General features: G+C 41.0%; 1 long non-coding RNA gene across 1 annotated transcript; it reads right to left on the bottom strand.

Annotated features, from left to right (window-relative positions):
* Positions 1-33,700: 33,700 nt before the first annotated feature.
* On the bottom strand, positions 33,701-52,708 carry LOC144699576 (uncharacterized). Its single transcript, XR_013580565.1, has 3 exons — positions 52,624-52,708; positions 48,866-49,191; positions 33,701-36,566 (listed from the first exon to the last, which is right to left on the bottom strand). It is a non-coding gene; the product is annotated as an uncharacterized LOC144699576 (long non-coding RNA).
* Positions 52,709-72,089: the final 19,381 nt, after the last annotated feature.

Below are 72,089 nucleotides of genomic sequence, written 5' to 3'. Positions count from 1 at the left end.
TTGTCAGAAATTCAAACAAAAGTTGATAAGACAGAAGTTTACTTAAAGCTTTGGATATGGGCCGTTAAATTATTCCTCACATACAGTGAAGAAAGATCTTAGTATCCTTTAATACTCTTTATCCTGACTGTCTTTAGCAGCCCATTGAGTGCACTGAAAAGCTGTTGCCATATTAAGTTGTTCCCACGTGAAGCAGTTTGAACTTTATTTTTATTATCATATGGCCTTAAATCATTTTTAACTGTAAAGCCCATAGTCTATGTTGATTTTTTTCAATGTTTTTGGATAGTCTTGAACAGCAAATGGAACAGCAAAATGTGCAATGATGATTTAAAATTAACTAGTGGTAATGCTCTAATAATTATAATACAATGAATACCATCAACACCCTTGGTTATATAAGAGGCATAATCATTTTTTTTATTGGAACAGTACTATTATAGCAAACAAGAGTAAAGTACTGTGGATGCTGTAAATCTGAATTAGGAACAGAAAATGCTGGAAACTCTTAGTAGGTCTGGTAGTATCTGTAGAGATGCAAAGTTAACATTTTAGGCTGATGATCTTTGTGCAGAAACTTATTATAGTGTTCCTGTTCAGCCATACTTATCATTATACTCATGATGTTCAACTTGATTGAATTTTTTTAAAGAGATGACAAGGAGAGTTGTGCATTTGATGTTGCCTACATGGATTTTAACAAGGCTTTTGACAAGTCCCCACATAACAGTCTGGTCAGAAAATGAAAAGCTCATGAGATCCAAGGGAAAGTGGCAGGTTGAACCTAAAACTGGCTCATTGGCTGGAAGCAAAGTGCTTCGTCGATGGACATCTTTGTGGCTGTGTCCAGTAGGATTCCAAAGTGTTCAGTACTGGGTGCCTTGCTGTCAATGGTACTCATCAATGATTTAGACTTGCTGGTAGGATCATGATTAAGGAGTTTGCAGGTGATATGAAAATTGGCCGTGTAGCTGATAGTTTGGAAGAAATCTGTAGACTCCTGGAAGATATCCATGGACTAGTTAGGTGGGCAGAAAAGTGAAAAATAAAATTCAATCTGGAGAAGTGTAAGGTACTGCATTTGTGGGGGACAAAGAGTAAGGGATTACATCAGAAATGGCAAGATTCTGAGAAGTATAGAGGGAATTCAGAAACTTAGGAGTCTATTGCTGAAGGTAGCAGGACAGCTAAATAAGGTGGTCGAGAAAGCATAACATACACATGACTTTATTGGCCAAGGCTTAGATTATAAGAGCAGGGAGATTTATGCTAGAACTGTAAAACACTAGTTAGAACCCAGCTAGAATACGGTATACAGTTCTGATCACCACATTACAAAAATAATGTAAACACACTCGAGAAGATAATGAAGATATTGATGAGGATGCTGCCAGGAATGATGAATCCTAGCTATGAGTAAAAATTGGATAGGCTGGGATTGTTTGCTTTGGAACAGAAGAGGCTGAGGGGAGAGTTAGCAGAGGCATATAAAATTATGAGGGGACTAGATAGAGTGGATTGGAAGGATCTTTTTAATAAGTAGGGAAATCAATAAACACAGGCATAGATTTAACATAATTGGTACAAGGATTAGAGAAGAGTTGAGGGGTAATTGTTACACTAAGAAGGTGGGTGGGGTGGATTAGAACTCACTGCTTGTCTACGTGAACCCTCACCACATTTAACAAAAACTTGGTTATGCACTTGAGTTGCCATAACCTACAAGGCTACAGACCAAGAGCTTGGATTCGACTGGATCGGTCTTGCACGGCCTGCATGGACATGATGGGCCAAATGGCTTCCTTCAGTGCCATAAATATTTCTATGCTTCTAACTAGTTGTTTACTTGGGATTGAGAGATTTCTTGCCATTTGAGTTCAGCTACATTTAACAACAAATTCCATCAATTCTCAGTCAATGGAAGAGAAGTTATAGGCTGGAGGATCACTTCTCAAGGAGGAAAGAAGATTGACGTAGGTGGTGTTTTACAGCCCTTCCGTTGGGCATGTTTGAGATGGAGGGATGCAGAAAATAGGATGCGAGGCTAGCCCACCACCTTCCCACCCACCTCAGAGTTGTTCCTCCATTAATACAGTAGGCTGGTAGGGAGTCAGCCTGCCCATCTGCCCTTTGGCCTATTGAGGCCCTTAACTGGCCAAGTAATGGTCAGTTAAGGGTCAAATTCCACCTCCGGCACCATAATGTGGTGGAAGGCGAACTGAAGGAGGCCAGCCACTTTTTCAACATCCGAGGTGAAAAGGCAGGAGGAAAGGGGGGGACGGTATCTCTTTTGTGAGGGGTATCCTGTGCACATCGGGGGCACCCCCCATAAATATTTCTCCCCCAATTTGCGCTTCCCTCCAGAACCTGAAACCCTAACCCCTCCCCACAACCCTAGGGTCCCCAATCCCTCCCCGCCCAAAAAGATCCAATTTACCTTAGTCCAGCACCCCTGACACTTCTTCCCAGAGACTCCCTTGTAGTCTCAGCAGCTGCTGGGTAGTCTCAGCAGCTGCTGGGTCCTCTCAGCTGCTAGCCAATCAGATTGGCCTGTCTGACCCTGATGGGTGGAAGTCCTGCACTCACCTCCTTAAGGCTGCCCCAGCACATCATCTTAGGAGCAGCTGGATTTAAAGTTGGTTGGTTCGTGACTGACTTTTCTACTGGTGAGAGTAAACTCTGTACCTAGTTCGCTCGTCCAAATGCAAGGTCACCCCATCAACAAGTTAAAGAAGAGTATTTCTGGAAATCAATGTCCTGTTCAGGTACAGGCTGCTCCAATCTTCTGGCGAAGGAAATGATGAACTAATGAGAGTTACTCGGTCACAGCTATGACCCTCTAGAAGCTCTGCATCTGCCAATCCTTTCCTCTTGCAATCTGATTCCCTTATTCCACCATTGGTGACTGCCCCTTCAGCTGCTGTATCCTTAAAATCTCTGGAATTCGCTTCCTAAGCCTCTCTGCCTCTCTCTCCTCCTTTAAGATCCTCCTTAAAACTTAATTCTTTGGTCACCTTTTTGATCACCTGTCCTAAGATCTCCCCATGAGACTTGGCGTCAAATTTTAGTTCTTCACAGTCCTGTTCTATATAATTAAAGGTGCTATTTATTAAAAACTGTTGTTTTTCTTGATAATTTTGATGTATCAAAAGCCTATGGTATAGCATAAAATAATTACAGCTTCTTATTAACAAAAAAAATCATATGTGGACTCTATAAATGACTTATAAGTACATAGTTATCAATAGGTGACAAGAAAAGGATTTCTGGCCTAGCTATTAACTAATTAAGCATTCCGAGCTCTTTACATGAATGACATCAGCTACATACCAAAGTGTTTAATCGCTGAGGCTTCAATTCCAACTGATCATAGTTTTTGGAATAAATATTCAAACATATACACTAACACCGTAGTCAATGGCATGGTTCTTACCTTACCATACAGGAGGGTTACAATAAACAGATTTGTTGCTCCAAATAATGAACATATCCAAAGAATGACAGTGCCTTTTCCATCAGGACAAACTTTCCTAAAGTGTTTTGGCATCATCATTCATTTGTTTGCAAATTTATGAATTAGTGATCGGGAACACACTGTGCAAACTTTAAAAAGCATATAATTAAGATATGTGATATCAAACTCAAATGGTTAATAAAAGTATAGTTTCAGTCTCCCAATGAGTGAAATGTTGGAGTTTGCAAGTTGGTGTAGTGATGCATGATGCATATTATGAAAACAACTTCGACAAGAACAATTTGCACCTATATTGCATCTTTAAAAAATTTAAGTTCCAAAGTGTCTGTGTAGGATTCTATCTTACTGGATCTCTGCCCCATTTGAGAAGTGCTGTTTTTCCCTGAGGAGGCAAGGTATTTCCTATGTCAGTCCCATTGAAGCTTAACCTGACACCACAGCTTAAGGGAAGAAAGACTCACATTTATATAGCACCTTCACAATCTCAGGACATTCCAAAGCACTTCACAGCCAAATAAACTACTTTGAACTGTAGTCACTGTTGTAATGTAGGTATCATTTGTGCAAAGTGAGCTCCTACAGTCTGCAATATGATAATGACCAGAAAATCTATTTTAGTAATGTTATTTGAGGGATTAACATTGGCCAGGGCATCAGGGAGAACTCCCCTACTCCTCTCTGAAAAGTCATAGGACCTTCTACTTTCACCTGAGGGGACAGATGAGCATCAGTTTATCATCTCATCTGAAGGATGGGACCTCCAATAGTGCAGCACTCCTTCAGTACTACACTGGCCTGTCAGCCTAGGTTATTTCTTCACATTTCCAGAGAGGGTCTTGAATTCACAACCCTCCACCTCAGAGGTGTAAGTGCTACCAACTGAGCCACAGCTGGAACAGATTAGGCAGCACCCACAGGGTGATGTCATCCATTGGTGGTCTCAACACATTCCATGTCCCCCCAAGCTTTCACAAAGCCAGAACTCAAGCCTAGCCAATACTAAAGGCCCTGTTTCTCTAGGATAGATAGCCCCAAAGCAATTGGATGCTGTAAACAATCTTCTGGGAAAGAGATCCATATCATGTCATTTTTGACTGTCTTTTGCTATATCTCTGCTTTCTTCCAATTCTGGTCTCCTGCACGCCCGTGATTTTCATCGCTCCTTCACTGCTTTCAGTTGCCCAGTCCGTAATTCCTTCCCTAAATCTCTCCAACTCTCTCTCTCCTCCTTCAACCCACTCCTCAAAATCTGCCTCTTTGATCAAGCTTTTGGTCAACTGACCTAATATCTCCTTCAGCGGCTTGGTGTCAAAAATGTCTTTACTGATCTCTCTTGTTAAGTGCCTCAAGACATTTTACTACATATAAATGTGTTATGTAAGTTATTGCTATGACTGGAATTCCTGCTGCTTTAGGTGAGTTTCACATTCTGAACATTCTTAAGACAAAGACTTTTTCCCACAACACACAGGTAGATTTTCATCTTTATGTGCTAGGCATTAAGCATTCCCTGGGCAGAGAGAAGGAAGGAAAATCAGATGAGGAGAGTCATACAATGGTAACAGAAACCGCTGAAATTTCCTGCCAATTAAATTAAATGAATGGAAGAAGCATCTCGCAGGCTCTCTTACTGGCGTACAATCATCTTTTGATCTGTGTTCCCCGCCCAGTGTATTCAAGGTTCAGGTGATAAAAACAAGAGTCTATCCCGTGCACACATTTTCTCTCTCTCTCTCTCTGATGCTGCAACAGACCATAATTTAACAAATACTGTTCTCGCTTGTCCTGTTATATGGAATTCAATTTTAAAATTGGGTTGTATGTTCAGTTCGGTATCACAGGATAACATAAATCAACACAGTAAACACCCTGAATCATTGGAGTATTACAGGAGTTAATACAACAATGATTTCCAATATAAGGATTTAAAATAAAACCTATCCCATGTATGTCACAATTTCAGGGTTTACCAAGACATCAGCCATTCTATTTCCATAGCTGCTGAGTTAGCCAAATGAACAAGAGATTGGTGAACTGTTGACATTTTACTTTGGTATAAAGTTCAGTGCATTACACCACAATAAGGAAATTGAAGTATTACCCTTTGAAGTATAATTTGTGTCTTTTTTTCTCAATAGAAAAATGCCATTTTGTAAACCCATTCTGATTGTTTCTGTAAAGTGGCACTATTATTCATTATTTTGATGGAATTTCACAATTCCTCGGCATGGAGTCTTCCCAAAGGTTTTAAGGAAATAGGAAAATTCACAATTTTCTATGCAATTTGATTTAGAGAGAGAGAGAGAGATAGATAGAGAGAAAGAGGTATAGATAGAGATAGAGAGAGATAACGAGAGATAGATAGAGAGAGATAGAGAGAGGTAAAGGGAGATAGATAGAGAGGGACAGAGAGAGATACAGAGAAAGATATAGATAAAGAGAGAGATAGATAGAGAGATAAAGAGAGATAAAGATAGATAGATAGATAGATAGATAGATAGATAGATAGATAGATAGATAGATAGATAGATAGATAGATAGATAGATAGATAGATAGATAGATAGATAGATGGATGTAAAGAGAGATAGTGAGAGAGAGAGATAGATAAAGAGAGAGAGATAAAGAGAGAGATAGATAGAGATAGAGAGAGATAAAGAAAGATAGAGAGAGATAGAGAGAGAGAGAGAAAAGGACAGAGACATGTGTTGCAGTCATTGTTGTAGAACAAGTGATCACATTTTTCATCTTTCATCTCAGAAACTTTTAACACATTTCAAGAAAGAAGAAACCAACAGGAGCGGGGTTATTTTGTCCTCCACAGGGGGCTTTGGGTGTATCTGGCTGATTAGCAGTTTCCATTGTTTTGACAGAATTACCACTGATTAAAATCAAGCACTTTGCATTTTTAATGCCTTCCTTTCAACAGTCCCTTTTTGAATTGGACCTTGACACCTCCCCCAGGTATGAAATTCCATGCAACATTTCAGAGCAGGTTTGCAGTGCAATCCATGTAAGAACATCCCAGAAGAGTGGTCAACTTACACTACCAAACATCAGATGACTGGTGGTAGCCATCTTTGGTCAGTGGCTTTTCTTGTATCTTATTTTTTTAAAATACACGTCCTCTTTTAACAGTTTAATATGTTTTTGGTTAGCTGGTGAAGTTATAGGCAGATCTCACTCAGTCACAATTTCCTGTCATCGTGACAATACCGAGCAGCACATTGAGAAATGTTTTCATCCAACATATGCTGTGTTGCATATTTTACATCTCTCTATACAGGGATGATGCTGATTTCTATGTGTTTAACAAGTTTTATTCACAGTGCTTTGAAATGTCTGCTCCATGCTTCAGCTCTAGTTTCGAGCTCTTTCTACAGTTAGTTTACTTTTCTCTGAATTAGCACCCAGATTTAACGAATTAAGCACAGTGAGCATAGATCAGTCAACAGGCAAACATACTCAAACACAAAGGGAAGAATTTTTCCCCCTGTTGGGAAGGAAATTGAGGAGCGGGCATGCCTCCTACTATTGGCGCCCCCGATTGACGCCGTGCCGACATTTTAGATGGGTGGGCCAATTAAGGCCCGCCCAGCTTGACGTCCGCCAGCAAGCGCTATGCGCGCCCTGTGTGGGCAGGGGGGGATTCCCTAAGCTGAGAGTGCACTCTTTCGCGCATGCATAAAAGAACACACAGATCTCCCTGAGGCAAAGTGCTGCCTCAGGGAGATCAGCGCCAAATTCAAAAATGTGAAATATAGAAAAATAAAATTTTCCTGACAAATCCCCTCATGAGACACTGTCACTTGAGCTGGGACATGTCCATCACTTTTAATTAAACTTTTATTAAATTTTTTAAAACTTACATGAAACCTCATCCCGCCTGTGGACGAGGTTCCATGCTTTTTCTGAAGCCTGCCAGGGCTCCCGGCCTGCCCGCCAACCTTAAGGGTTGGATGGGCAGGTCCTTTAACTACTGCAATTACTTTTTAAATGGCCTTAATTGGCCGTTGACGGGCGCACAGCTGATTTGGCTGCCCCCCTGCTGACCTGAAAATTGAAATGAGGCGGGGTGACGTCAGGAGTTCCGCCCAACATCATCCCGCGTCATTTTACGCGTCGGTGAGCGGGCACCGTGCCCCCACTCGCCGAACTCAATATCCTGACCTAAATGTTGCATGGATCAAAGGATGAATATGTTCTGATGATTATAATGAGCAGTAGTAGGTTTTCTTTAGAACAGAAATTAGGCTAGAATGGAGGTCACTAAATGCTAAAAAAAAGATTAGAAGTAAAGAAAAATGAGTGGAAGATTTAAAAACCAAAGCACATTGGTGCTGCTACGTATCATGTCAACACATGAAAACACTACCATTGGTCATCACAATGGCACTCATTTTCCACACAAGAAATCCCACACTGTGATTGCGAGTATATTCAAGAAAGGAAGCAAGTCCGATTGCGGTAACAACAAAGGGGTCTCCTTGCTGTCTGCCACATGGAAGATCTTTGCAAGTATCGTCCTCAACTGCTTAACCCCAGTGTCCAAGAAACTCCTTCTAGAGTCACAGTGCAGTTTTCGCCCATCGAGAGGCACCACAGACATGATCTTCACTGCGCGGCAAATGTAAGGAAAAGCCCAACCGTTATACACAGAATTTTTCGATCTCATGAAAGCCTTTGACTCTAGTCAGACACAAAAGCTCATGGAGTATCCTCCTCAAATTTGGCTGCCTTCAGAAATTTGTCACCATCCTTCGCCTACTCCACGCTGACATGCCAGCCGTAATCCTCACCAACAGCACCATCACAGACCCTATCTCAGTGAAAACTGAGGTCAAAAAAGGCTGTGTCTTTGCACCAACTCTCATGTCCATTTTCCTCACTGCAATACTGCAACTCACCTCCAGAAAATTACCTACGGGCATGAAGATATCAACAGAACAGATGAGAAAGTTTTCAACCTACACCACCCTTAATCCAAAACCAAAACCACTCCAGCCTTAGTCTAGAGCTTCAGTATGCAGATGGCCTTTGTGTGTGTCCATTCAGAAGCTGAGCTCCAGGTCAGTGTCGACTCCTTCCCTGAGGCATATGAGAAAATGGACCTTTCACTAAACACTCGGAAACTTCCAACCAGCTCCCACAACACAACACTTCCTCTGTCAATTAAGATCAATCACTTTCTATTTTCTGTAACCTTTTATGCATACTGTTCAAGTGTCCTCAGGTAGGAAATAATGACTGCCATTGGGATGTGCCAAAAGTGAAACACTAAATTAGCACATGAAGGAAATAAGGGGCAGAAAACATTCTAACAGAGTTATTCCAAAGTTCTTGGAAAATCAACAGCCTGAATTCGGTTTCCATATGGGGACCGGGGTGCATTTTGCTGTGAGATTGAGAAACCTGAAAGAACAGGTTTTTTAAATGTCTGGCGGCTTTTAAATGCAGGGCTCCTTTTAAATTCTTTTGTGTGGGGTTTCTGTTTGCAGGGAGCCTGATTGACAGGCGTCTTGAGCATGAAGACTGCTTCACAAAGCCCAAGCCTACAACAGCAAGTAGCCTTCGTGGGGGAGTCAGAAAGATTGTGGGAGGGGTGGTGGTCACCTACAAATTGTGGGGAGGGTCTCAATTGTGGTCAAGGAGCAGATGGTGGTCAGGCAGGGAGCCCAATAATGTTGAGAATGGTATGATGGTGGTTGAGGGGGAGCAGAGAGATTGTTGAGGGAGGGTTACAGTCTAGTTTCTTGGACCTGGAGGAAAGAGATCTGCTCCTTTTGTCCCACATGCAGTGCTCTAAAGATCCTCACTTCATGCTTTCAGCCCTTCTCACCTCCTTCATGCTGCCAGGTTTCCCAAAGTCCGGAAAACCCAGTCACCTGTGGTTAACAAAAGGGATATTAAAGTGAAGACAGGCAGCTTCATTGCAAATTTAAAATGATTAACCCTCTTCCCATGGTTAAACCAGAAGTGGCCAACTCAAGGCAAGTTCAGTTCTTGTTACAATGGTTCTGCATTGTAACTTCTGGCATGACTTCGACCCACCCATTTTTGCAGGTTAACATACAGCCTAATGTTTTAGCAGGAACAAAACATTTATCCAAGGCTATTTCAAAATGAAGGGATTCCCAAATGCTATCATATCAAAACAGCTTTCCTGGGACTTTTTCTGCATTCCTGACCTCCTCCTTCAGCCTTCCAGGTTACAGGTCAATAAAAGAAGCAGAACTCAAACCAATAACAAACCGATGCGGTTGGCTGCACCCTCAGCTCTGGATTAGCGTGGGTTTAGATCCCATGTCAGGATTTGAGCTCTTACACTTGATACTCCAGTCCAGGGCCAATGATTCATTTCTTGGCTATGTGAATATGTTGCTGACTGTGGTGTTTACTTACATAAACAAAAGTCACTGCACTCTAAAGAAGCAACTCATTTTGTGAAGTGTTGGTACAGTAAGATCCAAATATTACTTCATTTCAAATGCTTACGGCTTTCCTCCCTATGTGCTATCAGCCTTAACCCTGCCCTACCTCTTCTTGAGTGAATGGAGATGCCAAATATGTTAACCAATCTCAGTTCATCTCAAATCCCTATTCACGTAGCAACTAAATGTTTACACTAACAAATTACACGATGGTACCGACAACATTTCATTGCAGATTAGTATCACTGACATTTTATTGGAGTTTCACTAGTGATGATTAGATAAGATGGGTTTGGTATTTACTTTTAATTAAGAGATCTCTCTTCTTAATATCTGACTAGAGACTCTATAAACAAAGAGCCCAATGATAAATCTTGTATCACAAGCAGCTTTCCCAACAAATACTCTGATATTCTGCATGCCTCAGACGAAAATGAGAACAAGGTTGTACAAAATGATGGTCCTAGGTACAGTTCCCACTCAAGTACATGAATGTTAAAGCCTGGTTTTATTTTGGGCAGTTATTCCCTTAGGTCAGAGTTTCTTTGGCAGCACTTCCAAAGCCTGCAATTTCTACCACCTTGAAGGGAACTGTGGACAAAAGGGAAAGTCCCCAAGTTCCCCTCTAACTCCCGCACCATCCTGACTTAGAAATATTGTCAGCTACTTATAAAGATATATTCTAGTTGACTTATACAGGTGATATTAAGGGTTTCCCCCCTTATCACCATGGGCTTTGAGTTTACTAAGGCTCCTTGGTGCCACGTTCAGTCAGATGCTGCCTTGATGTCAGGGGCAGTCACTCTCACCTCACCTCTGGAATTCAGTTCTTTTGTCCATGTTTGAACTGAGGCTGTAAAGAGGTCTAGAGCCATTGGTCTTGGTGGAACACAAACTAAGAATCAGCAAGTGGTTATGGGTGAGCAAGTGCCTTTTGATAACATGGTCAACGATATCGTCCATCACTTGGCTGATGATTGAGTAGTGGTGACCATGAAATTAATATTGATTGTTGTAAAAAACCTATCTGGTTCACTTATGTCCTTTAGGGAATGAAAACTTACCTTCTCTGGTCTAGCCTACACGTGACTCCAGGCCCACAGCAATGTGGTTGACTCTTAACTGTCCTCTGAAATGGCCTAGCAAGCCACTCAGCTCAAGGGCAATTAGAGATGGGCAACAAATGCTGACCTTGCCAGCGATGCCCACATTCCATGAGAAAAAGAAAAAAAAAAATGGCAGATGTATCCTTCAGGAATCAGCCAGCTTTGACAGTAGTGGTGCTAGTGGAGGTCAGTAATGTTCAGACTGGTGCGATAGTGATCGAGGGGAAGCAGACAGGTCATAGGGTTGTGGGGAAGGAGGGCTACTGAGCCATGTCTGGTGATGGATATTGAAGTCTCCCACATAGAATACATTCTGTGCCCTTGCTACCCTCAGTATTACTTCCAAGTGATGTTCAACATGGAGGAGTACTGATTCATCCGCTGAGGAGGGTGGTCAGTAGCAATCAGCGATCTGGCCTATATTTGACCCGATGCCAAGAAACTTCATGGGGCCTGGAGTCAATATTGAGAACTTCCAGAGCCACTCCCAATGTTCTGCCTCCTCTGCTGGGTCAGTTCTGCCGGTGGGATAGAACATACCCAGGAATGGGAATGGGGGATTCTGGGATATTGGCTGTAAACTGTGATGTGGTGAGGCTGTTGGTGGCATGCTCATCAGTTCTTCAAATTTTGGCACAAGCGCCAGAAGTTAGTAAGGAGGGCCTTGCAGAATTATCTAAATTGGGACTTTTTAATCTTTCATGGGATGTGGGCATCGCTGGCAAGGCCAACATTTGTTGCCCATCCCTAATTGCCCCCTGAAAAGATGGTGGCGAGACAACCGGGTGGCTTGTTAGACCATTTCAGAGGGCTTTTACGAGTCAACAATATTGCTATGGATCTGGAGTCAGGCCGGGTAAGGGTGGCAGATTTCCTTCCCTCAAGGGCATTAGTGAACCAGATGGGATTTTACAACAATCGATGATAGTTGTCATGGTCACCATTACTAAGACTAGCTTTATCCAGATTTATCAATTGATTTTAAATTCCACAAGCCGTCATTGTGGGATTTGAATTCATGTCCCCGGAACATTAGCCTGGGCCTCTGGATTAATAGTCTAGTGACATTACCACTACACCACTGTCTCCCTCTCCACTGGACACAGTGTGCATTTTCTGGGCCCAAATTGGATGCCTAGTTTTTGCCAAACTGTCCATCCAGTTTTATTCCTATTGTACTTTTATGCAGCAGTAATTTGCTAGGCCATTTCAGAGGGCAGTTAAGAATCAACCACATTGTTGTGGGTCAGACTGAGTAAAAATTGAAGGTTTCCTTCCCTAAAGGACATTCATGAATCCTGTTTATATGGCTCAGCTACTCCTTGAATAAACAAGTTTACTCAGCAGATGAACCCTACCCTTATTAAAATATTGACATTTTGCTTAATGTTGGTTACTTCACCACTTTTTTGTTCCTGGGACTAAAAACAACCCAGCGAGGAACAAACCTTTCCAATGCTGCTCTGCAACCAACTTTGAGAGGTTACATAATTCTGACCTGCCCATTAACTTTCACTTTCCTCCTTGTTGGAAAGCATATTTCCTCCATTCTTCAACTTTATTGCACCTTGGCTATAACCTTTTTTTAAATTCTTGGGAAGTCAACAACACTATCTTAGCTGTACTTATTGTTCAACCCGAATTGACCTGACATTATTCGAAGTCATCACGTAATATGGGGTAGAATATCCCCCCCGTCAGGGGGTTTATGTGGGGGTGGGTGCGGATCCGATCGACACCCCCGATCGGGTCTGTGCCGCCATTTTACATAGGCGGGCCAATTAAGGCGCAAAAGAGTGCAGAAATCTCCCTGAGGCACAGAGGAGCATCAGGGAGACTAGTTTTAAGTTTTAACAGTTCAATAAAGTGTTAAAAAAATTTTAATGACATGTCCCCTCATGTGAAACTGTCACATGAGCTGGGACATGTGCATTAATTTCAAGAAAAATTTTTGAGAAAATTTAAAATCATTCATGAAACCTCATCCCGCCCGTGGATGACGTACCATGAAAAATGCGAAGGCTGCCTGGGCTCTTCAGCTGCCCGCCAACGTTAAGGTTGGACACACAACTCCGTTAATTATTTTCATTGTTAGTTAAATGGCCTCAATAGGCCTTTAACAGTTCAGTGGGCGTGCAGCCGACTCAGCTACGCGCCCACCGAACTGAAAATCTAAACGATGCGCGGTGAAGTCTGGACGCACGCCTGACGTCACCCCGCATCATTTTACACCTTGGCGAGCGGGCCCCACCCCCGCTCACCGAGCCAAAGATTCTCCCCATGGAACTAGAGTCACGTGTTGGCTACTCCTGGCAGGGTTGGCACCTTCCCTTCACTGAAGGGCATTTGTAAATTGTTGGATAAGTACAACAATCTGAGCTGATTTCCCAGCTATTTTTCTGGTAACATTCCAAAAATTACCAGCATTTATAACTTTCACAACTTGACAAATTTGAACTCATGACCTCTGGATTGAGAATCCAATGCCATAACCAATAAAACTTAATATTAGTGTCCAACTAATCACAGAAAATGGATAACAGATAATAAACTCAAAGCCTGTAATCAAATCTCAGAAAACGTATAGGAGTCCGAGATTTTCTCTCATAGATTGTGTTTGCACCTGAATCCTTCAGAACAATCAGGCATACCCTCAAGTTTATTCAGTGGAATTTATCTTCAGGGTAATGCCAGTTTCCCATCCAGTGTGATAGGTTAAAATTGCTTCAAGTATCGCCAAAGTGAAAGGGAACTGATCAATACTTAGCAGAGAAAATGAATAAGGAGTTGATAGCTGGAGTCGTTTTTTTTTTGTTTTCCAGTCCATCTAACCAAAGTTGTGTGTTCATGGGGAAATTGGCAAAGCCAAATTTATTAAGCATCCCTAGTTGCACAAAGAGTCAACCATTTAGTATGAGGCTGGAATCATACATAGGCCAAGCTAGTTGGGGTTGTAGATTCACATTAGTGAACCATTTGGGTTTTTAACAGCAATCTAGCAGCAACTTTCATGGTTATTTTTTCCTGGTACCACCCAACAGTTACCAGATTCATTGAACACAATTTAACTTCAATTTGCACTGTGACAAGTTATGCACTCATGACCTTCGGGTTGCTATCTCAGTACCATTGCTCCTTGGCAACCATATCCTATACAGCAATGGCCCCTTCCAGCATGGTTATTTCTCTATTCTTGAAGGAAAGGTGTGATAAGGAGAGAGATTTTCTGGAGAAACATTTGCCAGGATCCCACGATTACAGTAAAATATTCATCTAAACAACAATAACAACTCAATGTAATGGCCCTGCTCAAGGACAACAAAATCAGCCGTGGGATGTTGAATAACTAGGCTGTCAACTGCAGTGTGGGCACAAGGCAACTAGTTTTTGACCTTGCGATGCAGAGGTGCCAATCTTGAAAAACTGAACTAAATGTTAAACTACAATATGACATGAAATTTCAGAGATTGGCAGCATATAATTTCACAAGTCCATATTCCTGTCTGTTTACAATACCTAATTACATATAAGTAATACCCAAAACTTTAAAACATGCTGAGGTCAGAGAAACAAAATATGCCTTTTATTTAAGACGATGCTATAATTAATGCATTTTCAACATAGCTGTGGTTACATTTGAAAACTGTAGAGAAGCTGCTTTCAACGGGACCCTCCAAGGTAAAGGGTGAACTTTTAAAATGTCAGCATTAGAAATACAATACTATAACCACATTTCAGTGCAAAGTTTCCTTACTTACATCCTTAAATCTTTTAGTCAAGTACGACATGCCTGAGAATGTGCCAGTCATTGAATTACTGATTGCACCTAAGTTAAATATCTCCCCCATTTGGTATTAATCATCATCTCTTTAATTAAAATTGCGCTTGTAAACATATATGCATAGCTACATATACGTGGTTGGATGATGTAATCCTATAATGAGAATGAAAAGCCCAAGATTTTTTTTGTTATTCGTTCTTGGGACTGGAGTGTCATTCGCAAGGCCAGCATTTATTGCCCTTGAACTACTACAGCCCATGTGGTGTACATACATCCATAGGGATTTTATTTCTTTAGCAGTTGATAGAACTGAATGACTTCCTACACCATTTCAGAGGGGAGTTAGGAGTCAACCATCTTGTGGTGGATCTGGAGTCACATGTAGACCAGACTGGGTTAGGATGGCAGATTTCCTCCACTAAAGGATATTAGTGAACCAGATAGATTTTTTTTCATGACAATCCAGTAGTTTCTTGATCATTATTAATGTGGTTAGCATTTTATTTCAGATTTTATCACATTTAAATTACCCGAGCTGCTGTGGTGGGGTTTGAACTTATGTCTCCAGGCAGGTTGCTAATCCAGCAACATTACACTATGCTATCATCCCCGTGTGAAATGATGCTTGCAAGGATGCATCAATCCAAATTAAAACCAAACCTGTATCATTAGCCACTTGCAACAACTGATAGGTTGTGTAACCAAATTATCTCACCTTCCAATCTTCAGTAAAGCTCGCTCTATTAACAATAAAGCTGCTTACAATATCTGGATTAGTAAAGGTTAAAAGGAAATTGAATGCTCGGATTTAAATGCACACTTGGAAAACATTCCATAGAGTGAAAAAGGTTAAGCTTATAAAACAAATGCCAATAAACACATCGTCAAGATGAGTGTTAAATCCATTTTAACACCGAGGTGTGAAAATGTCTGGGCAAGGGCTGATATTGTAAAATTATAACACATCTCAGCATGTCCTCCCACTGACGAACAACAGAAGAGGCAGAAAGAAGCCTCACCGTCTTTCAGACAGGATTGTACTCACATTATGGTTCTGTTAGAGAGGAAAGAGAAAAAACACAAACCACTTGCTCACAATTATCACCCAAGAGGCAGGAGAATCTTTGCCTAAATATACAGAATAAGCAAAAAATTCACTAATTATTTGTCTGCACGAAATAGGTGTAATACAAACATTTTTATTTCTACATCTCATAGAACAGCTATACTGTAAATCCTACCACATTAAAAAGTAGTGTTCATGAAAATTGAATGACATAATTTAGAACTGTCCGTTCACACCAATCTTAATCAAAGCCCAAATTACTGAGATTTGTAAATGGCAATATGCTTCACTCTATTTAAATAGTGAAACCAATGAAGATATGAGCTGTGTATATGCAATACATTTTGATCCATCATTATTTAACATTATTGTGAATACCCAGTAAATACTGTAACTGTACAAGATCAAAAAGAAAAAAAAAGCCAGTCAACTAACTGACGAATTAACCTGACAACTGTTCTGGACAGTCCTGGAGTGACAAGGACAGCAGACAACTGATGGGATTCTGTTTCAACTGAAGAATGGCCTATTGGGAAGGGTCATTTTTACGCCACAACTGTCAATGAAGGCAGCCCTACAGAGAGTAGTAGAAGTCTCGTCTCACTAACTATTCATATTAACCACTAAGCAATACCTCTTATGAGCTAATTATTCATAACTTAATGGATTTGTCAAAAGTTTACACTTCTCTGTACTGCTTCACTGACTTAAAATAGCCACACCATGCAGCCTGTCACAGCAACATAAATTTTAACGCACAAAAATCTCACACTGGCCACCTATCCCTACCCAAAGTTTGCTATCTACATAAAAATACTAAAGAAAAAAAAGCTTTTGCTCCTAGTCAAATCATATTGTTAAATCTTTAAAGGCATTCTTTAACATCCAGCTATATCTCCAAGGCACTACAATGCCTAAGTTTATCAAATACTCATTAGAGGTCAACTCCTGAGGATTAAACTTACAAATACATTTAACCAAAACCCAAAAAGGCAAATCTATAATCAAATCCATTTATTTCTTCTCCAGCCCTGTTCATTTCCACCTGGATATAATGGCTCTCTATTGCATACGGAAGACCATGTGTTATACCAAGAAAGAAAACTTGTATTTATCCAGTGCCTTTCATGCCTTCAATGTCCTAAAGTGTTTCAAAGTGCAGTTACTGTTGTAATGTAGGGAAATGTGGCAGTCAACTTGCACACAGCAATATCCCACAAACAGTCATGAAATAAATGACCAGGTAATCTGTTTTAGGTTGGTTGAGGGATCACTATTGGCCAGTTGGACAGTGGGAAAGCTCCACTCTTCTTTGAATGGTGCCATGGGATCTTTTACATTGATTTGAGGAGGAAAACTGAGTAATGCACTGAATTATTAGCCTAGATTTTGTGCTCCACTCCCTGGAGCAGGTCTTCAACCCACAGCTTGTTAATACAGAGACAAGACTGACAACACCGAGCCAAGTTTGACAAATCAAAGTCCTAATAATAACCTTGTACAATAGACAATTAAAAACAGTTTTACCAGAATGGGAGAACACCATCTCCCCAACCCCTCCTTTCCCCCACCCACCCCCAACACAAACACACACACAGTCACAAAATATTTGAAAAAGCAATGCACTATTCAGTAACTTCATACCTGTTTTTTAGTTAATTTGAAATCTAATTCCAAGTAACTTCATTCCCATGTAAATCTGCCATTATCATGTGTAGATATGGTAATGTAATCTGTGCCCACAAAGAACCACCTTCAAATGCAGATTCCCAGAGAATGGCTTGTTTAACCAAATAGGATAGTGACCATCCAGTTGTGTGTCCAAGAACCCAGTTTTTGAGTAGAACTGCTGAAAATTGAAGAAATAGCTTAGACTCTCAAGGTGCACTCTGGTAGAATAGCCCCATTGTAATTTAGTGAGGGTCTGACTCTGCCCTTCACATTGAACTGCTGCCAACACTCAGAAAACTTGAAGGTCAGTTTTATTTAAGTAACTTGGGCAAATTTCTGACTGGATGGATTCCTGCCCAAGTCAGGCAGCATGTCTTTGAGAGGATGATTGAAGAATCAATGCTACAGCCTTGGGTCCAGGAGCAGAAGGTCGGGGTATTGCCTCTGGGACAGCTGACGCCATTTTAAAAAAGTTGAGCTTCCTTAGGCAGCACATTTGGTCATTGATTGGACTGCAATTGATTGGATTCCTGGGGAGGGGCAGGGGGTTAACTTTTAAATACCCCTTCACAGCACCTCTACATGATGGGATCACATGGAAATGCATTGCATTTCACATTATTAATGTGTCATTTGAATAGGCTCATTCATATTTGGGCAAACACATTCAACTCCTGCCATTACATCGCACAGAAATCTCCCACAGGCATTTGGAATTTTCCATGGTTGCTCCCTGGAGTCGTGCCAAGGAAGGAATGGAACTCCTGTGGAAAGTTAGCCCTCTAGAGAGTTGTATTCTCTTCCAAGGCCATCAGGAGGAACATTTGCATTGGCGGTAATCTAAAAAGATGCAAGATGGGTCCATGAGGAGATGCAACATTATAAGAGGAGAAACTCATCAGTCGTGACGCGATGTCCTTGTAAAAAAGGATGAGACAGGCTTAGACCATTAAATGAGGAGATGTGGAAAAGATTGTGGAATTAAAATGTGCAAAGATTAGCCAGCAGGAGGTAGATTTGCTCGAAAAGAGACATGTTTTGCTATGAATTCCACAAGAAGATAACATACATATATTGAACATTCTCAATGGGATTGAAGTACTCAGTGCCAAGAATGGTCAGGCTACTTTTCATTTTTGTTTGCTGATTGGAGTAAGCTGAGGTGCTCTGATGTATGATTGCAATATTATCCTATGTTATATACAGCTCTATGTTTGTATCCTAGGCATTGTGAATTTGACTCACGTGGTTCCCCACAAGGAAGTGCTCTTTCTAGTCTGTCTTGGGCTGTGATAAAGTATCTGACACCTTTTGAAGGACCGTACACATTTTGTTTCCATATCCCATATCTGCCAATAAATTGAGGCTGACATCTCATTATAACTGAAACTGAATCCCTGTGTAAGATGATCATGGGATCCTGTGACTGGTTCCAATAACCCGTTCCTTTACAAATATAATTAATTTAACATGTTACACTGCTCCATAAATAAGAACATTAATCTGCTAAGCAAACATTTGTTCTGCAGTTCATTCAGTTGACCGTCAAATAAATGCATATTAAAAGAATTAGACAATTGGAAATGATGAAATGAACGCTTAATCTATCTGTTAGCTTTCGACTGCCACACATCTATGTTACTGCCCAGGAATTGTACCATTAGATATACCAGAAATGAAGAATGCATGAATTTTAAAACAATGTGCATTGTTGGATTGTACATTAAACAACAATGGCATAATGGGAACTCCTATACCCATTGTAAATGCTTCCAATATTAGTACAGAAAACTTAAAATTTTTAAAACTCAACCACCCAACAAATCAAATTATGGATTTTTGAGACCATTGGGGAACATGTTTTCAAGCCAATCTATATTCATCTGAAATGTAGAAATAATGTAACAGTGACAAAAATGAGATACTTGTCTAGTTTTGACTTAGCAGCTGTTCCTTTAAATAGAGTCATACCCCTATGCTAAGTTTATTTCAATAGCATGTTACAACCTTCCATTAGTTGCAGGTTGGAGAGAGGGATGATTCAAACTTGAACAATGCAGCATCAATAGCTCAGTTTGCATGTGTCTGGGAGTACTTTTTTCAGTGAGTGATTTGATATTCCAAATGCAAGTGTTCTGGTAATGATTTCTGTGGCATGAACTAGTGCTTTGGCCTGAATTGTTTGGGGAGAGGAAGTGTCAGATTCTGTCAACTATCTCTGAGAAGGAGGCATCAGTTTGAAAATCCAAAGAGAAGAAAAAAATTGGTAACTTTTTGTTTGCTGCCTACAAAGAACATTTGAACATAATATATACAATGTGGCCAGGCTACTATAACATTAACACAAACATGCAACCTAATGCTCTTTCTTAGTCACATTGGTGAACAGCCTTACATTCAGATTGGCTGTCATCCATCTTTTTAAACTCAGTAGAGGATACCTTGACTCAGCTGGGGAGCCAGGCAGCTGCCATGCATTACATTGCACTGGGGCTGAAATACATGAATGTTAACTAGAAAAAAAGCTTCTCTCTTATGCCAAAAGCATCAGTTTTGTCTAATATTGGGAATGCCTGATTGAATAACAATAATGCCACTAGCCTGCAGATTATGGTGGGAAATGGAAGAAGGCTTATAGGATTTATTCTTAGCCCACGGTCTCTTTCAACCAACCACACTAAAATCCATTGTCTGGTACACTTAAAGCTTACTCTCTCAACTCTCTCAACTCAGTTTGCTGCCTGGCTGGGGAGACACAGAATGAGAAGGAAGAAGAAAAGGATACCTGGCGTTCGTTGCTACCCACATTAATGGCAGTACCTGTATTTCCAAAGTGATTCATGAGTTAGTAAGCACTTAGCAATGTCCTGATGATGTGATAAGGCACAATATTAATGCAAGCATTTTCTTTCTTCTATTCGATAGGTATCTTCTGACTCAAGGTATTATCAATTTAGCAGCAGTGACTGCGCTCCACTCCAAATATAATTCATAGTGTGAAATTCATAGTGTGATGTCCTGACAATGTGATAAGGCATGGTTGCCTTTTTCATTCATAGCATTCCTTTAGATCTGAAGTCCTTGAAAACCTATCACTTGTTATTTGGTTATTTGTCGAGCTTATTTGGTTTTGATCTGCCTCCATAGCGTTTATGTTAGGAAAGATGTCACCGAAATATTTTCATGTCTTATGAACTCAAAAACATTAACACATCTGAGTTTTGCAAAGAAGTGATGAAACTACTAACAAGTAATGAAAGCTTTTCAGAACAAGCATAGTCCCACCTTTGTGAAACTTTTGAGTATTAAATGTAAATTAAGTGATGCACTACTCTCAGCTCAGGGCCTTATGAGTCACAGAATCAGATCCATGATGTTGACGGACTCATCATTACACCCAAGGCTCTGTGTCAGGAATACATCATTCTGCATTTATCCATTAGGCTCAATAGTTTTCCCAAATGCAAAATAATGGCCCAGATTTTAAGTTGATATAATTGCAAAGCTCAGTGATCACTATTATTATGGAGTAAATTGGACAGCAAAACCTGGCATCCACACTTGCACACTTAAATGTGCAAATCTGAAGTTGCTATCTGAGATACCCTGCTTCATCATAGGGTGTACTGTAACAGTCCTCACTCATAGGCCTGGATTTGATGGAGGTGAAGGGCGTCTTTCCCACCACTTGGTGAGCCATGCATCACCTCTTGTAGGGAAGGCCCACCATGTTAATAGCTGCTCAGGCACTTGACAGGACAGTGGCAGCCTCCCCCCGTAGGTCAAGAGCCCCAGGGTGGATGGTGTGGTGGGGGGAACATACTTGCCAAGAGCTGCTAGCCTCAATTGAATGGCAGTACCCCCAAGGAGGCGGTGGCTGCTGCCAGTATGACACTGATACAAGGCCTAGGATCATCGCGGTATCCCAGGCGACAGGTGAGTAATAACCGGAAGGAGGTCGCAGTGCGGTGAAAGGAGTGGGGTAGTAATGGCAAGAGTAAGCTGTCAGCAGATGCTGGGTCCTTCAATCAGGCACTGAATGCCTTTCAGCAAGGGAACTCCCTGGGAACCCACAAGCAACCCTGCACAGGTTTTCTCTTCATGCTCCCTGCATGGCGAGCTCCCCCAACTCCCGCTGGTTAATACCAGCGACAAGGGCATGAGGCCCGTAAGTGGGCATTAATTGCCCACTTAAGGGCCTCAAGCCTCAATTGTAGCAGGGTTGGAAGGCTGTCCACAGGCTTTCCGGCCACGGACTTATTCAGAGTGGAGGCAGGAAGGTAATGGGGTTATCACTCTCATAAGAACATAGGAAATAGGAGCAGGAGTAGGCCATTTGGCCCCTCAAGCCTGTCCCACCATTCAATAATATCATGGCTAATCTGCCCCAGGCCTCAACTCTTCTTTTGCGCCATCTCCTCATAGCCCTCAATTCCCCGATGTTTCAAAAATCTATCTACCTTTTCTTTAAATACTTTCAGTGATCTAGCCTCCACAACTCTCTGGGGTAGAAAATTCCAGACTTTCACTACCCTCTGAGAGAAGAAATTCCTTCGCATCTCAGTTTTAAATGAGTGTCCTCTTATTCTGTAACTATGTCCCCTCGTTCAAGATTCCCCCACTAGTAGAAACATCTTCTCAACATCTACCCTGTCAAGCCTCCTCAGAATCTTAAACAAAAACAGAAAATGCTGGAAAAACTCAGCAGGTCTAGCAGCATCTGTGGAGAGAGAAACAGAGTTAATGTTTCGTGTCCGTATGACCCTTCTTCAGAGTGGACTCGTGTCACACGAGCTTGAAATGTTAACTCTGTTTCTCTCTTCACAGATGCTACTAGACCTGCTGAATTTTTCCAGCATTTTCTGTTTTGGTTTCAGATTTACAGCATCCACAGTATTTTGCTTTTATCCCCTCAGAATTTTGTACGTTTCAATATCATCCCTCGTCCTTCTAAACTCTAATGAATAAAGGACTAGCCTGTTTAGCCGTTCTTGATAAGTTAACCGCTTCATCCCAGGAATCAGCCTAGTGAATCTCTTTTGAACTGCCTCCAATGCCAGTATATCCTTTCTTAAATAAGGGAACCAAAATTGTACAATGTACTCCAAGTATGGCCTCATCTGCAGTCACAGTTGTAACAAGACTCTCCTATTTTTAACCTCCAACCCCCGAGCAATACAGGCCAAAATTCCATTTGCCTTCTTAATTACTTGCTGCACCTGCATGTTAACCTTTTGTGTTTCATGCACAAGAACACCCAGATCCTTCTGTGCTGTACTTTTTTGGAGTCTCTCTCCATTTAAATAATAGTCTACCTTTTGATTCTTCCAACCAAAGTACATGACCCCACACTTTGCTACATTAAACTCCATCTGCCATGTTTTTGCCCATTCACTCAACCTATCTATAATCCCCTTGCAGATTCCTTATGTCCTCATCAGAACATGCCCTCCCACCTATTTTTGTATCGCCAGCAAATTTGGATACATTACACTCTGCCCCCTCCTCCAAGTCATGAAAAGATAGTAAATAATTGAGGCCCTTGGACTGATCTTTGTAGCACTCCACTAGTTATGTCTTTCCAACCTGAGAAAGACCCATTAATCCCGACTCTGTCTTCTGTGTGTTAACCAATCCTCAATCCACGCTTATACATTACCCCCAATACCGTGAGCTCCTATCTTGTGCAATAACCTTTTATGTGGCACGTTATCGTATGCCTTCTGGAAATCCAAATACACTACATCTACCAGTTCCCCTTTATCAACTCTGCTTGTTATATCCCCAATGAACTCTAGCAAATTTGTCAAACATGATTTCCTGTTCACAAAACCATGTTGACTCTGTTTGATTGCGTTAAACTTAAAATGTCCTGCTATTTCTTCCTTAATAATGGACTCCAGCATTTTCCCAATGGCCTAAAGTTTCCTGCTTTTTGTCTCCCTCTTTTCTTGAACAGGGGTGTCACATTAATGGTTTTCCAATCCGCTGGGACCCTCCCGGAATCCAGTGAGTTCTGGGACATTTTGGCCAAAGCCTCCACTATCTCTGTAGCCACTTCCTTTTTCCACTTCCACTTTCTCCCCCACCCCCCCCACGATTAAATGCCTCTGCCACCAAACTCTCTCCATGGCTTTGCAAGGATTCATCAATTTGATTGGTTGAACAGTCTAGCTTTTTCTTGTCCTGCTCATATATGCCACAAATGCCGGTTAGGAGGTGGTGTGCTGGATCAGAAGCCAAATTAGAGTAAACCTCCACTTTCAATCCTGAGAGAGCATTGAGCAGCTGTCAGTGAGTTGAGCAATGAGTACTGTTTCTTTGCTGCCGGCTGCAAAACCCAAGCCAAAATATATTAATGGGAACACATTATGGAATTATGTTCATTAATGCCATTATACTTGCAAGTGACAAAACAGGTATTTTTCTCTATACTGTAGCATGGGAGGTGAAGGAGTGAGTGGAATTTTTGCATTAAATTCTTGTCTTCATTTTAGTAATGCAGACATTAACCTATTTAAACTGATAAAAGGTGCACCAAGCAAAGTGAAGCTGTTTGAGAGCTAAGATAATTTGGTATGCAAGATAATATTGATGAATTGAGCTAATTTATACAAGCAGAATCCGGTAAATTACAAAACAGACTTGCTCCCTCATTCATTCATTCAAAATTGTAATTACATTTATCACACTTGGATGCTATAGGTAAGGCTACCACTAATCAAGCTTTATAGAATAGTTTATTGTTATATTTTTCAAAAGCAGATTGTTAGTGCTCAATAAATCCATTTTACCAAATTAAGAAACAAATTTCAAATATTGCTTTATGCACCGTTGGGAGCTGCTTCAAATTCAGCGTAGATTGAAGGGATGAAAGGCTCCCTTGTCTATTGACTATGAAGGTCCCCTTTCAAATGAGTTTGAACAGTCTCAATCCAGCTCCACAGTAAGCTTAGGCCAACAGCAGAAAACTGTCCCTAATTTGCTTTCATTGACAATAAATCAGCAATCTCATTCACATGGCTAGTGTACAAAATGCAATGTGCAATAGAGGGTGCTGTTTTGAAGTTGGAGCTAGAACAAGTTACTTAGTCTTGTGCCAAGCCGTGCTATCTAAGCAGATTGCCATCACTGGGTGTCCAAAATAGTGGGGGCGGGTGGGGGGGTAATTTTTTGAGCATTGCTGTCTCCGACAGAAGTAACAAAAGATCACTAGGTTCCAATATTATTGTCTATACAATCCCACTGGTACTTCATCGTCAAAAGGTACCCAAACTAGAGCCTGTATATGATCAATATTCCAGCTGATTTAAGTTGCAGGTTAGTTCTGATTGAAGCCATTTAAAAAGATAATAAAGTATTGTTAATGATTAATTTATTTACTAAATAATATGAAGCAGAGAAACTAAAAACCTTTTGGAAAAATTACGTTGCATTTAATGCACAATCCAAAACTTAACTCATTATTACTCAGTGATTGAAAAATTATAACATTAGCAGAAAATCATTTTAGCTGTAATTTTGACTAATGATGACTTTGAACAATGCAGGTTGTCCTGACGCAAACCCATGAAGATATTTTTCAGAATTTACAATTTCTGAATTAAGCATTCAGGATGTAAAAATTCCAAGTTGAGAATGACTGTGAAGTACAGGTTTCTTAGCTCATTCTTAAAGATCAACTCTTTGGGAGGTGCCATTTACTTGGCTGGTTGGCAGTGAGTTGGCGGCACGTTGCTGGAACCTGCACTGGAAAATCACTGCGACGGAGGGATTAATATTGCTGCACATATGCCCATTTTGAAGGTAACTTGTACCTGACACCATCCATGAATGCATAGTTGGAGTCAAATACTCAGGACTTGAACAAAAGACTTTCACGATCTCAGCATGTCCCAACATGTGTGCAGTAGAATAGTATCATGATGATCCAGAGATATAGGCCAGAATTTTAAGCTCCCCCTGGCAAGTCCTGAACAGTAAAGGGGTGACGGGGGTAGAGTGTGAAATTGCATGGTGGGGATTCCCTCCAGGTTCCTGCCCGCCCCGACCAGGTAGCAATTTAAACGGCAGGGCAGGGCAGAATACTAATTGTACTATAATTATATTGAAGCACCTCAGAGTGCAACAAGATGTATGTTGATAACTCCAATACCATTGCACTGTCTGACTGTCTATAATAACCATATTGAAATGATTGTAATATTTATTGATTGTATTGAAGTACCTCGTGATCCATGTGTAAAAGTTGAATCTGATTGCACTTTTTGTGGTGGCGATTTAGAAACGTTTTGTAATGTTCTTCCAGATATTTGATGAATAAAGTATTTTTTCAAAAAAAAAATTTGTGACACTGAACCCACTGCAATATGACTGACCCTTAACTGCCCTTTTAAATGACCATGCAAGCCACTCAGTTGTATTCAATGAGCTAACTGACAGCCACATTCTCAAAGGCAATTAGGGATGGGCAATAAATGTATGCCTTTGCTAGTGATGCCCACATTCCATAAACAAATACAAAAATAAACAAAAAGTGGTTTACAGCCAATGAAGTACTTTGGAAGTGTAGTAACTGTTGCAACACAGGAAATATTTTGAAGGAAAAGGAAACACAATCTAGATGGTCAGTAGCCCTCCTTTACTCTAACATTCAAAACCAACTTTGTGAAAGTGATAGCTCTGTTTGGTACCTCCCTTTTATTAAGCTACTCGGATTGACTCAGTTTCATTTTCATTAAGCATCAATTATTACCAAAATAAGAATCTTGCGACAGCCTGTGACAAGACACATTTATGCTTAAAGAGATGGGATAATATAACATCTCTGAGGTGAGGAGAATTTTTTTTCACACAGTGAGTTAATATGATCTGCAATGCGCTGACAGAAAGGATGGTGGAAGCAGATTCAATAAGGTAACTGGATAAATACCTGAAAGAAAGAGAGAAAGTTTCAAGATTAGCAAGCGTTAAGCATTTCCACTCTGGGGTCAGGGACAGGACCATAAAACATTATTTCTGTTGTTATAGAATCATAGAATTATGCAGCAGAAGAGAAGGCCAAATGGCCCATCATATCCATGCTGGATCCTTTGAAAGAACGATCCAATTAATCCAATTCCTCTGCTCCTTTTCCATAGCCTCTGCAATTTTTTCAACTTTTAAGTGTTTAAAGAATACCTTTCAAATGGGAGTTTGATAATCAGCTTCTACCATTCTTTCAGACAATAAATAACAACTCACTGAGCAATTTTTCCTTTTCCTCATGTTGCCTTTGATCCTTTTGCCAATTAACTTCAACCTGTGTTTTTGGTTACTTACACTCCTGCCACTGAAAACAGTTTCCTCTTATTTACCCTCTATTTAAACTCTGTATCTTTTCACATTTTTATCAAACCCCCTGCTTAAACCTCTTCGCCCGAAGGAGAACAACCCCAGTTTCTCCAGTCTCTCTATGTAACTGAAGTCTTTAATCTCTAGTACCATTCCAGGAAATCTGCTCGGAACCCCACTTCAAGGTCCTTGACATTTTTCCTAGTGTGATGCCCAAACTTGGTCACAATATTCCATCTGGGGTGTAACCAGTGTTTCATACATATTGAGCAAAGCTTTATCAAGGGTGACAAAAGCAGGAAAGTTAAGACATATGCCTTTTTAATAACCTTGGCAATTTGTCCTTCCACCAAAGATTTGTAAATGTTTACCTCCAAGCCTCTCTGTCTCACAGCCTTTTCAAAATTATACCATTTGTATGTTTTAAGATTTGCGAAATACAGATTACCCAAAATAGGCGGTGGAGAACTTAAGTGGTTTTTAAATAGTTTATTAAGAAGTGACAGCTCAGAGAGGAGGAAAAGGAAAAGGCAGGTGGCAGTGTCACTAGACCAGGGACCCAGAGTAATGCTCTGGGGAACCTGGGTTCAAATCCCACCACAGCAAATGGTGATATTTGAATTCAATAAAAGCCTGGAATTAAAAAAGTCTAATGAAAACTATTGCCAATTGTGGCTTTTTTAAAACCCAAGTGGCTCACTAGTGCCCCTTAGGGAAGGAAATCTGCTGTCCTTACCTGATTCCAGACCCACAGCAATGTTGACTTTAAAAAAACCATACGACCCGTGACAATTTACTGATCCCTGGAGGACAAACGGATGGAGGCCACAGAGCGTGTTGATCTTTGTAGCTTGTGGCAGCAGCATTCTGCTCAGTGGTTGATGTGTTAGGAAACTCTGTCCCCAGTCTTATTCCATCTTTCTTGGTCTTCCTCCATCTAAAGAAGGCAGCTGCCTGACAAGGACTGCCCTCCTGCCTCTCAGTACCCATTAATATACTGCATTTCCAGGGCCTGGTAGTTTAGCCAATGCCAAAGACATGTTCAAGCCTTTCTAACCAATTCATACAGGACAGGTAACCAAGATGTCAGGGCGGACACCTCCCCCCTTGTCCATCACTTCAGCTCTACGTCACTTTTTTAGTTTACATCAAACCGAGAGTCATTTGTTAGCTCTTACCAGACACTTGTTTAGATAAGAGAGTGCAGGACGCCTTCCTATCGACTTTAGGAATGATAACATGGAAGCCTCCAAGAGACTTCGACATTTCTAGGGACTGTTTATGTATTTTTCCAGAGAGAGAAAGAAAATAGTTTCTCTGCCAAGGCGGCGTTATGCTATGCCTACCAATTCCCTAAGAATTCTATACTTATTCTGAGAAGTACTTATTAAAGGTCCCATTTCTTACACGTTCAGTTTATATTGCCTCTCTGCATTCCTCCTACTGAAATGAATCACTTCATACTTCACTTCACTACATTAAATTGCATCCATCATGTGTCTGTTCATTTCACTAATCTGTCTGTGTCCTCCTGAACACTTAATATCCTCCTCATTGGCTGCTGCCACCTTTCAGGGTTTATGTCACTATTTGAAATTATAAAAAAAAAGACTTTTCCATTTATATAACACCTTTCAGAGCCTCAGGATATGGCAAAGAACTTTTCAGTTAATGGACAGAGCTTATGCGTTTCCTTATTGTCTGTGATCAGTGTTTTCGTGCGTGAAGTTAAGTGTGTTTTCTTACCCTCAGGGTGGTTTGTGCCAATTTAAATAATTTCCAGCAGCAAGGTTTTATTAATTAAAAAAAAGATTTATTAGCACACACTAATTTATTAGCACACCCAGAGATGTAAACGCAACATCTTACACACTATCACACACAAAAAGATTAGATATGGATAAAGAAAAACAATAAAACTACAATCTGGATTTTTTTCACAGTCTCTTTCATAGCAGGTCTGTAGTTTCTTAGATAAATTAATGCAGCAGCTAGACTGGAGGTCTTATAAAGCAGGAGATTCTCAATACATTTTGAGGTTTTTTGCAGTTGAATTGCCAGGAGACCAGCTCTCAGGCGATCTTGAAGATGGAGCAGGGTGGGGGAGAATCTTTCTCCCACTTTCAAGTTATATTTGTTTAGTCTTAGCTGCAAGGTTGCAGTTGTTGTGATGGCATCTGGTCATGGTGCTCCTGATCAGAACAGCTTGTGTTGTTATTTTAAAAATGGACAGATAACAAACATGGCTGTCTTCATCGTGTGACAAGTCCACAGTCCTTCTCCCAAAAAAGGTGGTGGGTTGGGCTGATATACATCCTGTGTTGTAGTCTTTCACACTAAGAGTTTTGAGACAGTCAGGCTTTTTGTAATTGAATGGCCTATTCCATTTAAATTACCTTTTTGAATACCGTACAAGAATGGCTATTGAGTTTTGATGTCTCTACGGCCAGGGTGAAGTAGAAAGGTGAGTCAACTAATGCAATGGTCTTCTACATTGGAGAGACCAAACGCAGACTGGGTGACCGCTTTGCGGAACACCTTCGGTCTGTCCACAAGCATGACCCAGATCTCCCTGTCACTTGCCATTTCAACACACCACCCTGCTCTCATGCCCACATGTCCATCCTTGGCCTGCTGCAATGTTCCAGTAAAGCTCAATACAAACTGGAGGAACAGCACCTCATCTTCCGATTAGAGCCTTCCGGACTTAACATTGAGTTCAAGAACTTCAGATCATGAACTCTCTCCTCCATCCCCACCCCCTTTCCGATCCCCTTTTTCCTAATAATTATTATATATTCTTAAATATATTTTTCTTTTCCCGCCTATTTCTATTATTATTTTTAAATTTATTTCCATCCATTGTTTTATCTCCACCTTTTAGCCCATTTCGATCCCTTCCCCCCACCTCCACTAGAGCCATCTGTTACTTGCTCATCCTGCTTTATACCCTTAATGTCACCATTAGCACATCCTTTAGCTAATATCACCACCGTCAACACCCCTTTGTCCTTTTGCCTATGACATCTTTGCCAATCTCTCCTTTGCCTCCACCTATCACTGGCCCTCTATCCAGCTCCACCTGTCCCACCCCGCTTAAACAGCTTATATTTCACCTTATTTCTATTTCTCTTCAGTTCTGTTGAAGAGTCATGTGGACTCGAAACGTTAACTCTGTCTTCCTCTCCACAGATGCTGTCAGACCTGCTGAGTTTTTCTAGCTATTTTTGTTTTTGAATGCAATAGTCTTGCTCTGTTGACAGTTCAGCTTTAACAAAGAAACTTGTGAATTTCACAAGTGGCTGTAATCAGGTATTTGCTCAGGTTTCAGGTCTGTCTGGAGCCAATATTGCCAAAGCCATATGATATGTTGCCAGCCATCTTAAAAGCTGCTGTGTCCATTTTAAAATACAGTTTTCAAATTTGTAATATCTTCAAAAGTACTTTGCCATGTCCAATAAAGGCATGAAGTGTTTTTTTCCCTTTATTCCTTCATGGGTTATGGGCATCGCTGGCAAGGCTAGCATCTGTTGCCCATTCCTAATTGCCCTTGAATTGAGTGGTTTGGTAAGCCATTTCAGAGGGCAATTAAGAGTCAACCACATTTCTGTGGCTCTGGAGTCACATATAGGCCAGACAATGTAAGGATGGCAAAGGATGGTAAAGAGTTAAGCAAAATACTGCAGATGCTGGAAATCTGAAACAAAAACAGAAAATGCTCAGCAGATCTAGCAGCATCTAGGAGATAGAAACAGAGTTAACGTTTCAAGTCCATATGACCCTTCTTCAGAGCGGTGAAGATTTACTTCCCTAAAAAGACATTAGTGAACCAGATGAGTTTTTACAACAATCATTGATAGTTGTCATGGTCACCAGTACTGAGACTAGCTTTACACTTCACACTTATTAATTGAATTCAAATTTCACCAACTGCCATGATGGGATTTGAACCCATATCCCCAGGCCATTAGCTTGGGCTTCTAGATTACCAGCCCAATGACAAAAGTAGCCACTGTTGTAATGTAGCAAACAATTTGCGCAAAGTTCCACCAACAGCAAAGTGATATTGACTATTTTCATGATGTTGGTTGAGGGACAAACATTGGACAGGGCACCGGGGTTAACTCCTTGGGAGTGATAACTACCTTCTTTCCTCCAGTCCGGTGTGAAAAACAATTCTTCACCACAACAGTGCTTCCTGTCTCTTAGCCAATTTGCATCCTTGGAGCCAACTGCCCTTTAAATCCCATTGCTTTCAAATTTACAACCAAGTCTATTGGTTGAAACTTTTACCAAAAACCTTCTGAAAGTCCATATTCACAGAGTCAACCATAATACCCTCATCAACCTCTCTGATGTTTCATCAAGGAGTTCATCAAGTTAGTCCAACTCTATTTGCCTTCAACAGATTCATGCTGGCTTTTATTTATTAACTAATATTTTTCAAAATGCCAATTAATTTTGTCCTGGATTGTTGTTCCAAAAATTTCATTGCCACTAACATTATATTAAATCAGTTATAGTTGCCTGGTTTATCCCTCTCCCATATTTTAAACAGGGGTGTAATATTATTGATTATTGCATACCAATAATTCTGCAACACACAAGCTACAATTTACAGTTGACAGCCTTTACATATTTACACTTTCAAACGTGCAACACAGCCTAGCTACATTATGCATCGTCACCTACTGCTGACTGGTCAGTTTGTGGGTTAGATGCATGTCTATCACTCTGTATGCACTTCTCTGGCCTACAACATCTGAAGAATATTTCTATACTTACATGGTAAGATGCCACAGAATACATGGGAATGTACCTGAACTGGAGGGGGGCTCAGAAAATACAAGCCCAGGATTCCCTTGGAGGAGGCCACCATGGATATCCTTCTGTACAAGGTGGGGGCTGGGGGGAAAAGAGATGAAGCGACTTTTACCATACAGCTCCTATGTCAGGTCCCCCTTTCACTCTCACCTCATACAAGCATTTGTTTCCTTTTCTGTTATTGTGGATCTGAGCTATGGCACACCAACACAGTCACACAGCCAGGATAACATTGCCAGTCGGCTTGAGGAGGGACCAATGGGTGAATCAGAGTGCAAAGGTTGGAACAAATAAATAGCAACAGCAGGGGAGAAATAATCAACTGTTCAAGGTGGACACATAGATGCTATCAATGACTCCTGTATGTTGGGGAAAGACACAACCCAGGGACTTTGAAAGCAAACCCTAACTCCTGCCATTGATAAGTTACCAGGACCAGATAAGGTGCATCCAAGCATACTGAGAGAAGGAAGGATATAAATTGTGGAGGCACAGGCCGCAATCAGCCAATCTGCCTTCGATACAGGAGTGGTGCAAGATAATTGTCACTGTTACACCGTTGTTCAAAAAAGGTATGAGCTACTACATGCCAGTCAGTGGTGGTGGTGGGAAAGCATTTAGAAGCGATGCTCCTGGACAAAATTAGCGGTCGCTTCGACAAATGTGGATTAATTAAGGATTTATTAAGGGCAAATAGTGTTTAACTAATTTGATTGAGTTTTTTGATGAAAGACAAATGTGATTGATGTGGGTTAATTCAAAAAACAAGATCCTGGAGGCCATCAGCAATGATGGTCAATATAACTCGAGCGTTTTATGAAGTGCCACATAACAGACTTGTGGGTAATGTTGAAGCCCATGAAATAGAAGAGACATTAGCAGCATGGATTTGAAATTAATCAATTGGCAGGAAACAGAGAATAGGGGTGGACACTCGTTTCTTGAACTGGAGGAAGGTACATAGTGGGGTCCCCCAGGTTTGAGGTTAGGACACCTGCTTTTCTTGATCTATATTAATGGCCTAGACTTGAGTGTGCAGGGCAGAATTCCAAAAATTGCAGATGCCACAAATCTTGGAACTATTGTGAAATGTGAGGAGAAAAGTGATAGACATCAAAAGGACATAGACAGGCTAGTGGAATGGATGGACACATGGCAGATGAAATTTAATACAGAGAAGTGTGCGGTGATTCATTTTAGTAGGAAGAATGAGTAGAGGCAATATAAAATAAATAATACAATTCTAAAGAGGATGCAGGAGCAGAGATACCTGGGAGTATATGTGTACAAATAGCTTGAAGTGCCAGGGCAGATTGAGAAAGCAGCTAATAAGGCTTACTGGATCCTGGGCTTTATACAAAAGACATAGAATACAAAAGCAAGAATGGCGAACCTTTATAAAACACTGGTTCAGCCTCAGCTAGAGTGCTGTGTCCAATTCTAGGCACCAAGCTTTAGGAATGATGTGAAGGCATAAAGAGGGTGCAGAAAAGATTTATGAGAATGGGACTTCAGTTACGGAGGTCGATTGGCAAAGCTGGTACTGCTCTGATGGAGATGCTCAAAATCATGACAGGTCTGGACAGAGTAGAGAGGGAGAAACTGTTCCCACTGGTGGAAGGGTCAAGAACCAAAAGGACACCAAGTTTCAGTGATTCGCAAAAGAACCCAGAGCGTTCTGTGAGAAAAATGTTTTCACACAGTAAGTGCTCAGGATCTGGAATGCACTGCCCGAGAGTGTGGAGGAGACAGGTTCAATCTTGACTTTCGAAAGGGAATTGGATAATTATCTGAAGAAAAAAAAAATTGCAGGGGTCTGGAGAAAAGACAAGTGGGGCTAGCTGGGTTAGGCTTAGAGAGAGCCAGCATCGACATGACAGGCCGAATAGCCTCCTCTATGCTGCAACCATTCTACGATTCTATATGATTTGTTAGCTTGTCAAGTGGCACGCAGTATGCTGCTAAATGATGTCTAACTCTCTAAACTGGGTTAAATGCTTGCATTATATTTCCCCTTTTTGCATTCATTCTTTTTATTACTTTCCTGTTCTGCTGAACTCTTGGCAATAGAGATTTTTCAGAAAATATTCCCTGTTTTTAATTCTACATAAATATTTCCACTTGTTCTGATGCCAAAACAGAAAATAAAAGCAAAAAAAAAAACACCAAGAAAAATAACGTTTCAGAAATCATTGAAAAATAGTAGTATAAAATACCATTGGCTAGTTTTCTTTAAGAATTCACTTTGACTCTTTACTCATGGAGCTTCCCCTTTGACCAACTCCAAGAAGGCAGGCTGAACTCAGTGTCATCCCACCACAAACTAGAAATCACATACAGTCTGCTGTCCGCCCACTAAGTCCTTATTTAGGTATTGAAACATTGTTGGTGCCATTAATCTCAGGCTACATAAAATTGCACACAATGGGATTCCAATGGAAATGGGCTAGTATTGCACAGCACCAAGTTTTCAGCTCCCCACCTGCCTCAATGATGACAGCAGCAATTATCACCCTGCTGCAAAATCTTGCCTCCTGTATGATGAATGGGTTGAATGCTGGCACACCATTCCTCAAAGTGGGGGTTCCCTGTATCAGCCAAACTCCAGCAATCAAGGTGCTGAACACCATATTCGCATTTGTAATTTTCATAGCTTATCTGGTTCGTGGAAATAAATCTGACCATAAATCGGGCAGTGTCTTCAGGCAGGGAACAGAAACATCATAACCCCAAGGATTCCAATGGGACGTGCCAGGATAAAATACACAAGAGGTAGTAAATATGCTGTAATCTGCTTAGAAAGGGAAGTTGGCAATGCTACAGCTCCTGTCACATCATCCAACATACCTACAGATCACACAACAGTGGAATGGTAATGTTCTTTGTCATATGTCACATGACATTACTTTCAAATTTAACAACATCCGAAAATCCACAAATCAAAGAAATGGATCTCAGTAGCGCAAAAATATATTTTATAAGAAAATATGAAAATACACAACCTGGCATAGATAATAACTAATAACAGATGTAAGGGAATTTACAGCAATATAAACTCAGTGATCATATAATGAACAAGCACTGCTTGAACTTCACTCTCATGGTTTATGTTCTTCCTGTAAATCCTTTGATTAAATTATTTCTTTACTACTAACTTCCAGGGATTCAGAGCTATTCTTTGTATATTTCTTAGTGCTGTTGAACAACAGCTAGATTTTCCCTTGTAATCTCATTGTGACATCCCTGATCTCAAGGCAATTTTCAGAAATATATCTTAATGGAATGTAACTGCCATCGTTGTACATAATGGGTGTCTACTTCCACAGATTGCAATTGGCTTAAATGATGCAGTGTGTCAGAATTAGAGCATGTTTGCTGGGAAATTTTCCATAGGTAATAAATGTAATATGTATTTTTCAAAATGTTTGTCAACAAAATTAAAGAGAATATGAAAAAGCTTTACATGTATATAGCTTCTTGCACAATCACAGGACATCCCAAAGTGAGCAAATCGGCAGCTAGAAGCGTCGTCACGGTTGTGATGCAGGGAAATGCAGCAGCCAACTTGTGAACAAACAACAATGAATAGTCTGTTTGAGTGACTCTGGTTGAGGGATAAATATCGTCAGGACACTGGGATGAACTCCTCTGCTCTTCAAAGTGGAGTGCTGTGGATCAAAGAGCTCCAATAGTATCCGAAGCATGAGGAAGGCCTTCATGACCATAAATGACAAATATGTGATATAGATACAATCCGAATAGAATTTAACAGTTCATTTTCAATGCCTGCAGCAGTGTGAAGGTTAAATGTAGATCCTGCTGCAGAGTCGGTTTGAAAGTTATGTCCATTTTTTTGTCTATGATGGATTTTATTTGGCCACTTTTTTCAGATAATGAGCAAACACTATTGTTGCTAGCACCTAATTTATAGCAGTGACTCTTGACTTTCTTTTTTAAATTAAAGAGCATTGAAAGGAAGACATGTGGTTTTCATGAATAACAAAGTCAGTCCACCAAAATTCCAGTACGTAAACAGTGACTAGTCCAAAAACCACAGATGCTGACAGAGATGCAGGTCTGCTGCCATTGTTCTATTAAAATATATCCTTTTATAGGAAGATTACACCCTTGAAACCGGACTGCAGAGGAGACCTTTGAAAATGATTATGGTGAACTTACATTTCCACCAACACCTTTGAGCTGCGCAGCTGTGTATTTAGGAATTTCTAGCTTACAAGCCAGCAGAAAAGCACCTTTAAGTCATTACAGTTAGCTGGAGCTGTTCAGTATATATTTGTAGGTTCTGTTTGAGGTGCTCCTGCTGGTTCCAATCAGTTGTCACTAAAGCACACAAGCCACAATCCTTCTATTTGTACAGTCAAAAGAAAGATTTTCTTTCCTTAAAGCTGTATCACTCCCTAAGCTTTCATTTTAGTTTCATATTCTCCCCCATCTTTTAGTTGTCTAACATTCCAGAGCTGACAGGGCTGCAAGTGTCCCTTTATTATTGGCGTGCAAGAGCATGCTGGAGTCTGAAATTATTCCAATCTGAGAGGAAAACCTTGCCACATGGACCATTGCAGATACAAACTGATTAACCAGAGAATCTAAACACAATGCCCCTTGAAACCAGCAGCAACTTATTGAACATTCTTCCCTCGTGACCTATAGGGTCGCCTTCATTTTATTTCAGATAGCAGATGTGCTTGTTTTGATGCAATGATCTAGTTCTCGAACCGGATGATTTCATATAGAGTATACATTCTACGCTTGAATAAAGGAGATAGATTAGTGTCCATCACCTTAACATTCTCTCCTCTGTTCCAATCCAACTGAGAGCCTTGACTTTTCACCTTAGACAACGCAGCTTCATGTAGTCTTCTGAAAAGGAAATAACATCACATCTTATATTTCCAATGACACCATTTTTAAAAAAAATATAGAATACATACATTATGGGAGAAAAGGAGCAAAGTTAACATGCTCCAAAAAAAATGGAAGCTTCAGCTGACAAGCCACCCACTCACATCTGCCCCCTGCTTCCCCTGCCAAAATCAGCCCAGGCGTGCTCAGATATCAGGCTGCCATTAAACTCTAAGACTTAAGAAAGTACAATGGATACCATCTGGTACTCCACCAGTAGGGTCAAATAATGTTCTCACCATTTAATGTAATTAACTCCAACAGTCTGTCTACAGTTAGTCAGAACTGAGCCAACACAAGCAAAATCCCTCCAAGTCGAACTTCTGGTCATTATTATACTCAATATAAGCACATGGCTGTCTGTACAAACACAGCGAGGAGAAAAACTGAAACCAATATACAAAGTATGAAATTTCAATAAATCTCACTGAACTTCCAAACTATTATGGTTATAAAATTGTTCTGGCCAACATCAGTCTAATACTTTGCAATATAGTGATTGCTCATCTGGGCAACCAGTGCTGCAGTGTTCTTCCAGGGAGAAGTAAAGTGCCACAGTGGTACAATATCTAAAGCTGATCTTCCACTGCCTAACTGCCATTTGTAAATGGTGATAGTATGGCCACTTAAAATCAGGAGCAGACCAATAACGAATACATGGTGTTTGATGTCTGCTAACTTTGGAGGGTATAAGATATTGTAGCAAATATGGCAGATACTGCAATTATCCTAACTGCTAAAATTAACAATTCTGATTGGGTGCATTTGGATCGTTCAAATAAAGCTTCAGTAACCCAATTCAAAATCAAAAACGTGGGACCAAATACCATGGCGAGCAAAGTACTTCTGAGAGTTGGAGAAACAATCAGCATTGCATCAGCAGTTTCAGCCATAACAATACTGGAATCTGTAGCTACTGTACTTTACCAGAGTTAACCTGCCACTGGTGAATCTCACTTTCTGAAATATCAACTCATATCACTGGAGAGTCCACAATGATTGAGTGAAATCAAAACCTTCCTCATCAGATGTTCTGTTGTTGGACTGACATTCACTAGAATCAGTTTACAAAACATCCCTAATGTCCTAGATCATTTGTTTTCTATAATTTGCAAAGCATTTACTTAGATTGGAGAACACCCATCAGTGCGAATTTATTTTTTTTTATTGCATGTTCAGTCCTTTGCTTGCTTTAGGTCCAGAATTGAGATATTCAGAACTGCATTAAGCTGAACACCTAACCCTATGTGAATTTTAAAATCACAGAATAAATAATGACAATAATCCAAATCATAATCTTTATTATAGGGGAAACTGTCGTTGATTTTTTATGAAGGCAAAACACTGCAGATGCTGAAAATCTGAGATAAAAACGCTGAAAATGCTCAGCAGGTCTGGCAGCATCTGTGAAGAAACAAAGTTCATGTTTCAGATCAATAATTTTTCAGCAGAACTGTATTTCCATTTATGTTTAATTTTGCAGGTGGGGGGAGATGGCGGCATTGTGGTAATGTCACGGGAGTAGTAATCCAGAGGTCCAGGCTAATGCTCTGGGTACATGGGTTCAAATCCCACCACAGCAGCTGGTGGAATTTAAAATTCACTAAAAAAAATCTGGAATATAAAATCTAGTCTCAATAATGGTGACCACGAAACTATCATCGATTGTCGGCAAAACCCATCTGGTTCACTAATGTCCTTTAAGGAAGGAAATCTGCCATCCTTACCTGGTCTGGCCTACTTGTGACTCCAGATCCCCAGTAATGTGCTTTGCTCTTAACTGCCCTCTGAAATGGCCTAACAAGCCACTCAGTTCAAGGGCAATTAGGGATGGGCAAAAAATGCTAGCCATGCCAGTTTCATTCCATGAAACAACAAAAAAGAGACTGGTTTCATAAATACCCAAGTAATTTGCTCTCCTCTTTTTATACCTCTCTTACCTTTGTTTTTTTTCATCTACTTTACTCTTGGTTTTGATTTCTCATTGTGTTGCAGTATTTATTTTCTTTCCTTAAATCCCTTTGTTCTTTCTCTGTTGCTTGTTCCTGCCTTAACTTTTGCTGCTGCTTTGACCCTATCTCTCATACTTCTTTTCTTCAGAATGTAGATGGTAATAACCAACACAGCCATCAGAATCCCAGAGATTTTGGGAGGATCTTTGCAATCATCTCCGGAATAATACAGCGAATCAAAGGCTTATTGTTTGGCAGCAGTTTGTTGCTGCCTACATCTGAGGAGACTTGGAATCCTTTCCAATGTAGGTATGAGGAATGCTGCTATATCCTAGAAGTGTGTAAACTATTCAATCAGATATACTGGTCCTGCCAACCATCAACTACTCTTTATTAAGTAGACATGAGTTGATACAGGAATTAATTATCATAATATCAATCAGGTTTGATAATGTTGCATTTTCCAAATCCCTATTCTTTTGGAAGGATAATGCCATTGAGACATAAAACACAGGGCTAGCTTTGTAAGCCTACCCATATGCAAGACATTACAAACTACTGTCTCAAAAATAAGTTAGAATCTTGACTGTATCAAATTCTAGTGTTGGATAGAACCAAGGTGACTTAAAATAAAATGACATTTTGAAGGTTTAAAATGTGAAATTAGGTAAAACCCTTTAGGCTCTTTTGTAAAGCAACTAACTGAGCACACTCCAAAGTGGCAGAACAAGAATTCTTCAGTACAGTACTGCAAAACACTCTTAAATATCATCCACACTCTAGGGAATACACAGCTACACTACAATATTTTATGACAGCCATGAATAATCTTGCATTATTGCAATTAGTGTTAGGTGTTCAGTTCAATGAAAAAAAAACCTTCACATTTTTCCTGAATAAAAAATGGAAGTTCAAATAAAGCAGAATATTAAAAAAAAGAACTTGTTTTCTTTTAAAGAAATTTCATACAAAAATGTCTGGTATATTCTGGGCAGAAATAATGTACATGACATGTTTAGAGTCACTACTATTAAGCATTTAATTTCTCTGAAGGTCACTTTTTGTTCCAAAAATCTATATGGTGGAGATCTTACAGGACCTTGAAATGGATAACCTGGGTAGTATATTATTTCAGTAAGGGAAGATCAATAAATTCTATAGTATCACCTTACTGCATTTCAATATATTCTCTTCTACCTTTGGGCCTAACAATTTTATGCTTAATGATGATTGACAATGCCTGGGTTATTGCTTTACGAAAACAATATCCAGTATTTACTCAAATCTATTAGTGTGCTACCATAACCACGAAGATGCTGAAATACTAGGGATGGGTTTTCCTGGCATTCCTCTCTCCAACATGTTAAAACAGGCGAATCCCTCCACAAAGTTAGGCAAAAGTGGAGTCACCAAGCATGTTAAACATTCATCCACTACCAACACTCAGATCGTTGTGTCTATTGCTGAGCTGGTATGATAATAATTTGAAAAAAAATTCTTCCATCGTCTTGCCCTCAAAAATTACCACCCCTACTCCCGCCACTCTACACCATTTTCCTTGGCAAAAATAAATCCTACCCTTGCACAGAGTGCCATCAATCCATGAGGAAATGTGTTCCAGTGAAGTGGAAGATTGTATACCATTTCACAATGATGAAGTTAATGCTCAGATTTACTGGCATTTTGGTGTTCCCCATTATCAATGGTCTGCCACACAGCAGTTGTCAGAGACAGACAAGTGGAGTTTATAAAGGTGAAGACAGTTTGCAATGCACTATCAGTCCTGGTCATCAACCTACCCCAATGAACGGGTTTGAAAATGTTATAGGCAGAAACTAGCAATGGGAGAGCACTGACCCTTTTCCATGAATGGAGAATGATACAGGCCATGGAGAAGCTAAAAGAGTGCGGGCAAAATTTTACAAATGGCTTACATTTTTCTTGTGATCCTATAATGTTGAATTCTGCTTCCGCCAACATTAAAAGATGTCAAGTACATTTAAATCCTGACTTTATTAGCTAGATACCACTGTTATCCATATGTAGTTTGTACTCCCATGCAACCACTGCCATCTGTACATGTTCTCCATTTTTAGTTAGCCAGGCAGCGATTCACAGTAATGGACAATAAAAGCTGTAATGTTTAAAAGCAGTTTCACAACAAAAAACTTGCATTCATATCGTGCCTTTGCCATAATAAAGCATCCCAAGCACCTTATACAGAGACATTGTAAAGCAAAATATGGAACAGATCCACAAAAGGAGATATTTAGCACAGATGACCAAAAGCTTGGTCAAAGGGGTAGGTTTTAAACAGTGTCTTAAAGGAAGAGAGGGGTAAGGTGGTTTCGAGTGGCAATTCTAGAGCTTAGTTCAAGGCACAGCTGCCAATGATAGAGTGATTAAAATCGGGGATGCTCAAGAGGTCAGAAGCGGAGGAGCGTAGATATCTTGGAGGGTTGTGGGGCTACAGAGGTAGGGAGCGGTGAGGCCATGGAAGAATTTGAACCAACTTTCCCATCTCAGAAAAAAAAGGCATCAAGTTCAAGTAGCTGTAAAAGACAAAAAGAATCAATAGTCTTATCAATAAATTAGCTCACCAGGAACATGCCAATTTTCAAGATGCTCTAAAAACAAACCCCAAGAATGTGACTCAGCAGATTCTTCAGTCTCAAAGCAACTGAAAATCGAACGGTTCATTCACACCTTTCTTCAGTATGTTAAAACAAGCTACTCCCTCCACAAAGATAGATGAAAGCGGAGCATGTTAAACATTCACCCTCAGACTATGTCTACTGCTGAGCTGAATCATGTTCAAAGTGTCCAACAATTGTTAATTTTTAACATTTCAATAAAACCATACAAAGGAATGCGGTTTTAATATGTTCCTAACAGCCCGCTACATTACCTAATTCTTTTCTATTGCTCTTGTCTACGGAACGTTTGAAATGTTTTGTGATAGCAGGAGCTTAATATATTGTGTGGCACAAGGGAAAACACAGATGTCTGATTATTATTGTAATGTCTGTCTGGATGACAGCAAGAATGTAAAAAAGACTAATGGCACTTCCGAGAAACCTGTGACAAACTTACTAAATGCACTCCGTGGCATGGTAACCTTAGAAAGATGGAGGTCACTGACTGCATCCCAGACTTCATGCCAGTGTCCTGTGGCTGAAGTTACAGGTCAGTTGTGCTGTACTTATCACTCTCTAATGATCCCAATAATGGTCTTGGACCAGCCAGTCATGGATGGGAAAGGAACCATTTGGGAGGTGCAAGGGAGTGACTTTTTGGGTTGCTGTTCCACATGTGACGGAGAGTTGAAAGTTCCTGGGTCCCCGGGTCTCAAAAGCCAAAGCTGACAAATTCACCCCATTGTAGCCTGCTCCATTTCCTGCTTGAATCCAAACTTACTAAACAAATGTTTACTGTATGTCAGCAGGTCACAGCCAAAGCAAGGACTGTCTTGTGCAAACTAAATACTCTAGAACTTCTAACTGTAAAAGCTGTATGACCCCATCATATTGTCATTTGGTGCCCATAACTCTTCCCCAAGGCCCGAGAATGAAAAACAAATTGTTGAATTGGAGCCAAATCACAACAAAGCCCGTCTCAGTGGATCCCAATACTCCTCGCTTTCACTCCAATTTTATCTCTCGGTTAATTCACTTAAAACTAAAGGTCTTAGGGTTAATTCAACAACACAGGCATGGGTACAATGGTGCTTCAACAGCTGCTAACGGCGCCACTTTTGCCACTGCGTTATTTTAGAGATTTTAAACGTTACTCTTTATTTTAGTTATTTACGAATAACTTAGAGCTGCCAAGATCAATACCAAAATTGTTCTTTGTATTACTCTGGCTGAATAATGGTCCAAGGACACAGATGAGCAAGGCAACGTCATGCTGAGCCCAACCCAAGTGGGCATGGAAAATTCCGTCCAATGTAAACAGGCTTGTTTCCCTGAAATCATCCCCTGAAGCTGTGGCCAAGATAAGCGGGGGGAAGCAGGGGTGAAGGAGAAGTGTCAGTTGCGAGTTTGAGTTTTAACACATTCTCACTTATTTCAGTTCTGCCTGGCTTACGATTGGTAAACCTAAAACATTCTGTGAAAAGAACACGTTAGTCATATCAATGCAAAGTCAATTTTTTGATTCGTTCGTGTGATGTAAGCATCACTGGCGAGGCCAGAATTTATTACTCGTCCCTAATTGTCCTTGATCGGGAGGCAGCAAGTTACAATCATGATCCCAAGTCTGCGTGGTGTAGGTATTCCCACAGTGCTGTTGATTAAGTAAGCCTGCTGTTTAAAATGTGTCAAAAGGTTTCGTTTTAATGCAGGCGATAGGTCAAGAAAGTGAAAGCGACAACTTGGTAAGAAAATGCAGCAAAAGTTATACTCATCACAGCTCATTCAAATAAAAATACAAGCCTACGAATTATCATTGATTATACTAGCAGGTGAAGCTTATGTGCTCATATTCTGTCCTTTTAACAGAGAGATTAACAGTTTACTTCAACAAGCGTTGCAAACAAGTTAAGCAATCATTCACTAAAATCGCCAACGCTGATTTCAAGCTCTAATGTAATTCTGAAAAAAAAAATGCTTTGGGTGCTACTTTACCAGCTTTCAATCAAGTGTGATAAGAGATTCTACGGGCAAGACAGGCTTACTAAGTGTCTCATGCCACCTTGAGCAGCTTGTCTGTATTGAAGCAGGGACAGTAATGTGATTTACAACAGGCAATGGGTGCGCTTGCTTAAGGAGAACATGAAGTGCGAGCCAAGGCTGCAAAACAGTGATTTCTTTCACTGATAACTTGGGCAGATGGGAGCGTTAATACCTACATCTTTAGCTGTAAAACAAAGTAGCTTAATAAAGCTGGAAAAAGCAACATGATCCGCGCGTTGTTAACAGGTCTTGAACTGCACCACATGTGCCAGTCCATCAGCAATTGACCCAGGTTTACTTGCTCAAGCAGCTGGTTTAAATTTTTCTTCTGTAATCTGGCTGCCACTCAGGGCATACTTTCTACCAAAGGTCTAAGTACTTCTAACGCCTCAGTGGTGTACATGGTAGGACATGAAGGGGGACTCTGACACGCTTCCATTATGGCCTATTTATTTGAAGCCAGCACTTGTGTTAACTGCAAAATATTTCCATGCTGCCACAAACATTGTTCACATTTTTACCCAGACAGCTGTGGACCAGTTTATCGTGCTGTCGCTCAGCAGGAGGGCTGCTCCTCTAAACGTTCCATTTATACAAGCGGCTTCAAAACGAGATTGCTCATCTGGTGTCCGTTCACCAAGAGGCCTGTGCACTTGTTAACTCGCTGGATTCGGCTCTTTATTGTTATCTGATGCTACAGCAGAACAATTATATACACAAATAGTAACGTGAGCAATTATTCCATGTTACTCAACGTGAATTTATTTTTTAGTCCAGTGTATTAAGAAAAAACAACTTGTATTTCATGACCTCAGGATTCTCAAAGCATTTCACAACCTTCAAACTTTAGAAGTGTTGCCAACGTTGTAATGCAGGGAGTCGCAGCAGTCAACTGCCGTGCAGCAAGATCCCACAAACAGCAATAGGATAAATAACCCAGATCGCTTGTTTTAGTGGGGTTGGCTGAGCAATATAAATTGGTTAGGATCCTCGCTCTACTTGTCATAGGATCTTTTCCATGCACCCAAGAGGGAGCAGGCAGAGCCTTGGCATGAGTCTAATCTAAAAGGCTGATTAAAGTAAAAGTGCAATCTGCGGCAGTTCGATTAAGTGATTCACCACCACCTCCTAAAGGCAAATAGAGATGGGAAACAGAGGCCGCACCCTGTGAACAAAATGAAAAGAAAAGCCCAAAGATCTGCCGCCATTATGATGATTTCTATTGGACGGGCTCTGCAAAATGGCGGCGGTGTGCTTCTCGAAGGAAAGTTTTTAGCAATGGCTGCAAGTTTTTAGCAATGCAATGTCGCTGCTCAACACCACACTAACCTTAAGTCTGGGTCATGTGCCTTCTTACATCACTGTGCGGGCGGTACAGTACTCAGCCTCACATTCATCCTGTATGTGCCAGACCCTTATACTACAATTTCCACTGTAGTTTCAAGGGGATTTCATAAGAACCATCTTTGACCTGTCCAGTTCCTAGCTTTCCTAACTAGAGTTCCAGCACAAGTGCCATCATGCGAGGGAATGGTTGGGTAGTGGGAACTCCCTTGATTAGGATTTTCCATCCCCCATCTCTTAGTCAAGGCCTGGTATAGTGTCACTGAAAAATGTTGGAAATGTTGCTTAACTGGGGGTCCAAGGCAGAACTAAATGTTGGTGGAATGCAGATATTAGTCTGTTATGCTGACTAAAGCAGAAGCAGATCAGGGCCAAGGCCCTGGTAAATGCAGAGTGAAACATAAATATTGCAACCAGCCCTTTAACATATATTAGTGAGTTAAAACCACTGTTAATAGACAGAATGACCGGTATTCTTTATAGCTAGCCACATACTGATTGGTGTTCTGATTTTGTGTGTGTTATTTATTGTTGCTATCTCTTCAATTGTGAGACTTGATTTTGGGGATGGGGGGGGCTGCGGGGGGAAAGGAGGTGAGAGTCAAACTCCCCCTTATCTCGGCAGCGTAAGGCTCAAGTGATTTTAACCTCCAGGCCTCAGATGCAGCTGCCCAGCAAGTAGGAGCATGATTTTGAGTAGCAGGGGCCCACCAGCTGGTACTGAAGGAACGGCACTTGGGAAAATCGAGAGAGAGGTCGTCAAAAGGGTCTTACATTTTGGAACGGGATGGACCCTAGGGAAAGAAAGGCCTAAATTGTTGTGATACGATGAGATGCAACTTTAAAGGTGGGGGGGGTGGGGGGGGTATGGTGTATAATTTTTAAAAATTTATTCTTTCATGAGATGCAGGTGTCACTGGCAAGGCCAGCATTTGTTGCCCATCCCTGATTGCCCTTGAGCGGAGTGGTTTGCAAAACCATTTCGGAGGGCAGTTAAGAGTCAACACGTTACTGCGTGGTCTGGAGTCACATGTAGGCCAGACCAGGTAAAGGTGGCAGATTTCCTCCCCTAAAGGGCATGAATGAACCCAGATGGGTTGTTATGATAATCAATGATAGTTTCATGATTACTATTCCTGGGACTAGCTTTCTATTCCAGATTTTATTAACTGAATTTAAATTCCACCAGCTGCCGTGGTGGGATTTGAGCCCATGTCCCCAGAGTTTTAGCCTGGGCCTCTGGATTACTAATTCAGTGACATTACCACTGTGTCTCCATTGCCCCATAAACTGCTGTCAATCATTGCAATCTCAACAGGATATGATGTATTAGTCCATGACTTGTCGTCAGTCTGCAAGCAGCCGGAGTGGATATCAGATGCACAGACGTTTAGCCTCCCAGTTAACTCTCTGTATATAGTCTTACCTTCACGGTTTTTGAAGATTTGACTGAGCAGAATACATACCTCAATTCCTTCACATCCAGCAAAAGAAAAGAACTGGTATGAAAATGAAACAACTATCAAGCCAAACTGTGTATAAGGATTCTGTGACATTACAGGGATTCTTTACACCGTACCTCCGTTCTGGGATCACACCTCGCTCCAGTCAGCAGGTATCGGGTCCCTGTAAAATTGTTTGAATTTGGGAGAGCTTAAATGGTAACAGTCTACCTGCTGCAAATATTTAAGCAGGAACAGAAATGAAATAGCAGCGTCTAGATGGTCTCATTTTCAGCAAAGCTCCTAGACAGAAGACAGTCCTTATTGCCGCTTCTGGGGAAGTTAAAATGCTACAGACTGGGCCAGGGAGAACAATACCATCTAGTAACAGCCAGAAGAAGCCTGTAAAAAGCTTTTGTTTGCTTTCACTTTTGAAGTCTACAGGCATTTTCCTACTTAAATCACTGCTCTGTGGGTGGAGCTTAGAACTAAACAAGGGAAAAAGAAAGAGCCTCAACAGCGCCACCATTGAAGTCAAGCAGTAACCTTTGACCAGCTAAGGCAGTGACCACAAAAGGTACTGCAACTCAGATCTAATTTAACTCAAAAAGCTGCAAGAAGCCCGATAGCTGTCAAAAGCTCCAGAGAGCATAAAAAATCCTGCAAAAAAACTAAAAGACGATAACAAAATTCCTAACACCCAATTGGAAGGCAACGGATCTCCTAACTGAGTTGACTTCACTCACAACATGTCGAGGTGGGTTTTCGGGACCTCAGAGTTTCCAAAAGGAGATAAACAAGTCATTAAGATTAAAAATTGCTATCGGCAATGAAGGCCTCCACAAACTGAAGACGTCAGATCTGCCAGATGACCATCTGAAAAATCTGGCTAAAATATGGTCAACGCTTGAAGGTCAATTATGAGTGAAACTCGACTTCAGAATAGAGTGTCTGGAATTGTCTTTTATGCAACAACCAACAGAGACCATTGACCATTGACAAATACATGCTGCATTCAAGACATGTGGCACTAGAGGACACTGGAAGCACCAATGTAGAAAACAAAGGCTAAAACAAGTGAGTTGACATCTTGAGAGGCCACAACCAGACAGGTACAGCATTCCAAACAACCAAGAACAAACATACCAAAACTATCAAGACAAGATCCAAAAAAAATGTCTTGTCAAGCTATATAGTCAGATGATGAGAATGATCAGACCATAGATAAACAAACTGAGCAAACTTTCAGCATGGTGAACATCAAAGAATGTATTCGCACACTGGTACCTGTAGAAGCCTTTGCCACTGTCTGGACTATATGCCAGCAGATACAGGGTCAGCATAAGTTCTATGCAAAATCTGATACTGGTACAGGTGCACACATCCTTCCACTTCAGACACTGAAATGTATGTGCCCACAGATGTGGCAGTTGACGATTCAGCCAACCAATGCCCAACTACTCGCATACCATGGCTCAAAGAATCCATCCCTGGAATCCATTGTACTCGCGTCGCTACAAAAACTCACCCTGGTCACCCCCGATACTTTATATTGTGGGCACCACACCTCCAGTAATCTCAGGCCTACCAGCATGCAAGGATTTGTCCTTAGCCACCAGCTACGGTATCAACTAGACAACAACAAGGACCAGTGACCACAAGGAGCACCATTGGAAAACCTGTACTTACACTGGGAGATCATCTAATGCTACAGTGCAGATCATCAGTCAACAAGCTACGCAACACTGTCTGAACCAAATACGGATACCTATTCCGAACATGCACACTTAATCGTACTGTGGAACCAACACGGAATTGCTATTCAGTGGACAAACCTCCCCAGTCATCACTCATTGGTGTTCCCAAAAAACTAGGGAAAGATGCCCATGACCAACATGTGGGTAATGAATTTCCCAACCTGAACGTCAGACAGAAAGTTTGGGTACACCACCTAACTTACGGCATCTGGAATTCAGCAGAAATCATCAGCATAGGCCCAGAACCAAGATCATATCAAGTCTGAACATCAAATGGCATGACAGAGTGTGAGGAAAGAAGATACCAGATCAGAACAAACCCACATCCAGAAACACTCGGTAACTCTATTGTGACTCAACACAATCTAAGATACAACACAAACAAAACAACCCCAACCAGCATTCTGAAAATGTACAGCAGTACAGCAGCCTCCAGTAAAGATCACCATAATTAAAGCTGGACAAATACGCAAACCACCGATACGTTTCAGAGACTTGTAAATTTATTGCTCCATGTTAAAGTTTATTCAGACACAACAAGGTTATCTTGTTTTGCTGTCATATAAATAGTTTGATTCGTTAAAGTTAAACTTTTGGTTAGAAAAAAAGATGTTGTGATATGATGACATGCAACTTTAAAGGGATGTATCTTAAACTGCTATTAATCACTATTACTTAAGACAGAATGTGATTTATAAGTCCCATGCCTTGTAGTGAGTCTGAAATCAGCCATAGACGACATCAGATATACTCCCGGAAGTAAAAGACAGTAAAAACTGGGAAATAAGAGTACTGGTCCAAACTGATTTTTCCTTCTGGGCTGTAGGTAGTCTCCCAATTAACAGTACCTGTAAAGAATCCACATTGTTGACGTTGGTTAGTTGGTTGGTTGAATTATCAATTACCACTTCTATGGGTACATACATTTCAGTGTTTGAAAATGGAAGAATGTTTGCACCTTGTGGATGACTGGCACTTTTACATCGAACGGAAAAAAAATGTGACATAAACCTTCCTTATGGTAGCTAGGAAATGCATTTGGACTCCTCCATGCCCATAGGAAAGTAATTTTTTTTAAAAACTTACCTGTTTGGGTACTTTCTGATCCTCTTCCCACTGTGTTATCTCCCGGGAAAGGAACAGCAGTATACCTGTTCAAACCATCAGTTAAAATTGGCATTTGGGCTAGAAGTCATTGGTTGGACTCCAAGCTGCATCTTTCAAGGAGGACCCCTTTGGAAATTTGGCTCATCCATATGTTGTTAACACATTTTCTATTCAGACATTTAGCTCAAAGGTTCTGCACAGCATAAGAGTTATTCTTTGGTGATAGGATCATCCTAATGAGGACCTATTCATTGGTAGCATGCATTTATTCCTTCTGATGTGTTGGTGGATGTGATATGGTCCTTCTATAAAACAGGGAAAATAGAACTAAAAGCATAGTATAATTTTAGTGATAATAAATGAGTGCAGCATAATGAAATGCAGTTTTACAAACGCACTTCTGGAGTATTATGTCCAATTTTTCTCACTGTATCACAAATGACAGAATGCAAACATGCACTCAAAATTATTGCAAGTGGAAGATGAGCAAAGATTTATATAGCACCTTTCATGTCCTTAGGGTCCGCCGAAAGTATTTTCTACATTTCAGTTGTAATGTAGAAAAAGTGACTGTAAAGCACTTTGGGACATGAAGGTCATGAAAGGTGCTATATAAATGCAAGCCTTCTGTTCTTTTCAGCCAATGAAGTGTGGTAACTGTCGTAATGTAAAATGCAGGAAAGGTAAAGGAAATTCAAGGTGTTCTATCTGGTAGGAAGGTGGTTAAGGGGGAACTTTGCAGAGGTAACATTAAACCCAGCATATTACTTCAAATTAAACCAATGAAAAAGAGCAGGGAACACAAAGTTAATAGTAAATTTAGAACAGATTTTAGGAAGAGGTTCTTTACTGAAAGAATGTCGAGTGTTTGAAATAATTTGCCAGGTCGGGCAATGGAGACAAAATATCATGGATGTTCAAAAATGTGCTTGGATGCAATAATAGGAAAGTTAATGCATCATTGGGATGAATTTCAAAGGGGCCAATAGAATTTTCTCATCTTTGATTTCTCTTTGTAGCCTAGACATTATTGCTGGGAATATTACTACACAAATGCTTTATGCGCTCATATCCAGTTCCTCTCTCAATTGCTGTAATTGAAGAATTAACTCGTTTAAAATGAACAGGCTAATACCACTATTAAAATATCGGAGTAAAGAATCTGAAATGAGCAGCCCACATTAACACAGGCAACAATAATCCCCCAGCCTTCTGATAATCTTAGGAGCGATTCAATTCCTCTTTATTGCACCGTTTTTTTTTTCATAATGTGATTCATGTTGACTTCTCTTGTTTTTGATTTGATGCTGCCCACACGCAGTCGGCACTTGAATGATTAAAACAAACACACAAAAGAAAGAATTTAACAGGCCTCTTCTAAATCAGCGAGATTAATATGCTTTTAATGGGATTTGTAAAAAATGAGCTAAAGTATACTGTCATTTTTCTGAATTTCTCCAATGGTTTTAAACTCCCATTTTTCTTTCCTGTGAGCTGTTGGCTGATCTCTAGCTTTTAAATAAGACGACAATATCATTAATTTCTTCCCTTTGAGTTTGTGAGATTGATCTGGAACAAGATTGAACGTCACAAAAAAATTAAGTGAAACAGGGCACTGGGCCTTAGAAAGGTAACGTCAAGGAATAGCACCTCATCTTTTGGTTAGGCACTTTACAGCTTCCCGGACTCAACATTGAGTTCAATAATTTCAGACCGTAATAGCGACACTCGTTTCGTTTCCTTTTCTTCGCATGTTTTGGTTTTTCTCTTAATTTTTGCTTTCAGTCAGCAGCACACCTACTCTAGGCACATATTCTGTTTCTTTTCTTGCCCCATTGCCACTTCCTTTTGACCTGGAAGACTAAATCTCCTATGACATGCCCGTTGAAGGCATGTCTTATTCAGCACTTCAATTATGGACTATCGCTTATTTAAAATGGACACTGATGAACTGTTAAGATGGCCTTCAAGGGTCAGGTGACCTTTGCAGCTTCAACATCGACTACCTGAAGCTTCCACAGCGTTCCTAATTGCATCGCCCCGGGTGGGGGCCTCCCCGTGGAATGGACGTATCAAGACGAATACTATCTGTGGAATTCACACTTGCTATTGTTTGGGCTCCCATGGGCTGGATTTTCACCTTTGTGGGTAGAAGGCGTCAGGAAGTTTCCTGGTTAGGCATGCCCAAAGGCAGGATTTTTGTTATGGGAGGGTGGGTGCATGCTGGGGTCAGGCCCGCCATACCCAAAAACAAGGGCGGAGGCAGCCATCGGGGCTGCTGGGTGTAGAGGCAGGCTGTTTAAAAGACGCACTGCAATGCTTTGGGACTCCATCCCAGTTATAATAAAAACAGTAAAGCCCTCCAGTTCACACCCTACTTTATCCCCCATCAATGACAAGCCATTCCCCTCCACCCAGTCCCCCATGGCCTCTCATAATCCCCATCCGAAGCGATGCCCGCTACCCATGCCAAGTCAAGCACTTCCATGCCCATTCGCCCACTATACAATCTGTGTAGAACCAATGAATCCTATAGTGACAATAGGGTGTGTTAAAAATTCATTCATAAAAATTACATTTACCACAAGCCTATAAAATATCAATCATCCAGACCCTTTAATGTATCAATAGCAGAAACTGCAAGCACTTGAAACCTCTATCTTGTGTAGATAAACACTGTGAAATTGACAGAAGAGATATGAGAGCCAGAGCTCTGAATCAAGCAAAGTTTTTCCTGGGGCTCAGCTGTTTTAATAGTATAATGACTGTCTGGGCTCTCAGCCAAGGCTTGGCGACTGTCTTTCTACCACAAACCCAACACGTGAATTGTAAACAATTCTTTTGGTTCAACGCTTGAAGTGTGTGCACTCTCTTTAAAATGTTTCTTTCTTGAGTGTGAGGTGTGCGAATAATATAGTGTTTAGATTTTAGGGGTGAGTGTGAGAATGAGAGCTTGCTGATATGATTTCTAAATTGACCACACACACTAGGGGCTAAGAGCCACACTTATCTTCCTTTCCAAAACCACATTGATTACGGGCAGTACATTAAGGGAATTGGGCGTTTCAGTTTCTCTGTCCTCCCCTGTCTGTGTCATCTGCCCTTCACCCTATCACAGACCTTCCTTTTGTCCTTGCCCCACCCACCCCTTGTACAAAACATTTCTAACTTTTCCCAAGTCTAAGGAAAGGTCACAGAACTGAAATGTTAACTGTTCCTCTCACCACAAATGCTGCCATAACACTGGAAGTACTCAGCAGGTTTTCTGTTTTTATTTCCAATTTCCAGCATCCTCAGTATTTTGCTTTTTGACCAGTAATGTGCCAAACTGTGACTGCTTAAATCTTTTCAAAAGCACATACATTTTCTTTCCTTTTTTTTTTAAATCCTGGTCACCACACACAATTACTGAAAGCTACAAGGGCAGTGTTCTTGCCATGAGCTCCTCCTGTATTACCTTTCAGTGTTATTCCACATTACCGCAACATCGAGGCACGACCTAACTGAAGAAGGTGAGAATGTCAGTTGTCTCCTCTTTTCAAACAAAATGCTTCATGAATGTGGAGCTTGCAATCAGGAGACCTGGCTGACTTACATTCAAGGTGGATAGTTCTGACCCTCATATTTGTGGCTCTTTCTGGTCTAATAGTGCTCTGGGATGAATTCCCTAATTTTTAAACTATTATGTTTAACTATTGGTACTGCTGATAACCTTTTAGAGACTGATTAATACTCACATAGGCGCAGATGTGGTTGAACAAGGTGCTTCATTTATTGTCTGCAGTAACTGAACTAACAAAACAACATGGACTCTGTGGCCCCACAAGGCACTAGCTTGCAAAGTACGGCAAGCTCAACAAGACATTGAATACATAACATAAACATAAATTGTTCACTTCAGCAGTTGGCCAATCCCAAAAAGCAATAAACTATTGAAAAAGTTAAGCATACTGCTGTAGGAATTTCCAAAATGACATTTCCAAAACAATTTTCCTGACTCTGGCTTTTGAAAAGAAACGAATTGGAAAGATGCAGTTGATGAGTGCTCACAATGGCACAGTACAGGCACAGGAATATTGTTTTTCTAATTGTTGTGGTGCTGATTTGTAGGTACAAATTTGACTCTCTGCTACTCCAAACATTATTCTTGAAATTAGGTCTTGACTAAAAGAACAAATAAACTGAAAGGTTATCTTTTGATCGCTAATGAGTCAAGTCACAAGCAGCCCTATCAGTCTCCTAGCTTTCTTTCTGCCCTGGCCCTTCTGTCAGGTTTTGTTTGGAGAATACCAGTCTACAACAAATCAAACATCAGAACGTAGACAAAATTCTAAAATCCCAGAGTAGAGATCAGGGCAATTCAATTGACATTGAGTGTGTTTAAGTGCTTTTTCTGTTTATTTGGCTAAAAGATGTCTATTTTTTCTGCATTTACCTAATGGAGTTTTCAAAACACAAGTGGAAATTTTATGGCAATATCAGTGTTAGTTACTAAAGGATTCATGTGATGGTCAGGCAGAGATATGGACACAAATAATCACCCTTAACCAACCGCCATGGCAAATGAGAACTGCACCTCAACCCCAACAATTCTCATTTTGGAACCAGTTCATAGTTTAAAGATAGACTAACCTGTAATGTTACTTTCCATCTCTCTATGTTTCTGGTTCTTATTTATAAATGTATAACAAGAAATCGGGAGAGTACCATTTAATCCGACAGTCGCTTCAAAACTGATGTCATGTGCCTGTGGATGAAAATTTCTATTGGCTGTTCCTGTGATCCATTTATGGGCTTTTTGGGCAGATTCTTGACAGCAGCTTCAGATGATATCAATTATATTTGATTTTAATGTTAGTGTATTTGGACTCCTCAACGGGTAAAGCAAAAAGTTGTTTCAATTGTATCCAGGTCAGCATTAAGCATTTCCAGATCAAGCATATAGGGTCAACTGAAGTTCAAAGCTCTTTCTGGATTACACAATAATTGAGCGGCTGCACTGAATTAACTTCAATTTCAAGACGGTCGATGGATGTTTGACAACACATATAGCACACTGTAGTAATTATTGTTTTATTTAGTGTGTAATGTACCTTTAAGAATAATATGTTTTAGGAAGATCACATGATCGGTAGCAACCAATAGGAGAGTAGCGCGGGCTACCTCAGCAGTCAGTGTAGAGATAGAGTTGGAGTTGAAAGCACACATGTAGTTGCTGCTGAGTACATGGTAAATAAACTTTATGATTCCACCCAAGAAGAGTCTGCAGATTAACTCTATCATTAACAGTAGCAACTCAGCCATCCTTACAACAAGCACTCAGAATAATGATTCCCGTAAAAGTTACGAACACAAATTGCAGTCATACCACGTATTTTTACAGTCCTTTTCTCAAGAATACATAAGTATTCAGTGCTGCCCCCTCCCCTATTCTCCAAGAGTTCCCAATGCAAAATGTGCTCATTATCAGTCACAGGTGGGTTGCTCCATTTGGCTAGAGCAGCTCTGTATTTTTAGGAAGAGAAACCCATGACTATCAAGAACCTCCAGGATGCAGAGGGTTGAGACAAGGGGAAGGAGTGTGGTCATGATGCCTCTCATGCCGAGTTTACCTCACTGTCCACCAAATACAATGTGTTGTGGCCACTTGAACAAGGTAACAGAGGGTTAGGACCACCCCTGAAGTGGTCTGGGCCAATTTCCAGACAATTTTTGAATTGGTTTATTTATAACTACTCAAAAAAGTGCAATTGAATAATGAGCTCAATCACCAGAAAGACCTGGATGTGAACTCTCCATCCTTCTGAAAATATTTGCATTTCAGTTCCCCTTTCAGCACGTTAATCAAAATCAAAATAGAAATCTGCATTCAATTTTTCAAAAGCATTTGGCAATAAAATGGTTTTCAAACTTTGAATTAAGTGTGTGACAGGTGGATGAGTTAGTAACGGTAACTAGGGGCATATCATTGGGATGAGTAGACGACTGAAGTTTGGAAAGTACAAATGACTTACAGTTGAACTAATTAGCTTTATTTCTTGCATTTGCTTTATGTCATTCAAAGGTGGTTCAAACAAATTCAGCATACCTCAAACTGACTTTCACTAAACAGCTGGCTGGAGTAAGTACACGCTGCCCTGAAGTTCCTTCCATGGCCACAATCAGGGGTAGCAGTGCCCAAAATTGAGCCCACTTAGCTGACGTGAAATTATGCCCAGGCATCCTTGTAAAATAACCATCACATGTGCTGATTTTTGCATTCAATCTCTGAGCAGAGTTAAAACAGTTAAATATTTGCAGCACTTGGGGTTTCCAGGTTGCCAGGATGGGGGTGCCATTAAATTGGAGAGGAGAAGAACTTTCCTTTAGAGTGAGTGTCTAAGGTAAGGAGCACATGTCTATCTCCTTCACTTAAGCTGCACTTTGGAGGGATTGAACTGCCTCCCAATCTTCCATTGCCACCAGACAGGAGCCTCTGACATGTAAGACAAGGCTGTCCAAAAGACAGTACTCAGAGAAGAACCATCTGGATCAGGTGGAGATGAGGCGACATGTAGCAGCCCTGAAGTGCAGTGAGGAAGAGGGCGTAGGCTGATGCAGCAGAGGCACTGAGCTGTTCAGTGTGTGGAAGTAATTGCTGTGACAGGTGAGAAAGGGTCTCTGACCAAGTTTGACCTCTCGAGTGACAAAGTAACATGATGGTAATTCCCATTGGTTGAGTTAGTTATCATATTACATGCCCGGGTAAAAATGGCTCAGGTCTCCTCAAAAATGAGACTTTCTATACAGAATTTCCACATTTAGGCAGCAAGGTGACAACTCAGCTTGGCGTAGATGGATAGGAGATTTGTTGCAGGGTATTACGCGGTGATAATTCGCGTCTTCAACTATTATTGGTGGCAGTTTTTCCAATCAGTTCCACAGCACAGAAAATAAGCTGAACCGGCTGGTTGTATCACCAGGGATGACTTGCAACTGCTGGCCGCTTGCTTCTCACCCGCAATCGAGGCGGGCAGCAGCTGCCAGTCAGGGAGGCTGGCACCTTGCTCAAACCATTGGCACCCATTGCCCAGCTGGCGTCATTTTCAAGTGACACCGTGAATGAGCGGACAGCCCACCAACCTGTTTTGGGCATTTGGCTGTTCATATTTGCACATTGGAACCCTGCACTAGTTGCAGGAGCTATTGGCAAATAGTCTGTGCATTTGTACCAGCTAGTGAGCATACTAACCATTGACCCTTAAGATGATTGCTGATTACCACTAAAGAAAAGGGCACAGACTTCTTGTTTTCCAGAATGCTTTTGGGAGTGTTTCTCTTAGCTACATCAAAATAACTGGTGAATCTGCAAAGACTCAGTGTCCCTCATTCAATTATAAAAAGCATTGAACAGTGGGCTACAGTCATTCAATTATGGAGCAGCTTATTTTAGTCAACTATGTCCTCATTAATGTCTGCACACACAAATTTACTACAGTGGGTGCTGGAAAGTGACCTGGAACTGGAACAACGGCACTTTCTTCCCATTCCTGACTCAAGACCCTTAAAGCCAACTATAAATTCCCTGCTGCCATTTCAGTTCAAATCAAGAGCATTAGCACAGACTAGGAACCAAATAGTGTCATAGGGTTGAATTTTACCACGGAGGTCAGATCCCCAATGTCACAGCAAAAAGCAGGTTCCCAAGTCTGCACCTGCTAGCAGTTTGGCAATTTTACCACACAAGGTCTCCTAATTAGCCACCTGTTGGTCTGTGTCCAATTCAAGATGGCGGGCAGGCTCCTGATGCTGCCAGCCCAGGGGGCTGACAGCTCTGAAACCCCAGCTACGCCACTGGGAGATGTGGTGGATAATGGGGCAGACAGGAGATCGAGCCTCGGCAGTGGGGTGGGGTAGGGGAGGGAGGGAGAAAAGTAGAAAGATTCAGGGGGCTGAGGGTCAAAGGGGAACCCCTTCAGCAGCTTAGTTGAGGCCCTGGGGTCTACCTTATCCATGGACTCGGCCCCTCTTTCAACTTTTTAAGCTGATGGCCTCCCCACATGGCAGGGTTTGGCCCCCGCCTTCAGTAAAAAGCTCAGAGCTTCCCAAAATGACCTTTAATAGGGTCTTAAATTATGTAAATCAGCTACCCACCTCCTTAGATCAGGCAGCCAATTTATATTGCAGCCCTCACTGGAAAAATGCCCCACCCGGGGCTGCTAAAATTCTGCCCATAGCGTCATTACTGTGCAGAAAGAGGCCACTTGGCCCATCAAGGTTTAGTTCTGTCTGAATTTCCAATTCCTAAAATTAACAAAGGTACATGTGATTGTGATGGGATCGTCCAAAACCATTTGCTCCCTTTTAAATATCAATGTTGTAGAGAGGTACCAATTTTCAGTCATCAATTCACAATGAAGTTCTTTTCGAACAGACTTCAAAAGATATAAAAGAGCCATGTGTCCATCTCTGCACTTAGATGTCATTTAGAATGGGTGCAATGAAGAAAATAGAAGCAGCATTGTAACCAAAATTTAAAGAGTTAACCTTGTTCAGGCTTTCACTGTCAAGTTCAGGAGAGTTTGGTACACTCGCTATCCTCCCCCACCAACCTCGCCTGCCCCATTTGCACTCCAGGTTAAGTTTGGGCCTAGAATGTGCAGTAGGGGTAAAAGTTTTTACTGTGGCTTGATCTCAATTTTATTAAAACCTACTGTGTTACTTATTTCTCAGCTCCAAAACATTTTTTCCAACTAAAATAATGAATTGTTGGTAAGGACTTTCAGATTTTGATGAGCAATAATCACATTCTACTGTTAAGTGGATCACTGTGCCATGTGTCATATTACCTGAGTTTGTAGCAGTCTTATCTCTAGGCTGAAGCCACATTTCAGCATGAGCTCATCATTCAGCTTGATACTGCCACATAATACTGAGGAAAAATTGAATTTTCACAGAGATATGCTCCTTTTCATTTGTTGAGATGGATGCTAATAATCCCATTGCACTTTTTAAAGAGCAGGGGATTCTCTCTGTTTCCTGGCCACCATCCCTCCCTAAATCATTTACTACCAAAAAAAACAGAATTTTAGGTTATCTGGTTGTTGATGTTCCTTAGACATCTGAAAATGGTGCCACATTTTGCTACATATCACAATTATTACACTTCAGATATTTTTGGACAAGATGTGATAAGGCATAGTACAAATGCAAGAGTTTGATGTTCTGCTGCTTCATTTGACCGAGAATGACCTCACGGGTTGCTCCATTAGTCGTGGCATCTCTAGTTCACAATTGTTGGTAGGTGTCTTTTAAAAAAAAAGGGATCACAGAAGGCGCCAATTAGAGGGAGAAGGATTAGCCCCAAATCTAATGGCAACTTGGAGAAAGGATAAAAACGTGTGAGTGACGTAATGAAGGGAATGTCTTTTTCCGATTGTTGACTAATTCTGCTCCTTTAAATAGAAAATTGGACTCAAAACAGAAGAACAGAAAACGTCAGTGGAAACTGGGGTGCTGAGTTGAGGCCAAGTACTAAATGTTCCGTGCATGCCTTGACAGAATGCCGAGGTGCTCTGCGCAAACTTTTGGCTGAGGGAATACAGGAACTCACCAGCTCTGGCATTGGGAAGGTCACCACAACACCAGCGGAAAGTCTTGCACAGCAGATTCGAATGCCTCATTGTGGACCCTGGCTAGGGGTGGAGAAGTGCCAAATATTGTCAGTCTACACCTCTGGGCCTCGCATAATTAAAAAAGGTTTCCCGGGAATATTTTCAGCTTTTAATACTTCTGTTTTTAAGTAAGCAAGCAAGCTCGACTGAAGCAATGCAAACGATAAAAGTTTCAAATTCTCTCAGAGGGATAATTTTACTGTCATCCTGAGTCACAAGTTGGTGTGCTTTCCAATCAAGCCACCTCGTTTCACAATGTACATCTTAGTCATATCCCGAGTACTAACTATTCCATACAAATCCACATCACTGATGAGATGCTAATTTTCCATTTAAAATTCCTGATTTTAAAACCAAAAGTTCAAGTGATCAAATCCTTGTAGATTCAAAATTCCTTCTTTTAACCCATTTAGGGAGAAAGCTCATCCTCCCCAGAACGTCTCTGCTTCAGGATAAGGTTCTGCAAAAATCCTTGTTGATTTTTCTTGCTTTCATGATTCATTTTTGTTGCAACAAGAATAAGACAGGCCAGTCTTCAGCTCGAGCTTCACCTGACCAAACCCAGCTATGAAAGGAGTATATTCTTGAATGAGAATGTAAGAGGTGGATTTGGTTGGAATTGGGGAAGCCATTCTACAATTATTTCACTTGCAGACAGACAGGACCACCCTTGTGCCAAGGGAATAAGTGAAACAAGAGTAGCCATTTTTGATGCTGACCTTAAACGACCAGTCACAGGTCAAGCCTGTTACCTACTAGCTGTATTCAGTTAATGGGCACTACATAGATTTATTAAATTAACCTTGAATGTTCTGAGTTATTATGAAATGTGTCCAAAAACAATATTCCTGCAAAAGGGTGAATAAGGATCTAACTTTCACCCTGTGGCCACATTATTTATCCACATTTTAGAAGGAATGTAATAGTGTTGTATAGAATGGAATGTTTTACTGTACATCTCTTAAATCCCATTCAATTGAACGCACCCAATCAGAAAGGCATTGTTGGAATGTTCTTATTTTTAGGTAGCTTTCATACCTAAACTTATGATGTCTTTCATCATTTAAGTAATGTTCCTAAATTTAGATTTAGGCAGAGTTATTTTGTAGTAAACTGGTCTACAGAACACAAAACCATGACTGAAAGATGCTTTCCCACAATCTAGGTGGATACATCAGTGCGGTATTGAGGGAATACTGCGTGGTCAGAGCTGCTGCCTTTTGAACGAGATGCTAAGTTGAGGCCCATTCTGCCTGGTAAAGGGGAGTTCTCCCAGTGCCCTACTCAGCATTTACCCCTCAACTAAAACAGCTTAACTGGTCACTTAATCAACATTGTCATTTGTGGGAGCTTGCTGTGCACCACTTTGCTGATCTGTTACCTACATAACGGCAGCGAGTTTGCTATAAAACTAATTGATTGGCCGTGGAGCGCTTTGGGGGCAACCTGAGGAGTTTTCCACAATCACAGCCAGTATTTCTCGCATCAAGTAACATGAGACCCAGAAGTGTGACCGATGTTTTTTTTCCCCCTTTTCTTGTAAGATGGAACATCTCACTAGTGCTTCTGGCCTTGCCAGGAACTGACAGAACCATTCATAAGTTAGACAAAGTGTTTCAAGTGACAGTTTTGCTTGAGAGTCAAATCTGTCACCATTTAGCTGGAAAGAGAAGCCTCTTAACTCGTTTAATTGACATCAAGATGCTTAAGCCATAAACAGAGCACTGCCCTCTCAGTTGTGAAGTACTGCCTGAAGTGTTCAGTTCTAAAGGAAACAGATTATCAAAAAAGATATAGCATCAAACTTCATAAACAAAACAAATCAGCCAACATCTAGGATGTGGCTATTCAAATTGCTTCAATGAAAATTCCACACAGAAAGAGAAAAGTATCTTCATTTTGTCTGAGAAAATTCATATCCCCATAACTCATTAAAAGTTCAGCACCACAAGGTTCAAAATATTTTATTTCCTGCTAGCGGCAAGTCTGACTCCCAAGAAAGACCATCTAAAACATTTTGTGTCACCATGAGTGGTTCTGTCAGTCCTTGGCAAGGGCAGAAATACTAGCGAGGCCTTCCATCTTAGGAGAAAATAAATCATTGGTCACACTCTGGGGCCTCAAGTTAACCAGTGAGAAATATTGGCGGTAATAGTGGAAAACTGTCCTCAGTACATCCCAAAGTGCTTCAGAACCAATCAATTACATTTGAAGCATACTCACTGTTGTTATGTAGGAAAATACAGCAGTCAGTTTGCATGCAATAAGGACACACAAATGACCACAGAATAAGAGTTAATCTATTTTAGTGGTGGTGTTCGAGGGCCAAATGTGTAAATATTGAACAGGATATTGGGAGGTCTCTGCTCTGCCCCAATATTGCCATGGAATGTTTTTATATTCACCATGGGCAGAAGTGGCTTTGGTTTAATGTCTTTTTTGGAAGACAACACCTCCGACAATGTAGCACTCCTGGAATGATGTGTCAACTTAGATTATGGTGAAACATGGTTCAGTTCAAGTCCAAAGACTTAAAAATGATAAAAAGGAAAACCTATGGTTGACTGTCTTTCTTTCAAAGATGTGGCAAAGTAGAAATACTTGTAGCTATAATTTTATAACTTCAAGTGCTTTTTGATCAAAGTTTTACTGGATCGAGATAGTTTTACTGAAGTGATATATTCAAGCACTCTATTCTTCTCTTTCCAGAGATGGGCTAAAATATTCTTAGTTTGCCTTTCCAGATGGCTTCATGAGCAGTGGTATCCTAAAGTCATACGTAATCATTGAAAAGTGGTTTCATGAACTGCCTCCAACTGAGTGGCCATTCCAGAGGGCAGTTAAGAGTCAACCACGTTGCAGGGGGTCTGGAGTGACACGTAGGCCAGATTCACTCCCTGAAGGGCAATCGTGAACCAGATGGAATTTTCCTGACAATCCAGTAGTTTCACAATCACTATTAATGAATCTAGCTTTTTTTTTATACACCAGATTTAATTAATTAAGATTAAATTCCCCCAGTTGCCATGATAGAATGTGAACTTATGTCCCTGGAGTATTCATCCAGGACTTCTGGAATACTACCCCAGTAACATTACCACTTTGATACCAATCCCCATAAGTTTACATAGTTTACAACGTAAAGACGAGGATCTTTTTGGTGATTTCTTCCTCAATTTTCTTTTAGCCAAAGATATTTTTTCCACTTACTTTGTGGATCTTAGAAATGACAGTCTACCTTGGTCTTCCACCAGTTTCAGTGAGAAAACACACAAGATTTTAGACAATTTTGTTGCCAACCTAGACCCTTTCACCGATCCTAGCCAACAGATCACTTTAATTTGGGTCTTCTATTGCTACAATAGGAAAAGTACCCTTTGCATCTGACCTTTGTAGTCTGGATGGAATCAGACTGTCAGGGATTAGAGCACGACATGCTGTGGCAAAAGACGAATAGATGACAGAAAAGCAGGTTTTAACCAAATTAAGGAACAAACAAATGTTAATCCAAAAAAAAAATGCACAGCCATTTATCTCTCAGCACTATCATCCATTCTTCTCCATTGTGCTTCTTTTTGATCATCTACATCACAAATTCTTACTCTGTAGATTGATAAGATTTTGATACTAATGCTGTTTCGGGAATAGTCTTTGTTGTAAGGTCATAACATAAAGTTACCAAATAGCTGGAAGTTTAAAAGAAAAATGGGGCTAATTGAAAAGGAGGGAACACGTTTTGATGAAGAATGAACTATTAGTTTAAAAACACACAGTTATGGCAGCTCACCGTTTGGTGATGGCAGAGTTCAATTCTCAATCTTCGCTGCCATTCATTTAAATAGACTCAAAGGGTGAGTTACACAGGTTCTTGACCAGACTGAAAGTTATCCAGTTTGCAGTACAAGAGCACTCAATCCATCACAAGAGGGAGGAAGAATTAATGAAGTAGTCCCACTCCTGAGAAATGCAGAAGTCCAACAAACCCAACTCAGCTGCAGAGGCCAAAAGGAGAAAATTGATGAAAGAATAATAGAATAGTTACAGCATAGAAGGTGGCTATTTGGCCCATTGTGTTTGTGCTGGTTCTCTACAAGATGAACTGAGCTGGCCCTAATTCCTGGTTCTTCCCCGGAACTCTGTAAAAATTCTGTCTTCAGATAATTCTCCAATTCCCTTTTGAAAGCCATGATTGACTCTGCCTCCACCACATTCTCAGGCAGTACATTCTGGATCCTAACCACAAGATGTATTAAAAATGTTTTTCCTCATATCGTCTAACCATTTACCTTAAATCAATGTCCCTGGTTCTCGATCCTTCTGCTAATGGGACCAGATTCTCCCTAACTACTCAGTCCACGTCCCTCATGCTCATGAATTTTAGCACCGCTATCAAATCACCTCTCAATTTTCTCTTCTCGAAGGAGAAGAGCCCCAACTTTTCCAATCTATCCACGTAAATGGTCCCTCATCACTGGAACTATTTTCATAAATCTTTTCCGCACCCTTTCTAATGCCTTCGTATCCTTCATGAAGTGCAATGCCCAGAATTGGGCACAATACCACAGTTGAGGCTGAACTAGTGTTTTATAGCGATTCACCGTAACCTCCTTACCCTTTTAACCACTTCCTCAACCTGCCCCATCACCTTCAATGATTCGTGCACATATATCTCCAGGTCACTTCACTTCCTGCAATGCCTATTAGAATTGTATCTTTTATCTCATATAGCCTCTCCTCATTCTTCCTACCAAAATGTATCACTTTGCATTTCTCTGTCTTAGATTTCAGGAGGACAAGCTGGCTGAATAGGAGGACACGTGGCAGATGAAATTTATCACTATCCTCCTCACAATTCGCAACACTTTCAAGTTAAGTGTCATCTGCAAGTGTTGAAATTGCACCCTGCACATCCGAGTCTAGGTCCTTAATATAGATCAATAAATACAGTGATCCGATTGCAGATCCCATGGAACTTCATGGTATACCTTCCTTCAGAATGAAAAACAACCTTTCACCACGACTTTGTTTCCTGTCATTCAGCCAAATTTGTGACCATGTTGCCACTGTCCCCTTCATTTTCTAGGCTTGAACTTTATTGACAAGCTGTGGCACTTGCTCAAATGCCTTTTGGAAGTCTGTATACACCACAACAATTTAATTACCCTCATCAACATTCTAATTTTTCTGTTGACATAACAAGATAGTTAACTTTATTATACAAACTGCAGAAGCAATTCGAGGAAACAAAGAGGTATTCCTGGAAAGAATTCTTTACAATCCACAGAACAGTTCATTGATTTCAGGATTAATTATTCTTTCTCAAAAAAGAGAGTGTTCAACTTCTTGGCGAAATTACACGGATGAGTTAGGTTATTAATTGCAATCATCAGTAAGACTCTGTTACAGCTCAGTTGCAGTAAAAATAAATTATTTAGAAGTGGGTGCATAAAGATTGTGAAAAATCACATGCTTTAATGGCATTCAAAAAAAATGTCATTTACATTGATTTGCAATTGACAAACCATTTAAAACATCCCTTAAAAATGTCTTCAAATTCTGTGAAACACATTTATATCTCTCCTCACACTGCTGAGGCAGCCTGAGCATTACCAAGCAATGTGTGAGCATTTGTCATCACAACCTCTTTTCAAACAGTGTGCCTACAGATTTCAAAAACCTTTGAAACTGAGGAATTTTGACTGCGAGGGACCAGCATTTCCACTGCTGATTTTTTTCCTTAAGTTCATGCTGACCTGATCTGGCACAACGTGATAATCCATTACTAAAATGTATATTTGAATCCTTTCCTTCTGGTGAATTTAAATAGTTTCCATTGAACTGGCTGGTTGACTATGAGAAATGGTTATAATGAGATAGACTATAGAGTGAGACTATAGAGCGAGACTGGAGTGAGTGAGAGAAATTGTAACTAAATCAATAGCAAACTACCTAGGAAGAAAAGGTTCCAACTGACTGGCTGTATGCAGACAGGAGTTATAACTGAATGAATCACACATTACACAAGGAAAAATAATTGGTTAGACAGAAAGAATTATAATTTGCTAACTAACTAAACATTAGAGGGTTATGACTGACTAATTACACAGTGAAGTGGGGTATAACTAACTGAGCGATTTAAGCAAGAAAGGAATTTAACTGACTAACTACACAGAGAAGGGATTCATAATTGCTGAACAAAAGTGCTGCTGACAGTCAGTAAACAGCTTGGAAAAATACCTCACAAGGGACATGCTGAAGTTGCCATGGGAGAGAAGGGAAGAATGACAGAGAAAGTGTCCAGGTTCCCCACTGGAATTCTATGACCGGGCCCCCATCCTCTGCTGAATTAATCTTTTTCCCTCCCTTTCAGAATAAGCAATCATTGTTCCATTCGATTCTAGTCAAATGTCCACATGGCATGCAAAGCATAACGAGTTAATCCACTTGGATCAGTGAGCCTGTTTCTGAAGCACCTGAAACACATCCTGCTCTATAACGGAATAATACTGAGGAAACGATCGCCATGCTAATCGTTTTGTTGTTTAAATATAGAACATATCTGGAATCTGATAAGCAAATGCAGACATAGTACCTTTTTGTTTTTCAAAAATGTCTTGCGTTCCTTCTGCATGCAGTCGTTTGTCACATGAGCCCACAGCTGTGATTGACCCTAATAACTTTTGTTGCATGGTTTTAAAGCGTCTCTCGAAAACAACACATGCTAAGCATGTTGGGGTAGCTGAGGTCATCTGGAGTGTGGGTGTTTATTTTATAGCTTGGCTGCAAATGGTTAACAAGCTTGTAAATAATAAATGGGAAATGGAAGGGTTGAAAAGAGGATGCAGATTAATCCATCATTTTTGAATCATGGCCATTCACCTCAGGCTGAGAAATTTACCGGTAAAATTACCAAACTGGAAAAATCATGCGCACAATTAGTCTATTCACAGACCCATTGTACTTAATGAAAAGCATGATTATTTTCGTAGCCCCTACTAAACTGCCTGATTGTGGCCTGGGACCAACTGGAGCCAGTCTGAGTGCATTCGAGCTACCACTAAAGCAAGCCAAAAGGGTCTTGGGTTCATTTGTGTATGATCTGTATCTCTGTTGGGAGTGGCATTGCCAAGGTCATACTTTATAAGAAAACTCCAAAGTGAAACAGTAGCATCAATTCCATACCCATCTGATGAATGGAGATGATTTAAAAATAAAAACACGTTTTTCTCTTTTCTAAAACAGCGTTCACTGGAAGCAAGACAAGTTGGGTTTAAGCTGATGTTCCAAAATATTGACAGATCAGCCAGACAGTGTTTAAAACCAGATCAAAGAATCCCAACTACTCTTGGGCAATCAATGCTGGAAGCGATGTTGCAAGAACATGTACAAGTCTGTCCCATCACAGAGCACCACAGCAGCGGGGCTTAATTCCCAAAGCAAGCTGTCCAATTCTCATGGTCTTACAATCTTAACCTGCAGGAGCCCATTATTTTATAGCGGAGTTAATTTTAACTCAGTCATAACCCATGAGGCAACCAAAAAATGCATCCGAGTGTTTCCTGCCTCCTGGTTTCCTCTTATGGTTGGATGCTACTATGTGACATCTCCCATTTTGGTAACATCCGCATTGAGCTATTTCCGTGCCTGAAATTCAGTCACACGGATAAAGACAAAATGGATTCCAGAACAGAGAGAAGAAAATGGCTGCCTCAAAAACTGATTTATATCCATCCCCAAGCCATTTCATTCAAGGAGAAATTATTTGTTGAAAAGCTATGGTGTAATTTAACTGTTAGAACTTTAAAAAAAAGGGCAGAAAATAGAACAGGGCTTGCAAGACAAGAAAAAAAGTGTGATGGACAAAGAATAGTAAGGTGAAGGAGAAGACCATTTCGGTTTATAAAGGGTCCGAGGTAAATCATGACCAATGAGTGTACAGAGGACAAAATCTCTATGATGCAGAATACTGTGTATATCAATATGTTTTACACCTATGTAAATAAGTTATTATTTCAAAGAATGAACAATAATAGGCCACAGTTTAAGTGGAATTAACTTTTCGTACCTGCATCAATTAACTTTCCTCCATTCGTTTTCCTTTCCCTTTCTTTCAGGGGCTGCTTTTCACAGGCATCTGCATTCATAGTGCCAACAGGTTAGCAGTGGTGAATGAAGTGAAGGGGTTATAAGCAGAACAATATGACTCTAGTAAATTATGAAACTTGGCATCATGGCCTCCTCTAGATGCAGATTGGTGCCTTGGCTGTTGTTATACTATCGATATAGTCTGCCTGAAACAAGCATTAATTCCTTTGCCTATGCAAAAAGGGGTGCATTGAGACCCTGTTTCAAGATTGGTTTGCCCTGTGGCAGCCAGAGCCCTGTTGGGTGCACACGGGTGAAAGAACTAAGTGGATAAGATTTTTCACAGATATTGAGCTAAATTTGGAGCCAGAACCTTAATTTAAAGAAAGCAGGCCACCACTCTCCCTGATTCAATGTCTGATCCCACCCCCTCCCCAAACTACCTTCCCTAACCCCCATCCTCCAACATGGTCTCCTAACTCTACAAAACTTCACATGAACCAATTTGGTTGAAGTGCAGTGACCACTTTCAAACTATCTGTGGTCAGAGCACCATACAACATCATATCTTGCAAAAGCCACAACTTAATCTTAGGAAGTCCAAAACCATCATTTCTGGCCCCAGCATGAACTCACTTGTCATGCCACTGATTCTACTCCTTTCGCCGTTCACTCATTGCTCCTCCCCACTCACTCACTCAAACTGTACCAAATATTGGCATCTTGCTTGACCCAGGTGTAAGATTCAAGCCTCAACTTCCAATCATTGCCAAGGCAGCCTATATCCACTTGCTCCACATTGCCCACCCCTGTCTCTATCTCAGGCCTACTGCCACTGAAAACCTTATCTTTACTTTTGTCACCTCCAGCCTTTATTGTTCAAGAGCCTCAATTATGTCCTCCTCCATAACCTCAAACACATTGAGTATCAATCTGCAAACCCTCCCAACACACACCAATGGCAAGTGGTAAGAGCAAGAGAGATTCCTGAGCCTGAATTTTTCACTTGTCAGGCGTGCGCATTTGGCAGGCCTGGGAGCAGACAGGAAACGGGCCACTGGCTGCGATTTTATGCTGGCTGGCCAATTAATGGCCAACCAGCATGAAACACGTGCTGAGAAAGGCTCAGTACTGTCGCTGGGGGTAGGAAGAGGGTGGGCGCCAACATCACTGCGGGTGCTGGTGAGCACTTCCATTGAGCTCCCTGAAGGCAGATACCTCAGGGGGTTGCAGGCCTGCACAGAATAAACGAAACAACAAAAATGCTGCAGAATATGTCCATGTAGTACAATCAAGCACCTGAAAGCATACTTCATAAAAATCCAGGCCCCAGTTATTTCTTTTGATATTATTTCCCCACGGAGATTTCATCCCTCCCTGGATCGAGGTTTGAGCAAAAGTGTAAAGGCCACCTGGCCAATTGGCCCGTCTGCCAACCGTAAAAGCGGACGGGCCACAAAAAATTGCTTTCAATCGCCCCCTTAATGGGCTTAATTGCCCACTTAATTGTCGGTGGGCACGCTTCTGACCGCTCCGTGTGCTCACCGGAGTGAGATATCGCACAAGCGTGCGATGATGTCGGGACACTCGCCCAACGTCATCTCATGCTAATTCGCGGCTGGAAGGAAGGGTCAGGCATGCACCCATCCGCGGGACCTCACATTCTGGCCCTGGTCATCCACATTATGCAGTGAAAGTTGGAGCCTCTCCCATCACTATCCATCGCTGCAGACTACAGCATGCATGTAAAAGTGTATGTTACCACAGCAACTCAGGCTTCCTAAGTGAACTGAAGCACACCAACACCTTAAACCTCGACTTGTCCAAATGCAGCCGCCAGTACTCTGTCCTACACTAGGTCCCACTCACCCATCAATCCTATCCTCACTCACCCTGTTCCCCAATATACTAAAATTAAACACATTATCCACATTTTCAAATCTTTCCATGGTCTTAGGACCATAGGAACAGGAGTAGACCATTCAGCCCACCAAACCTGCTCTAGCATTCAATATGATCATGGCTGATCATCCACTTCAATGCCTTTTTCCCCACACTATCCCTTTATATCATTGTCAGATTTCTAAATACCAATTTCTACTTTAAACATACTTAGTGACTGAGCCTCCACACCCCCCAGGGGGGTCGAGAATTCCAAAGATTCACAAGACTCCGAGTTAAAAAATTTCTCCTCACCTCAGTCCTAAGTGGCTTCCCCCTTACATTGAAATTGTGTCCCCTGGTTCTAGACTCCCCAGCCAGAGGAACATCTTGCCTGCGTCTCCCTGTCTGTCCCTTTAAGTATTTTGCAGGTTTCAATGAGATCACTTCATTCATCGAAACTCGAGAGAATACAGGTCCAGTTTCCCCAATCTCTCCTCGTAGGACAGTCCCGTGTCCCACCCTATTCCTAAAACTCCCTGAAGTCTGATATCCTGCCTCTGGTTTTCAGGTAATCAGCTACTCTCTTCAACTCCTTTCCTAACCCCCTTCAAAAGCCTTCTCCACACCCATTGGCGCTAGATATTATGGGGGAGCGGATGACTCGCGCCCCTCCCGGAATCAAAGTCGGTGTTGAGCTGAGCCGCTCCACTCTCGCCGGCCTGCAGCCATAATGCGTGACAGGCAGGCTAAACAAGGGCCGAGTGGGACTTACACCCCTCACTAGGGAGGAAGCCTGCCCTCGGGAGCTGCATCGGCGCCGGCAGCACCAAGAGCGTGTTAGTGCGAGGGCACTGCTGGGACTGCAAGAGGAGGAGGAAGAAGGTGGCCCATGTATCCCTGGAAACAGGTAAGTCCAGGGTCTTGTGCAGGGAGGGTTTGAGCAGGTCAGAGAGGGGTTCTATCTTAGTGAGGGCCGCCCCTTGATCAGCAAAGGACAGCCTCCCCTTCCTTCCCACCCTTTGAAGAGATTTAAAAATTCGGGCTGCCCACACCAAACATATTACGGCACGGGTTGCGTATTATCAGGATCAACTGGCTTGGGAAGGAGCCTAATTGACCCTTGATTATCTATTTAAATATGGCAGGGCAGGCTGCAGATTTTGGCACCTGCCCATACCATGAGCCCAACCCCACCACTACCATATTGAGCTCGGGGGTGGGTGGGAAGGTTTTGGGGTGGGCAGCCCCCCTATTCTATATGCCCCCCACCCCCTGCTAATAAGACACCTGGCAGGGGCCCATTGTTTTAGCTAGGCTTTCAATCCTTCTCTCTCCCTCCAATGATGCACCTTCAGTTCCCTATTTCCTTTTGACATTGAGCACTGTGGCTCTTTATTGCATCAAAAGCATATAATAAATGTTTTAATTGTTGCTACATATCAAAGCTAGCTGGCATCCATTCTGCACTGTCACAGAAACAGCAAAGCGATAGCCAGTTAAACACCCAGTAAACTGCTCTCTGATGAGAGTGGTTGTGAGAGGAATATTGCCTAAAACACCAGGAGGACTTCTTCCTGTCCTTTGACTGGTGCCATGACATTTTAATATCCACCTAAACAATTAGATCAGGCAGATTTGATTTTGGTTTAACATTTTATCAAAAGGGTGATCCCGCCTCCATTGCGGGCACTCCTTCAGTACTCCACTGGACTATCAACCAAAATGGGGCGCCCCCAAGTTCTGCTGTGACCTCAGAACCACAACTTTCTAATCCAGAAGTGAGAACGCGGAGGGGAAAAAAAGAACCACATTGTACCAGGTTCACATCCGGCATAGGCTAAAGGTCACTTGGTGGAACTACATGACCCCAAGCCGGTCACTGTCTGCACACCACCTGTTAGATTCTGTTTCAAAGTGTGTTTTATTCTTTCTGTGTGTTGGACACCATGCTGAAGATGAATCCTCCAGCTGATATGAGCAATCACTCACACGCCACCCCCAAAAACCAACGTAACTAATATACTTAATCTTATCATTTGCGCTATTTAGATGATGGGTCTTAAGTGACCATAAATCTAAGCAGCTCCCTATTCAGAAGCTAAAAGGTTAAAGCAGAAACAGCCCTTCCAGGTTTCTTGCTAAATTAATGCTACTGAAATTAAAAGTGATTCACCACCAGTAAAACGAACACTGAGCTTTAAGCCAAACTGGCGCAAGACCGTGCTAGGTAGAGCTAAATTGAGCACAACACGATTTCAAACCTCAACCCGTCAGTTTGATAAACAGATGCCCGGCTTGTCTCTGCTGAGCTGTGACAGAAATCCTGGCGCTTGTTTGTTGAGGTAGTTTCTGCTGTCAGCAACGTGTTAGGTTTAGCAGCGGAATGGATGTGCTTAATGAATAGTGAAAAGGGATTAGTAAAGCACTATCACCTTTCACAGTCTCATTTAACAAGGCGGATTGACAACAGCTTATTTTTGTTTATGTTCCTGAATAAACACAAGTAACTGCTGGGATTTACAGTCCGTTAACCACACCAAGAGGAATGCTGGGCCCAAAATAAAACACTTTCCCCCCCCAAAAAAAAAGGTTCTTTTTATTATATAAAATGCCATAAAAAATTAGAACTCATTTTGCCTTTATAATGTGTCACCTGAGCTGTAATTCGGTTATATTTAAATGTAGCCCCTAAAGTACACTGTAAGGGCAGTAACATAACTGCTACAGATCATGCTAACCTTAGCCTGTCATATCAATGTCAATATTGCTCACTTCAATTAAAAACTGTGATAAAAGGCCAACATTAGCATACGCCTCTGCGTATAACTGTTGGCCAGGACCGAGAGGTAGCGTTCTTGCCTCAGAGTCAGAAAGTTGTCGAAAGTGCACGATTGAGGGAGCGCTGCTTTGTCGGAGGCGCTGTCTTTTGAATGCAACTTCAAATCAAGGCACCATCTTCTGGCACCAGTTTGAAGAGGCACAAGGGAGTGTTCTCCCATGTCCGAGCCAATGTTTATCCCTCAAATAAACCAACTTCTAATACCAACCCATGCAAAACACTGCAAGCAAAGCAAACTTAAAACAAAACGCACACAGTGACATGAAACCAATGTGTGTGCTGACTCAACTCTATTGCTAAGGAAAACCAAAAGGTGTACAAGGAAAACTGTTCGGTCATTGCATTGCCCAGGTGCTTATACTGGCAAAATTCAAGGGCAAATCCTAATGCCTGACCACTGGATTCCAGGTTGGTTCCATTGTCCAAACTCCATTTTAGAATAACACCTCGTTCTGATTTACTTAGCAATAAGACGTATTGTGCCTTAAAACAAAATCCATTACTTTGGGGATTCAAGTACACTGTTCACACATCAGAGCTTGCACTAACAAAATTCTTATGGGATTCAAGTAGCCAAAAATATGTTGTAAATACACTGAAGAAAGCAGAGCATTGTGGAGTGTAAAAAACGTGATGATTTTGTGACTTCTCGGGAATGTTATTAAAATGCCAAGATGATGAAATAAAATATAATCACATCTGTTATCACATAAGAACAGAATTAGGAAATGACACAATGATT

Source organism: Cetorhinus maximus, chromosome 24, assembly GCF_964194155.1.
Source record: "Cetorhinus maximus chromosome 24, sCetMax3.hap1.1, whole genome shotgun sequence".
Classification (NCBI taxonomy): domain Eukaryota; kingdom Metazoa; phylum Chordata; class Chondrichthyes; order Lamniformes; family Cetorhinidae; genus Cetorhinus; species Cetorhinus maximus.
The sequence above is the reverse complement of the archived record's forward strand: the minus strand, read 5'-3'. Positions and strand labels throughout refer to the sequence as shown.